The sequence below is a fragment of the Lithobates pipiens genome, unplaced genomic scaffold (assembly GCF_037356315.1).
Source record: "Lithobates pipiens isolate NorthernLeopardFrog02 unplaced genomic scaffold, aLitPip1_a1.2 Scaffold_28, whole genome shotgun sequence".
In the NCBI taxonomy this organism is placed as follows: domain Eukaryota; kingdom Metazoa; phylum Chordata; class Amphibia; order Anura; family Ranidae; genus Lithobates; species Lithobates pipiens.
In genome coordinates this window covers 175,462,992-175,535,080 of record NW_027507789.1, presented here as the reverse complement: position 1 = coordinate 175,535,080, position 72,089 = coordinate 175,462,992, and the positions used below count along the sequence as shown (strand labels likewise).

Sequence of the window (72,089 nt, the reverse complement as noted above, 5' to 3'; positions counted from 1 at the left end):
CTTCCAGTGGAGCTCAGCACATCTTTACACGTGACCAACACCTTAGACACTGGCGAAAAAACTGAGGACTCCCAGTAGTGGGAGGGGTTATATAGGGAGTACACTTCTTGCCTTAGGGAGTGCCAGTGTCCATCACCTATCAGTGGCCCTATAACCCACATAAGTACTATGGCTCTGTGTCCCCTGATGTAAGAAAAGAAATACATTTTAAAACAGGTAATTTTTCTCCTTCATTGATGTACGCTGAGGAGCACTGATAAGGCAGCACTGATGGGCCGTAGTGATATGCACTAGTAGGTGGCACTGGCAGATGGCATTGATGGGCAGATGAGACGGCAGCTCTTCCTGTTTGGGACCGATGTCCCTCTGACAGAAGCCCTTGATCGGCAGTTTACCAATCTTCTGTTTACTTTACATGATCAGCTGATCACATGGTAAGGGGCCAGGATGATCTCAGGAGGATGTACATGGACGTCCTCCCGGCAACTAAAGGTAAAATAGGATTGTTTTGTACTCACCGTAAAATCCTTCCCTGTAATTTACCGACCGACACAGCTCCTCTCTGTAACAAAATGGGTCGTCAGCCCTATCACTGAGATACTAGGCAAAGTTGTAACACAACACTTCAGAACTTTCAGTTCCGCCCAGGGGGTGGTCCCTAGGCTACAAACCCCACAGCCTGCCCTAGCAGACTCAGTACGTCAACAAGCAGTATAACGTAAAGAGAAAAAGGAGGGGCGGGTGCTGTGTCGGTGTATTACAGAGAAAAGGATTTTTACGGGAAGTACAAAAAATCCTATTTTCTCTTAATTCACCGACTGACAACTTCTCTCTAACAAAATGGGACACCCCCAAGCAGTGCTAAACGAGGGGTGGGAAAACAGCATAAAACTTGATCCACCATGGCAAGTGGGAACTAGTGAAACTAAACCCACAAAAAACCGCAGTGTGTGGAAAACACCACCATATAACCGGGTATCCTCAACAGGAGTGATGCCCAAGACCGCAACATTGCATAAACATAACAGTACTGCGTTTTTATTGGAAAACAAGCTTGCATATCCAATTGCAACTACACGGCCGCCTGCAAAACTTTGCGGCCAAAACAGGCATCAGCCGATGCACTGACGTCTCTACCTTGTAGAACTTGGTAAAACGTATGTACAGCCGACCAGGTCGCCGCCTTACACACCTGAGCGACAGGCGATTGCTGTCTGAAGGGCCAAGATGTTCCGATTGCCCTCAGAGTGGGCCGTGACTGGAAAGGGGAGCACATGCCCCTTAAAGGCATAGGCTTGTACTATAATCTGTCTGATCCACCTGGAAATGGTGGTTGACGAGACCGCCATACCCTTCTTTGGACCAGCCACTGAAACAGTGAGTCTGACTTCCGAAAGGGAGCCGTGGCCGACAAATACACCTTCAGGAGCCCTAGGCATGTGGGTATGTGCAGGTACGCATCCTGGATGTCCAAGGACGCCAGGGAGTCCCCTTGATGGAGTGCAGCGACTACTGAGTGAACTGATTGCATCCTGAACCTCTGCACTTTTACAAAGTGATTGAGGGCTTTCAAGTCCAAGATTGTGGTTCCCAAGAAGGAAGGGGTACGTCCAGATTTGAGTAGAATCCCTGGAAGCATTCCGGCTCCGAAACAGGTACAATCACCCCTCGATTCAGCAAGTCCCTTAAAACCCCCAACAGAGCCTCCCGGCAAACCAGGGACACAGGTATGCTGGGGGGGAAGAATCTGGCGGCCAAGAGAGGAACTCTATCTTGTAGCCTGTGGAAATCAGATCGCAGACCCATTGGTTGGATAATCGAGAGGACCACCGGGCTGCAAACTCCCAAAGGTGACCCCCCCCCACCCAAGACCTTTGTTCAGTCGCACGTTTGTTCGCAGGCTTGCGGTTCCAGGGACGTAGCTGACCGTCCGTGGGCATTTTGTCGGGTTGGGAACGTTTTGCCAAAGCACCGGGCGGACGAAAAAGCCGATTGTGAGCGGAAAAAAGAGGGCTATTGCCTGCGGTGTGGCTCCTTAGCCTTCCTGGCCTGTGGGAGTAGAGTACTCTTAGCACCAGTGGCATTTTTAATAATGTCATCCAACGAGGCTCCAAAGAGCCGCTCACCAAGGAAAGGAAGATCAGTCAGGGCTTTTTTGAATGCCTGGTCAACAGACCAGCATTTTAGCCAAATCAGGCGCCTCAGCACCACAGCTGACACTGAAGCCTTGGATAACAGAGGGAGAGTATCCAGGGCCTCGTCCCAAACGTACTTAAGGCCTTGCACTAGCTGGTCTGCTAGTTCCACGCAGACAGGGGAGGCCCGTTGCTGTCCCAATTCGCAGTGCAAAAGTTTTGCCCGCTCAGTCAGTGTCTGACACCAGTGCGGGTGCCAGTACAGGTCGCATGGCTGACCCCACAACCGTAAACAAGGAACGAGCCACCGCCTCGGCCTTCCTGTCCGTGGGATCCTTGAATGCAGGAGTTCCCTAAACCGGGATCGTAGTTACTTCATTTAACCTGGACACTGGGGGGTCCATGACCGGAGGAGCCGACCACTTTTTGAGAAGGCTTTCCTCAAAGGGGTAACGCACCACCATGTATTTGGGACCGCAAATGGTCTGTTGCGGGCAACCCCATTCCTTGTAAATGAACTTATCAAAACAAGTCAGATATGGGAACACCTTAGGTGAATGTGCTGGCTTGCGGGACCCAAAAGGGACCGGTACATCAGCAGAGGGATCCGCTGGCTCCTGAATCTTCAGGGTATCACGCACAGCTGTGATAAGTGCTCCAACTAACTTTGTCGTGCATGGACCCGGACTCATCCTCTGTCCGAATGGTCCTGGTCAGCGTCATCTGACAAGACAGAGCAGGGGTCACCGGTCTCAGCACAGCAGGACCCGAGTCTGCGTCAGAGCTCTCCCCCGAGGACCGGGTGGGGGGGGTGGGTCGGGCGCTTTTTAGCACCTTTCTTCCCACGTACCGCCTCTATCTTGGCAACGAACGGATTGAGGACCACCGTAAGGGTGTTCATAGGGACCGCGCCAGTCCACAGGTGACCCAGTTGCAATTGCCTGGATTTTGGGGGAAGAAACACCAGTTTCTGAGGCCATGCAGACCCTACCCTGTCAGCCACCCAAAGGGGACTTAGGACAGTGATAGTCCCACACTCCTGACGCTGACTGAGGGGCTCTAACCTGCTGGACTCACCACCCTGGGCAGTTCCTCGCTGTATTACTGCAGTGCCTTATGATCCCCAGAGCTCCCAGATGCAGAGATAGCAAAACTGTCGTGGCTGGCCGGGTCACACGATCGGTGAGAGATCTGACACACGTGTCCAGAATCACAGGATAAACCTCCCAGCGCTCTGATGACCAAACAGGAAGCTGAGGGCACAGGGGCTGCTGCTAGAGCACAAAAAACACGGTCCGGCTAAAAGAAAATGGCCGCCAGTGTTCTAATAGAGAATCACTAGGAAAAAGGGCCTCTTGAAGCCAGAAGCATGTCTGACCCGTGCCCATACTTAAAATGGCCACCGAACCGCGCTATGAGAGGCTAGAGAGAACATGTGGCAGACAGCGCTGCACCAACACAGGGGCTAGACTACACAGGCATCCAGCGGGACTAAGCTGCAGGACCCAGGCACCCAGTACAGCTAAACCCCCAGGTGAGAGCCCAGGCACACACATTGCTCAGCACATGTACAGCCCCCCCGTGAGCGGGGAAAGGAGGGGAGAGAAGAGAGGGGGCCCCCCCGAATCGACCTGCCAGGGAATGCCCAGCTGCTCCACCCTGCGGAGGCAGGGAGAGCTGTACTCATCAGTCCTGAAGAGCTGGGGACATTCCATGGTAGTCAACTCCTGATCAGTACAGGGAAGACTACTGGCCTGGCATACTGTGACGCAGACATCAGTAGCCCGGTCATATGTATGCCCCGGAGCATAAAGTTTACCGGCCACCTCTGGAGCTGAGGTATGTCGTGGCCTGCCGAGCCGTAGCTGTGACCTGCACACGCTCAATTGCTGGACTGGGGAGACTACAAGGATAAGTGAACAAGCCTGTCACCCAGCTGGCTGTTGATAGAAGATCACAGGATCATTTATCTTGCGCAAAAAGCCAAGCTTCTGCATCAAAAAAACACAGGCCTATGGGCCCGCAGGGTTCCTAGGTCTATCTCCTCTGCTAGGCAAGAAAAAACCGAGTCTGCTAGGGCAGGCTGTGGGGGTTGTAGCCTAGGGACCACCCCCTGGGCGGAACTGAAAGTTCTGAAGCGTTGTGTTACAACTTTGCCTAGTATATCCAGTGATAGGGCTGACGACCCATTTTGTTACAGAGAGGAGCTGTGTCGGTCGGTGAATATAAAGAGAAAAGTTTTTTTTTTAAAAACGAACATCATACTTACCTCCCCTCTGTGCAGTTGGTTTTACAGAGTGGCCTGATCCTCCTCTTCTGGGGTCCCTCAGCAGTGCTCCTTGCTCCTCCTCTTCTCGAGTGCCCCGTTGGGAAAGCCACTCTACTTCAGGGCACTTGTGCGGGCGCGCTCTCATGTCCTGCTGCTGCGTCTATCACCACAGAAGGCAGGACTTGCCCCTGCCTCCTCCCCCGGGTCATTGGATTTGATTGACAGCAGCGAGAGCCAATGGCCTAATCAAGACCAGAGACACACAACTGGAGAGGTTGTGCTAGTCCCCATCACAGCAGGTTTTTCACTTTAATGCATAGAATGCATTAAGGTGAAAAACCACAAGAGTTTACAACCTCTTTAAGGCCCACGCTGTAGCTGTCTTTTGGCTATAGCTTGGGCAAGTGGTGGTAAAGGGGTAGTAAAGACCAATTCGTATTAGTAAATACCCTGTATAAAAAAGATGTGTACTTAAAGGGGTTGTAAAGGTAAAAACAAACATCTGACAGTGCCTGCGCCCCCAGCCCCCCCCCCCGGTTTTACTTACCTCACCCCTCGAAAGTCCCGCGCTCGTCCCCCGACATCCTTTCCACCGTTCAGCCTGGCCGCTGATTGGCTGGAGTGGATGGAAAGCAGCACAGCCATTGGCTTGCGCTGCTGTCAAACACATCCACTGACGTGGAACGCCGGGGCCGTGTGATACAGCGAGCGGCTATAGCCGCCGGCTGTATCACGGGAGCGCGCCCGCAGATGCTTCTCACCATGCCAGGGAGCTCGCATGAACGTGAGAAGCACCTGCGGGAGGAAGCAGAGACAGCTGCCAAGGGACCCCAGAAGAGCAGGGTTGGGGCCACTCTGTGCAAAACGAGCTGCACACTGGAAGTATAACATGTTTGTCATTAAAAAAAAAATATATATATATATATCACTTCACAATCCCTTTAATTTTAATATGTACCGGTCTGATCATATACTGCAGCTCCAGCACCTCTGTGTAAGAGAGCTCAACAGCTGGGAATTCCTAGAGCCATGGTGCCATCCACAGACTGCCATGGCCCAGCCATGGTTGCTGCTCCCTCCTCTGAGTAGCAGCTGGCATAGGGGACACAGCTGCACTTGACCAGACCACGATAAAAAAAAAATAGGCAAATGCACAGATTGTTTATACAGGGTAGGAAGAGTGGGAGGAAACTAAAAATAGTATTAGTCTTTTCTTCCACTTTTAAAGTTGTAAAGATTTCTCACCAAACTAACGCATGGAGACATGGGGGAGTTTGCTTTGAATAATAAAAATTAAATTGTGTTTTTTTTTTGTGATGCTCAGATGCAGTGAAGATCTGCTTTATTAAACAAATATAAAACACAAGAGCCAGGTTTAATGTAAACAATTTTTATTATAATTTAGGATCCACAAAATCCCTCCCCTCCCCCCTCAAAAAAATTATTTTAAAAAACTTTCACGGATTGCCCCCAAAAAAACATTCTGTAAACGTGGATTCCCATCAGCAGAAGATAAATTCATATTCTCTATTTCTTTGTCCAAAATGTTAAAAAAATGTAACATATTGCTTGTCCATGCTGTTTTTCTGCCGAAAGCTACATAGATTCAAAATACTTCTGGAATTTGGCGTGTCTGGACAAAGTTCTGGAAATTTTTTCAAACAATAGTAAACTTCATCTATATATATATATATATATATATTCTTATTTATTTATATCCATATATATAAAAAAAAACTGGGCCGATGAGATAAATTGCAGACATCGTATACACTTGTGACTTGATAATTTTAAAACACACATTGCATTGCTGTAGTGTATAAATAGACCATTAACAGTACATACAAAGGGACATTATGAAATTGCACAGGAAAATGTATAATCATGGTAAATAATACTTCCAAGTTTTTAAAGTATGTTCTCAGGAATACAAATGAATTCCCAATGGTAAAAAAAAAAAAAAATAAAATAAAAAATAAAACACACTTCCACAGCAGATTTGAGTTGTCAGTGAAACAGTTCGAAGACCCAGCTCGACACTAGATACCGACTTGAGTTTGACACCAAGTAGCCTGGTTACCAAGTTAACAGTTTGTCCCTTACATAGTTTTCAACTTACGTAATGATTATTGTTGCAGCAGCAAAAAATAAAGGCCAACTCAGCTCAAAACAGACATACATTTCAGTCATTTATGGCCCCAAGCAAAATGAACCACAAGCTGGCTTTTTATCCCAGAAAGTGCAATAGCGTGATGTCCACATCATGCCCAAGCCTTTAAAAAGCATACCTAAATTTTTAGTTTAAAGTCCAAATTCACCTTTCCACAAAGGTAAAACTTCCTCCCAATACCCTCAACCACCCCCCCTCTGCTCTGCTCCATGGGTGATTAGTCATCACTGCCTATGCAGCTGGTAAAACAGCCTGGGGAATTAAAACTCACCGCTCTTCTTCCCCATCCTTCCTTAGGGCTTCTGGATTAGTTAAGACCAAATCCAATTGGTCTTGTGCCGTCATTATGACCAAATCCATTCCGAAATCCGCAAGGAAAGATGGGGAAGAGCAGCTTTCAAATTTCTGGACCACTGCAATCAGCTAATCACTGATGGGGGTAAGGGCAGCAGGGAGGTCGAGAAAGATGTAGAGTGTTGGTTCACCTTTTTCTCTGAGGTGAGCTTACAGTAAATTACAGGTGCATAAAAAGGAAAAAAAAAAAAAAAAGTTAAAGCCTGGCATTTAATTTTCTTTAGAAAGCAGCCACTGCCCGAGTAGAAAAGCCTGTTCCCTAACCAGCATGCGCTAGAGAAAATTTTTTGCTCTGTGTGTGTGGAAGCAGAGGCCTCTGCAGAAATATGATCACGTCCCTGGCTGATTAAGAGCCATCTCCAATCAGCATAGTTCACACTACCTACTCCTCGGGGTGTCCGAACCTCTGCAGAGAGAACACCGTTTTTCCACAGAGAACAAAGGTCCCGGTCTTCAGCATGCTGGAAAAACACACTTTTCCACTTTTAAAGAAAAACAAAATGTTAAGCCCTCGTACATTTCTTTCTTTCAATGCGCCTACAATCTATTTAACAGATTTAAAACTGAAACCCACCCGCCCAATCGATAATGTGAAAGGGCTTGTTTACAATGGTGGCAAGCAATGCCACACCTCCTCATCTGACAGGTGGTGAAGAGATATGTCCCATCCCGACTGTTTTTACCCCCCTAAATGAGCAGCAGTGAGCGCTTGCAGTGTTGCCTCATACACTTGACTGGAGTCACATTTGGCAGATGGTAGTGCCAGCCAAAGCAGATATAATTCTTGCTAGGACACCCCCTAGTAGCTGCCCGAGTAGCTAAAGGAGGAGAGTGGGGGGGGGAGGGGCGTGCTTGATCATGAGGTTTTATTGTTCCCAATCGCTAGTGTAAACCAGCCCTAACTGAGGAATCAAGTAGGTTTTGCCATAAATCTGAAACATAAAAGCCTGCTTCTGATTCAACTTACTAGAGCCAATCCAACAGTGGACCTGCCATTCTGCAGTAGCACTAAAACTCAAAAGGAGGAGAAAAGTAAAAAAAAAAAAAAAAAAAAAAAAAAGGAGAAATTGCCACCCAAATTTTGTTTTCAAACATGCCATCGTAGCTTCCAGTCATTAGATATGCCTGTTACTAGACCCAGTGCCATGGGGTTATGTTAATTTATAAAGACATTGCTGTCCACAGATGCCAGTGCGATGAGATGAAACCTCAAGTGGAAAAGACATCCCACTGCCCTTGTTAAAATTTGTTCTCAGTGTAGTCTGCTAGTTTCCTCGACAGCATCTCAGATTAAAATAAAAAAGTGGTACTACTTTAATCTAACATGAAATAAAATTCTTCAGTCTGTATGAAGCTTAAATCTCCCATCAGGTCAGCATCTCAGTACATTGGCATCTGGCTCATCCCATTTTCTGAATCCATGACCCCCTACCACTTCAACTGTAACAGGCACCACTAACAGATAAAGTCCAATGAAACACTACATCAACCGATAAAACCATTCACTGGCCCTTCCTATCTTTGAACTCCAATGCAGAATGAATTCTCAAAATAATTATAGTTAAAAATAGGTCCACATTAAGGACATTACTGTGCAAAAAGAAAAAAAAAATGGCTTACACCGTGGCAATTTTACAGAGAAACAGGAAAAAAAAGCAATTCAATTTCTAAAAATGTGCATACTGTTGCGTGGGGATAAGAAAATCTGAAATGTTTTATTGCACAATCAACCCATATATACACACACACACACACCACAAAAACAGACATTCCCCTTAATACTGATTTCTTATGTACCCGTTTGGAAATGGACAATGCATTTAAGTCAAAGTGTGGAGCAGACAACTTGTGGGCCTCAATTGTATGAATGCAATATATAGCCTCAATAGTAACCAGGAACATCACAAATACCTTGTATGTTACTGGTTCAGCAAAACCGAGATTCACTCTTTCATGTGGATTCGATGTCCAAAGTAAGGTGTACAGTTTAGGCAGGTGATGGGTACAACATAATATGTAATACATACAGAAGTAGCTACAGGATCAGGCAAATAATTTGGATAACTACTATCGAAAGCAAAAATGTAACAGTATCTAGTAAAGGAATTCCTATTTCCAGCCTACTTTTATAATGATAAATGCACTTTAAGACTAAATTTTTTTTGCCCCAACCTCTACGAAGCCACAACCCCTTTACAGATGAGTAGCTATCGCTATCTGCTGGATGCAGCCTCTAGGTGTTTGTTTACATCCTGGCACGCAATAGGGGTGTCGCTGGCCTCAAGACAGTCCCCAGGTCAGTGAGGCTTGGAGCAATAAACGTAAACAATCACCAGCGGGTTTGGCCACCAGATCAAGCCATGCACTTGTGAAGTGTGGGTTCGGTTAGGTCAAGAAAGGGAGAGGACGCATTTGGTCTTAAAGTGCATTTATTCTTTAAAGCTGCACACATGGGAATTGCGACTTAAAAGGGTATTAACATTTCAAAGAAAATCTCAAGGCTTCAGGATAATTTAAAATGAGGAGCTTTCAAAATCTTAGAAAAACATTTTGACCTACTTTCCTTGCTATGACTGAGCTTCTGAATTAGCAGCATTCAGTACCCGGCATGCTCACCAACTAGGTCCATGTGTTCTCACAATGCATCAAAATGCATAAAAAGAGCTGAACAGGTAAAGCAACCAATATAAGTCAATGGAGGGTTTTCTTTCTGGCCAGTGACCAGTAATAAGAAAAATAAAAGCCACACAAATGCAATTGTATCTGGCTAATGAGTTTGATTAAAAAAAAAAAAAAAAAATTTAAAAAAAATCTGAAACAATAGCCAGCATGTAATTCAATGTCATCTTGGTCTGTACCCCCACCCACTATATCCTGGAGACCACACAGATTAAATTATGTAAGATCAGCTGCTCTACTTGCTCAGACCACTGATATGTTGAGGAGCAGCCATCAGCTTCATAACTTTGCTGACAAGAGACTCAGAGAAAAGGGGAAAATACAATTTTGTTTTTCTTTATACAGCAAAGGCTGCTTCTTGAAAATGCAATTGAGTCAAAATGCTACTAGTACTGAACAGAGCTTTTGGTTAAGGATACTTCCGACCTCTGAAGTCCATTGCAGTGCATAAGTGCACTCATTAAAGTGGAAGTTCTGCCTATATCTACTGGCAGCCACATTCTAAGTCCAATCTATTTAACTCTGTAAAGCAAAAAATTGCTATACATACCCTTTCTGAAGCCGATCTGGTCTGGTCTCCATTGGGGGATGCTGATTAATAGAAGTGGCAATGGCTGGCAAAGGCCTGCGAAGTAAGGCCACCAATAGAGTTACTATGGGGCTTCTGTTGTCAGCTGCCTCTCCTGCACACAGAAGCCGCCGCTGACAGCTCAGTGTGGGATTGGACTGGATCAGCTGCAGAAAGGGTATATATATATATATATATATATATATATATATATATATATATATATATATACATTTTATTTTTTTTACAAGGTTAGATAGATTAGTCTTAGAATGTGGCTGTCAGATAGAGTTTTAGGCTAAACTTCTACTTTAAGGTAAACCATTTTGAATGCACTCCCACTATTCAGCAAATTAAAATAAGAGCTGTACTATTTAGTCTCTTGGCACCTATCCTTCTTGTGCATTCGGGTGCTATTCAAAAGGAATGGCAACATACAAAGAACAGTGTGTTAAGGTAACATGTGGTAAAACTCAAGGGCTATCGCACTGCATGTTACCTTAACACCTTATGTCTACCTTACCTTATGGTCTAAAAGAGAGGCCATCTGATTGCTGATTTCTGTAGGATTGTTAGGTGGTAGATACGCTGACCCTATGGCATTAATGCTCCCAACAGGACAGGAGGACATCACATGGGTAGTTCAAGAGAAGACACAGCTCTCCACCTCCAAAGGAAGACCACTGTTAAGCACTGCCCTTCCAGTAGGTGGCAGAGCAAAGTCTTCTTTGTGGTGTCTTCTTGGGCTGCCCATACAGTGTCCTCACATCTGTCCAATATTAGAAGTGTTGGATTATACTGCATGCAATGAACATAGTCCCTATTATGCATTTGATTAGGTGACAAAGGGTGTCATGAGTGTACACTCCTTGACAAGAAGTCAGAGAAAGCTGTGCATTGCAAGCCAGAGAATGCACCAGAAAAAAAACGCGTTTCTGAACATTTATGAGGAGCACAGATTGTTGTCTCGTGTTAGCACCAAGGTGTTTATTTTTTTACTATACCATTCTTGGAGTGACATACTTGCCAGGGAGATGATGTTAAGGGGTATGTAATGAGTAATACAAAGAACCTATTAGTGAATGGGTGTTCAACTGGGGCTTTCATTTATTAAGCCAATAATGACATGTTTTGAAAGACCTGACATCTTATTTCACTTTTACTGCCAGCCAGTGGTTATACAAGCTTCATTTACAGGACATTGCAAAAGTGCGCTAACCAATAGCACAACTCAATTCACAGATCACCCTTGACAGATTATTGGGCACTACACTTTGCTTTATTGTTTAAGCCTATTAAAGTGTACTTGATCGATTAAAACATACAAATGTGCAATCCTGACATCTACAATAAATGGATTCATCCATAAAAGTCTGCACCATCATGCTGTATTTACGTGCACATAGACTGTTTTTGTTTTAGCAACTGAGATTTGCAAAAAATCCTCAATTTGCAAATAAACTCACCAGCAAACCGACTACCAGAATAAGCTTTCTGCCTTCGTGAGTCACAGCTGGTGTTGCGAATCATATCGTTTCTATATACACAGCACCATCTAGTGACCTAGGCTGAAACTCACATTTACGGAAGAAAGCAACAACAGTATTTATATCTATTTTTGAAACACAGAATTGCCTGAATAAACGGAGAGAACAATATCCCAGACTTTACATTTTATGCATTTACGGCTCCATTTACACTCGTGGGACTCCAAAGTCGTGTGGCTTTGGATGGGTGCAACATGGATGCAACTTTGGCCTCGACAGATAATGGACAACTGTTGCATGTAAAACATTAAGGTATGACTTTCATGCAACTTTTGAGAGTTAACATTGAAGTCTATGGTCCTCAAGCTGCATGAACGTTGGAGCAAAGTAGTGCATGAACTAGGTTGAAGTCGCTGCAACTTTAATTTGCAAATATATATGAATGGCTATCATAGGAAAACATGGGGTAAGACTTGTCATCCGACTTTGAGATCCAGAGCTGCATGACACTAAGGGACTGATCTCATTCACATGGGCATCTAAAAGTCATGTTTAGATGCATACAATTTACAGATTACATGTATAAATAGCAATTAAGGATTCCACACAGCTGTGACTTAGAAAAATGTGAAAACATGGGCTGTGTTTAGCTGCGTACACTTTTTTTGTTTTAAAGTAGGACACAGATGTGTAGATTTTAGACATGTGCGTGCATAAACGTGAGTAATGCACACAGATAAGCCATTAGAAGAACTGTACCTACTTTAGGAGGGTATTTTACACAAGATCTTCTGTTAGCTCTGCCAGCAAGAACCTGCATTTCATGAACACATGGGCACATGTGAATTAAGCCTAAGGCCGCGTACACACGCGCGGACTGTTCGCCCAACTTTGTCCGTCCAACAGTTTCGGCAAACAGTCCGCTCAAACTTAGCATGGACGGACATGGCCACACACGACGGACGAACAGTTTGCTGAAACGGTGCGCGATGACGTGAACGGCACGTACGACGGGACGAAAAATACGACGTCCTATACACTGCATTATAGCTTTCGGCGTGAAAATCCTTTCTGAGCATGTGCGCAACTTTGTTTGACGAACAAGCCTACACACGAGCGGACTGTTCGCTGAAACAAGGTTTCAGCAGACAGTTTTACGGAATTTCCGAAAAACCTTGTCCGTCCAACTGTCCGCTGAAACTGTCCGCTGAAAGCCCACACACGAGCGGACTGTCCGCCCAAACACTGTTCAGCAGACAAAGTTGGGCGAACAGTCCCCGCGTGTGTACGCGGCCTTAAAGAAAATTATGGATTAGGAAGCCACTGATGTAGGCTGCTATTCTCCATCTCAAACTGTAAACTAATTCTGGAGCAGCAAGCTTGAACATTAAAACAGCCCACACCTTTTTTTTTTAACCAGTGAGTTGTACAAAAAGATTGACCTGTTTCACATATACATTGAGTGTGTGGATGGGTTTGTTATTCTACTCCGACAATGGGGAGACTTCCCCGCCCGCCAGACTACACCAATCAGTGCTACTAGCTATAGCAAGCGGCTCTGATCCATTGGGAAAAACCTGACCGTGTGGTTGTAGAGAAGTTGATCGGTAGATATATGTAAATTTAGGCAGTCCCTGCTGAATTTTGATCCATGTATAGCCAGCTTTAAATTTAACTCGGAGTGATTATGTAGTAGAGTTTCGATAACCGTTCTAATCAGGTTTTGTGTTAGTTCCATCTATACAGATGTCGGCAATTGCTATGAAATCGGGGATTAGTTGAGATCTAAATCAGAGACCACTCTGGCAAGTATGTTTCACAATTCCCGTTAAGAATCTATGCTGTCATTATCCCTGAACTTACACATTTCAAAGCACAATCAGATGCTGTCAGATATTCTGCATGCGATTCAGTCTGATTATCAAAAAGCTACTATTTATTCCAGAAAAACGTTTGTTTGATCACTGTGCTGCTCTATTACAAAAAAAAAAAAAAAAATGCAATTTAGCAAATCATCTAAGCTGGCTAAATCCGGCAGATTGGCTGTACCAAAGTTGATCGATCAACTTAGGCAACATTCAGCCACCCCATACATGGTTCAAATCTCGGCCTGTTCCTGCTGTACTGCCCAGGATTCGAACAGTCTATGACTTGCTTAAGGAGCTGGCCCATTGGTGGGTGGTTGAGTAGAAGGTCCATTGACAGATTTAAAAAGCCAGTACTTTGGGAGGACACGGGAACACTTTAAAGTGATGGGCCAGCTAAACTAAAAAAAAGTTACTCTAATGACCGTGCATACAGAATCAACTGATCAGTTTAGAAAAAAAAAAGTTGGCTTTCTAATTCTGGACTTATCCTGGCACACAGGGGCCAAATGTTGGGCGGCATCGGCCTGTCCAATAGAAACCGGCCGACATTCGGCCCCTGTGTACTGCACCGACGGCTTCTGTCAAATTGTCATGACCAAAAAATGTCTGCCAACTGGCACCCGATCAGCACACTCAGCCAATGCGCCGATCGGAGTGTTCTTTGGGGGGGGGGGGCCTAACAGGGGATGTTCCCACCTGTCCGAAAACAATAGAACAGCGGGGACGATTGTTGTACTAACATCAGACTGTTCCAGCGGCACCGACCTGAGCTGTCACCTTCTTCGTTCAGCCCGCTGGGATGAATGGAGGAAAAAAAAAAAAAACAAGCAGTGTGTACTGGACTTTAGACATCGGAGTTGGTGGCTCATACCACGTGCAAACACCATTATGTAAAAAACCTTGTCAAAAGGGTTCTCAATTTATGCATTTCGTTTTGGCGAGGGAACAAAAGGCTTGACTTTTTCATCTGGATTGGCCACACTGTGGAAGGCAACAGAAGGAAATCTCACTGGAGACGTGGAAAGAGCCCAAGAATTATTGGCCAGTGCCTGTCCTCCCCTCTTTTGGTTTTTGCTGTGACATGGACACAAAAATGAGGGTGCTATTTAAATAGAAGGCCACAAAAGATGTCTACCCATTCGTAAGCTATAGCCAGTAAAGTAAGGGATGCAATTAAAAACATAACTTAAACCAAAGCGCTATGGCATTATTTAAAAAAAAAAAAAAAAAACGGTATGGATCAGACTGTGGGACAGACAATTTTGACATTTGACACGTAGCCAAACACAGCCTGCTGTTTGATGCTTTTGGCAATTTTAGGGTAAGAAGAAGTTGACCCCGCTAACAGTCAATACCACAAAACAAAAATGGATGATGCAAATGAAAAAGTACGGCCCTCTCAGAAACACTCTGGTAAGCTCCTCCATCCTTCAAATCTCCTGCACAGTAAGGCCCGGTTCACACCAATGCGACAGGCGTTTGGGCTTTGGAGCACTTGTCACATTAGAAGTTGGACCCAATTCACTGCAATGGAACCATTCTAAAATCGGTGCAATTTGAGTCGCTCGGACTTCAAAAAAGGTTCTGGCACTAGGTTTAGTATGACTTGCATTGACTTCTGTTAAAGAAGTCGCATGTAAGTCATGCCGAATTCGCGCTGGGGTCCGGCTTCAAAGTTGCGTGACTTTGAAGCAACAGGCAGTGCGAACCCAGGTTCAGAGCACATCCTTGGCGAGTCAGCTAGCCTGAACAGGACACAAGTTCAGTGATGACCGGCACAAAGCCCTGACACTGCTAGGCACTGTAACACCTAACTCATGTATAGGATTTCTCTTTTGTTTTAGATTCATTCCCTTATCTCTTTTTATATAAAATTATGGTCCTGAGGCCAACAGCTAACTGTGTGCCAAGTTGCTTTCTCAACTTTTTTTGAAAGCAGCCAGGAAAATAGCCCTATAAAAGGTTTTTGCTCTCCACACATAAAAAAAAACAAACGCTGAACTACAGACAATACACAGAACAAAGCATTTAAAAGACATCAAAGCTGCATAGGGGGGAACAGCTGCATTCATACAAGCTTCACTTGCCTTTATAAGACCCATCAGGCAGCAAAATTTTAGTTATGTCACATCACTGGTATAAATCAACAAAAACAGGATTTCAGTGCTACACAACAGGGAAAACGGATTGGTCACCTTAACATCACACCTCAAAGAATAATTTCATCCAAATAAGACTTAAAAGGCAGCTCTATTCAGTTTCGAGCATTAGACAATTATATGAAGACCAGCTAAAATATAATCTTGAACAGCGAACACTTTTGTTAATAAAAGTTGTCAATTAAACATTTCTGTTCAAGTTAGTGCCAGTAGTCTGAAAACGAATCGCCCAAAAAATCTCACCACCTTGCAGCTCGGCCTGCTAAAACATTTCCCGAGTCAGGTGTTAGAGCATTTTTGACACCATTGTACAGTAAATTATTTTCAGTGGTCCTTTATATAATTATCCTGCTTTCTAGGGCATTGTCTTATAAAGAAAACCTTAACTAGCACTAACTGTTCTGAAGTCACTGGCTTCAATACTTTAAGTAGCTACTCCAGTACATGCATGCAATAAGGAGGCAGAAGATGTCAGCTACTAGTCTGCATACTTGCACCTGGTCTGTGACTAAAGAGTTGAAGCCAGTGGATCGGCACAGAGCCAGGCTTCTTTCGAACTTGTGTTATATTCAGTATGAGGCTTCAAAAGGAGTGTCAGTAATATTTTCAGTTTCGTTCAGAGGTGACAGACGCTCCTGCACAGCTGTCAATTTTGACATACACAGTGTTCACACAGCCGCTGCATCCTCCTCCATAGGCTGCATGCACACACCACTGGTCCCCCTATACAGGGCCCAGGCCAGCAGGGTGAATCTGATGTGGGCAGGGAAGGCAATTGAAACAGCAAAGGGGAAATTACTAGAACCGATCCCCCTGTATGGATCTCTCTGCAACAGCTGAAAGCTGGCCACTTCTCCATGCCTTCCCTCCAGTTTTTAGCTGCTGCAGAGAGCCCTACCTGTAAACCATACGTTTCCCCCTGCTGTCCAGGACCCCTGAGATGCTTCCGGCTTCCCCTCCTTGTCGGCAGCTGTAAGCACATAATAGGATCCTTCAAATGGAACTTCACGTTCTCAAACATGGACTATTTTTAATACTTTTGATAGTATCATTAGTAAATAAATAGGAAGGTATATTATATCTACTCGTTTTAAACTTTTTATTATTACATTTCTTTAGTTACTTCCTGGATTCGATGCCTAGGCAAATAAAGTCATAAATTCCAGTAGTCTTCTGGAGGTTAAGAGAGAAGGAAAGGTTTTCTCAGCTAAGCACACCCTCCTGTGTGCATGAATGCGCTATGGGCAGATGGATTCCAGGAAGTAAATGCTACATGAATCATCTGTCTTCACGCAAGATGGCCACAGCCAGAAATGTTGGGGGGGGGGGGATTCTTTTCAAAAATGAATTCTCAGCAAAATAAAAGCATGGACACATGGGTGGATAGGTGTGTTTGCTTTGGATATTGAAAATGAATAGCCCTTTTGGTTTGTGGCGCTCAGATGCAGTGTAATTCCTCTTTAAGGATGGAGAGTGGGGGGGTCCAGTAAATATATTTACAAGCCTCTTCCTTTCCTGAATGAACATGAGTGATCGGTACCGATCATTCATAACTGAAGCATAACCTGTCAGGTTGGCTGTATGGTACCCTGTGGCTTCTAACAGCAGCCCCGCCAGCACCATCTGAACGAATCCTTAGGAGTTATGCATGCAGACCTAAACATCCATGCATTCAGTGTGTACCTAGTTCTGTTCCTTGTAGAGATTGCTCAATGGCCAACCATTTCAGAAAATACACCTGTCAGGTTTCATGGGTCAGCATCAAAATAAATACACTTCTTACTGCCTTGCAATTAGTGCAGAAAAATTACTAAGGACATGTGTCCAAGGGCTTTTGTTTATATCCGACACATTTAGTATTCCCATACAAGTCTACAGGAAACTAAAACACGCTTAAAAGTAGACCAACCACAGGTCAAAATGCAACAGTTACTCAGTTGTGAATGATCTCAGAAGCTCCTCAAACTGATGCCAAATAGGTGCAAATCAACACAAACCCAAAACCTGTTGGCCACAAATAACACCCCCCCCCCCCCCCCCCCCAACAGCCACAATTTTTTCCTGGATCACTGTACAGTAGATGCAGTGATGACTTTGAAGGAAATTTAACACTAAATATGGGGGGTGAGAAGGTCTGAATACAAGACCCCATAATAAAATTGGGACCGAGCCCAATTAGGATAGCATACTACAGTAATAACTAGTGATACTTTTTTTTAATTAAATCTTAGCATTACTTTCTTGGGAATTTGCCAACCACTGGGGCTCATTTAACTTTGTTTACACTTTGAAGAATCCATCCTTAGAAAGGTGTACATGTATGATCATTGCTATACGACTGAGCCAATAATACGCTTTTTCTTTACATATACAGGCAATAGAATTTTACAACAGAAAAACGGCACGTATACCAGTCAACGGCACTGCTGTCTACACACCCCTATAAAATCATTTGAACACAACTTTCTTTTTATTATTTTTGAAAGATATTGCAAAATACATGTTCCTGAATGCTGCATGAACAGTAAAAATGAGGTATATCAAAAAGGAAAAAAAAAAAAATTAGAACACTGTACATACATAAATTTGTCAAAAATCTTGATAGTAAATTTTAAGTTTGTTAATTTAAAGCTATTGCCAAGAATATTAAATATATGACGGAATACAGGCTACAGACGTGACCTACTTTGAAGACAATATGTCGCTGGGACGAATGACACACTAAATGTCATGGTTTAAAAAGTAAATCTTCATATACTTATGTGCCTTCAGCTCAAAATTTCATTCCTGAGTCCAAAATTCTTTATTTTTTTTTAAATCAGTTAACTGTATTTTCAGAAATTGTTACAATGGGCATCTCTGTTTTGTCCTTCGGGATTTTGTAATCAAGAAATCAAACTGACTGCTGAGCAGTGATCTCCCAAAATTATGTTTGGCTACCCTGTTCCCGCACCCTCCCCCCCCCAACTAACTAATTTCAGTTTAAAAATTAGGTACAATCTGAACTACCACAACACTTTAGAGTAAAAAGAAAAAAAAATTGCATTGACAGGGCATAGATTACATAATTCTTATTAACGATTGTGTAGAAACATTTTGATGGCAGTGTTATCCAAAAAAAAAAATACACCATGTTTTAAAAGACCTCAAAAAGTTGGGGGGCAACTTAAATCCTCACCTGAAACTTTGACTATTTGAAGTCTTTACTCGTGTGCTACCCGCTTCACTTACATCAGATAGCAAAGTTGTGTACCCTGAGAATTCTGGAGTTGAAGTCCTCAACCTGTGATCCACTCCATCAGTGCTAGTGTTATATGAAATTGGCACCCTGTTGCCAGATTTAAATGAACCAAACGCTTGTGCAAAGTTCTCAATCTGGCATGTCTGCGGCCTGATGTCTTTCCGCTGTTCTAAGGAACGGGCCAAATCCTGAGGTTGGAGGTGGAAGCCTGAAGATGCATTCAGGCTCTTTTGTGGATCTTTCTGCCCATTCAATTCCTGAGATGAGATCTGGTAGCTGGAGTTCTCCAATTGTTTCTGCGATTCGATTTGATCAGCTAACTCTTGTGATGGAGTTAGCTGCTGCTGCGTCGACATCTGTTGTTGTGACGTCATCTGCTGCTGCGACGTCATCTGCTGCTGCTGTGCCGACATCTGCTGCTGCTGTTGTGACGTCATCTGCTGCTGTGCCGACATCTGCTGTTGTGACGTCATCTGCTGCTGCTGTTGTGATGTCATCTGCTGCTGCTGCTGCGCCGACATCTGCTGTTGTGATGTCATCTGCTGCTGCGCCGACATCTGCTGTTGTGATGTCATCTGCTGCTGCTGCTGCGCTGACATCTGCTGTTGTGATGTCATCTGCTGCTGCTGCGCCGACATCTGCTGTTGTGATGTCATCTGCTGCTGCTGCGCCGACATCTGCTGTTGCGACGTCATCTGCTGTTGCTGCGCCATCTGCTGCGCTGCCTCCAGCGATAAGGAAAAGCCAGCCTGGGGGCCTACCACCATGCCAAAGTTGGACTTTTGCAGAGTGGACGGCAATACTGATGTGACAGACTGGCTAAAGCCACAATCAAGAGAAGATGTAGTGTATATATGTTTGTCAGGAAAGAGAGAAGGGCTCGGTAGAGATGAAGCGAGGCTAACAAACTGTAAACTTGGACCCAAAGGGAATGACGTTGTATGGCTTGTTCTTTCCAAAGCTTGCTGAAGGTACTTTGAATACTCCTGAAACATACTGGCCTTATCAATTGGTGTAGACTGAGAATCTGAGCAGACGTTTTCCTCCTGGACCAAATCATTCTCGCTTGCCGTTTGTAGTTCGTGTTGTTCGCCTATGCTGAATGTCACATCAGGGTGCCCAACTGATTTATGAGTGTAGTGATCCAAGATACTCTGAAGCACCTCATCAGGAATGACGGATTTGTCATGGCAGTTCTTTATTTCAACATTCAAGGCATGGGAATCAATAAGAGTTAGTGGGCTGTCCCCTTCCATAACACTGGAAACTGCAGACTGAATGACAGACTGTTGGGTCCCCATATGCCCTACATTCACAGCATAGGCATTGTTGCTGCCAGTGGACTGTAGATATCTTCTTTTCTTCAGGAACTGCATTGCATCGTCATAATTGCTACTGTGAGAAACTTTGTTACCTGATGTGTGAAGAAGATTCATGGTGTCTACGTTTGTAGTGCTCACCATATCAAGAGGACCATTTGTCTTATCTGAAAGTTTATGCATGGCCAGGTTTGCTGATTGGGAACCCATGGAGAGGTCATTCTTTTCTGCTGGCTTCCGGCCCGCCTTTTTAAACACCAATTTTGGCACCTTGGTGTCCAGATCATCCAAACCGGTGTTGGATGGGCCATTACCGGAAGACACATTTGGAACGTTGACTCCATAAGTCTGAATGTCAATGCCAGCAGCCAGGTGTGCCTCGCTCATCTTGCTGCCTGGTTTAAGGTCCTTGTGTGAGGAACCATTTCTGGACTTTGCTTTTTTTCGACCAGAAAAATTTGAACTTCCCTGAGATAAATCAAAGTTACCAGATAAATGATCCATACTTGGGTTTGATGACCCAGGATCCAAGGGTCCTTTGTTTATAGATTCACCACATGTCCTTTTGTGCTTCAACAACCTATCTGTTCTTGAAAAGTACTGTCAAAAGACAAATGGCAAAAGTAAATTAGAGAGACGAAAAAATAAAAATATTCAAAAATCTTTCACTGAGAAATATGATGGAAACAATACACCTTTTAACAAAAAGCAAACATGAACAAATGCAGGTATATAAATATTGAATTCATAATATTCCTTACATGTTTATAACTTAAAAGCCATAAAAAATTAATTCAATCAAAAAAAATAGAGAAAGAAAAAGAAAAAAAAAAAATCTGCAAAACAGTTGGCTGAAATCATTGCAATATTATAAGAGATCAAAGGTTTTTGTTTAAAAAAATTTCTTTTGCCATTTCAAAGCAGGGTTTACAGCAATCCTGATGGAGAACTTAGTTACCACGAAAGTTTGCAGTGTCTCCCCAGATTTCTCATCTGGTCTGATGTGTGCATTAACTATAGATTTGGACTATTTTCCTGGTGCTATGGGCGAAGAATACAATCTCTTTCTGGCTGGCAACTAAACATGACAGTTTCGGCTATGTCTTCTAAAGTAGGGTACACACTATAAACAACTCAGAACCGATGAAACAAAAGTCATACGAAAAGTCTTACAAATATTCGACAAGACAAATGCTTTTTTGACGTTTAAGGTTTCTGATCATGTGCAGTCTTTCTGATTTTTCTTGTACGAAAATGGAACGAAAACGGTACACATTAAAAACACAAATGGTTCGTTCTGTTCCAATACGAGAAAAACGTTGACGTTTGTCCCTTCGGGAATTTTCGTACGAAAATTCTGAATCGGTTGTCGAAAGTGATGTACACACTATACGAATATGGTCAGAAAATTCTCTGGGTGAAAATGTTTGCCCGATTTTCATAGTGTGTACGAACGAGCCTTTAGCAAGATCTTCTACGGCAGTTTAAAACACCTACCAAAGCCACTCAGAAATCAACAACTGAATGCACTTGATAAAAAATGTCCATTATATAAACAAAATGGAAATCCCATACCAATGTATACTGCAGGTTTGGCTCCTGCTGCTTGAATGCTGTGTAAAGAGGAAAGGGGGGAAAAAAAGATACAGCGCTTATCTCTTCTCTCCTCTCTCACTTTTGACGCAGAGGGCGGCACAGGGAAACAATGTTTTTTACCTTAATGCAAACAATGCATTAAGGTAAAAAAAACATTTTAGTTTTAGTAACACTTTAAAGCGGGGTTCCACCCTAAAGTGGAATTTCCACTCATCGGAACCCCCCCCCCCCCCTCTGGTGTCACAATTGGCACCTTTCAGGGGGAGGGGGTGCAGATACCTGTCTAAGACAGGTATTTGCACCCACTTCCGGGCATAGACTCCCATCAGCGGACAATTCCTATTGCGCTGCTTGACTCACACATGCGCAGTAGGGAACCGGGAAGTGAAGCCACAACGCTTCACTTCCCGATTCCCTCGCCTAGAATGACGGCGGCAGCAGCCGAGAGATCGATTGGCCTCGGCTGCCGACATCGCTGGATCCTGGGACAGGTGAGTGTCCATTTATTAAAAGTCAGCAGCTGCAGTATTTGTAGCTGCTGGCTTTTAATAATTTTTTTCACAGTGAAATCCCTCTTTAAGGAGCAATAGATTTTTACAATGGAGTTCCCGTGATGTACCAGAAGTTGGAGCATGAAAAACCTGCTAGTATAAACCCAAGTCAAAATATTTAATAAATGACCTTTAAATACATTAAAATCTGATTAATACAGTTTTTAGACCGCATTTGTGATAAAAATAAATATGAAATGTACACCTTACAGGCACTTTCACACTGGGGCTGGGGGGTGTTGGTGGCACAGCGCCTCCATTTGTAGAGGAGCATTACCATAGTTTTAGTGGCGCTCTTCCATCACCGGCGGGACACTTAACCCCCACTAGTGGCCGATGAAGGGGTTAATATCGCCCGCAAAGGGCCGAAAAGCATTAAAGTTATTGACCTGCCTGTCCACCTTATACAGTAAGCAGGGCTAGTGTAGCTCACTGTACAAATTCAGCAATGAACTCACACAGATGCATAGGCGTGATGTCATCCCCGCCCAGCCAATAAAAGTGTCCGGCAACTGAGACCCAGAAGCTGGCCGTCCGAAGATGCCAGCGGTCGGGAGGGGAGCTTGGGGATGCCACATCACTGGACCTGGAGGCGAGTATAGTTTGGCTTAAATGCACATATATTTTTTATAGAAAGATGTTTGATGAAATGAAAAGCCAGGTACCTCTTTAAAAAGTATCTCTAGATCGAACCTTTTTTCCAGTTTTGGTTAGACCATTTATTTGCTCTCTGTAGCCCTGGGGACACCTGTTGCAGAACAACTGTCTAAGAGGATATTTCCCTTCACTTTTGTTTTTCCCTAAGGACTTGCAGTGTCTTTGGTACAGGATCCGAAGGGAAATGTTACCTTATACAGACAGTAAGGGTTTAATCATTCTCTAAGGAAGATTGGGGATCGTATCACCAGAGTGGTGCTGTGGATACAAGAATTAAGTATATAGTGCCATGTCCTGATAAATTGGATTTTAAAGAATAAGTTTGCAGATGATAGACTTTATAGGCATAACACGTATAAATTAAAAATACTTGCTACAAAAACATACAAGACAATTAAAAATTAATTTCTAACTTATACCTGTGTTATGCCTATAAAGTCTATCATCTGCAAACTTACCGTATTTGCCGGTGTATAAGGCGACCCGGCATACAAGACGACCCCCTAATCTTACAGGACAAAAACTCTTTTAAAACTGTACTTACCGTATAAGACGACCCGGCTTTCGAGGCTTCATATTTCTTCCTTCTTCCTGCATTTGCTGGAGCCAATCACAGCGAGCGATGTATTCTATTAATGAATACAAAGCCTGCTTGGATTGGCAGAGGCTGTAACATCATCAGCCCGCGCCTCTCTGACTCTCCAAGCCAATCCGAGCAGGCTACAGAGTAGCCTGCTCGGATTGGCAGAGGTCGTTACTCCACTCCGAGCAGGCTTTGTATTCATTTGAATACATCGCTCACCAGGATTGGCTCAGCGGTATATACTGTATGTAGCCGAAGCTACATACAGTATTACCGAACACCAAGCAGCCATCCGAGGGGCTGACCCGGCGTATAAGACGACCCCTGCTTTTTGGCCAATTTTTTTACATGTAAAAGGTAGTCTTATACGCCGGAAAATACGGTATTCTTTTTAATCATTTGCTGCTCTCAAAAAACAAAACAAAAAAAAACTGTTTTGGCTTCACATACACTAGGTTACAGCGCTCACTGTAATAAAAAAAAAAAAAAAAAAAATACTTACCCATCTTCTCCCACCCAAGCCAGGAATGTTCGCTCTCCTAGATCTTTGGCCCGTCACTATTTTTCCTTGTAGTGAGGTAGAGGCAAGTGGAAGGAACCCCCAAGTGCAATAAGAAACCATGCATCCGACATTCTTGTAAGTTTGAATACCAATGATTTTTCAGACCGCATAGTTACTTCATTAGAGCAAAGATCAGTGTTGCAGTCTGAGGGACAAGTAGTTACTGTGTCTTTCAAGTGCCGGTTCACACAGGGGTGACCTGTCAGGCGTCTTGGCCATCTGACAAGTCGCACTCCATACAATGCAACCTAATAGGAGCGGCTCAAGTAGCTCCGCCTTAGAAAAAGGCTCCCGCACCACTCTAGGCTGACTTCGGAGTGGCACGCAATGAATTCTATTAAAAGAAGTTGTTTGCAAGCCACGCTGAATCACGCTGTGTGGGGTGGCTTCAGAGTCGAGTGACTTTGAAGCCGCCCCTGTGTGAACCGGCACTAAAAGATAAACCTTATTTTGAAGTTTTTATTCTAGCTTCAGGGTTGGTTTTAAAGGTCGAAGTACAGCCAAAGCTTGTTTGGTTGTACTTCTGTGGCCCAGCAGACAGTGGGCTGAAGTGAAAAGTGAGCCATGGAGTCTGAGCCAGCCACTCCCGCCTCTACACAGCCCATCTTCCCAGTAAGCGAGAAGGGGGCAGAGCGCAGTGACTGATAGTCATCAGCTCTTTGCTCAGGAATCTGTGAGAACCAAGCGATCGGTGTTAGATAGCTCGGTTCTCAGTGTTAGAGCATCCACCCAGGCAAGTATAAATCAGCAAAAACACCAAACCCCATACTTATTTAAGTGCAAACTTTCACAGAGTCGCTCGCCCATCTGGAAGGCTTCTATTTATCCTATTAAATCTGTGGCAAACAGACTGTGCAAGCAAGAACTTAAAACTGCCAGGCCAGACTGTTCACACAGCTAAATTTCCTTTCAGTATCACGCTAGGAATTTTTTTGTTTTGTGGCAACGGTGCATGCATACACCCTGCAATGCCCAGTGCCTCAGTAACTTCTTTAAAGAGCAGAGCACTGCAAAGAATGGGCAGGTCTATGGATAGGAGAGGGTATACAACCAGAATTTTCCACTAATCTACTTGATGGCATGCAAAAAAATTTGTACCTGCAGACAAGTGTCACACTTATATGGCTTTTCCCCACTATGAGTCCTCTTGTGTCTCTCCATGTGATACTTCTGGATAAACTTCATGTTGCACTGATCACAATTAAAAGGTTTTTCACCTAGAGGGAAGAAAAAATTAAATAAGCAAAGTCCCAGTTAGAATTGGCTGTAGGTCCTCACAGTTCAGCCTAGGTACGCACGCAAATTGTAGGATTGGCAATAGCAAAGCAAATAAAAAAATTAAAAAGCAGAGAGAATCTGCATCAAGATGGTGAAAACAAATTATAAAGCAGCCCCACTTGCTACGTACTTTAACAAATCTGGGACACAGACTTTTAAAGCGCAACGAAGCTTAACGGAACACGAACATGCCAGGAATCTAGCATTTTCAGAAACCACTAGTGGCTAGAGAAATTACAAATATATATATATATATATATATATATATATATATATATCCTCTCTCAACACAGGCTCTCTTTATAATACAGCTCAAGTTTTGAACAAGGCAAGCTTAGTATAAATTATTGGTGCATAAATTACCAAATATACTTCTGCAATGGACACATTACATGCCAGCTGAATGCTAAATGTGATGCTAAAAAGATGAGTCACAAAATAGGGGAAAAAAAATAAAATAAATATCAAGCTCACTGGTATTCTTTTGATATGCGTAGTCTGGGGTGTCAAAGCTTGTTTACATTTAAGTGATATTGCAATTTTTGCATAAGTAGCCTCCGCAAAGCTTTTTTTTATACATACCACTGTGTATCTTTTCATGTCGTTGTAGCAAATACTTCTGAATGAAGCTCATATTGCATTGACTGCACTGAAATGGCCTTTCACCTATAAAAAGAATGCAAAAGGAAGTTGTATTTGGAATGAATAAACTTTGTTTGTACCCATTGTAAAACCTTTTAAAATTAAATAATACTCATTAAAGAGACTGATAGACGTGGAAATGTTTTTCTACACCCAAATTAAACAACCCACCTCTGCTACACTATATTGTATACAACACATATCAGTGCCAAGTCAGTCCCAAGGTAGTCCAGACTTCCTAGTCTTCCCATCACATTGTGATGTAAGCAACTTCCCTCCCTCCACAGGCCTGGCTAATCAGATCTTTTAGGCACCTAAAAAGTCTTGCGAGTTTGGAGACCGGGAATAAAGGCTGGAAAGGTGGGCTATGCATCAACACCAAACAAGCTGCTTTATGTAAATATATCTGCCCCCATTCCTTTACTATAGAACTAAATGACAAACATAAAATTACTTCAGTTTAACCACTTCAGGCCTGGAAGGTTGTAACCCCTTCATGGGCCATTTTTTGCGATACGGCTTTGCGTTACTTTTACTGACAATCACGCGCTCGTGCGACGCTGTACCCCAATTAAATTGATGTCCTTTTTCCCCCACAAATAGAGCTTTCTTTTGGTGGTATTTGATCACCTCTGCAGTTTTTTTTTTTGCACTAAACAAAAAAAAGCGACAATTTTGAAAACAAAAATTTTACATTTTCTGCTATAAAAACATATCCAATAAAAAAAAAAAAAAAAAAAAAAAAATCAAATTTCGTCATCAATTTGGGCCAATATGTATTCTGCTACGTATTTTATTGTAAAATCCCAATAAGTGGATATTGATTGTAGAAGCCATTACTTTCGCGCAAGCTAAACAATGGGATATTTTTATTGAAATTCATTTTTTTTTTTACTACAAAATGGCGGCGATCAGCGATTTTTAGCGGGACTGCGACATTACAGTGGCCAAATCGGACACTTTTTGGGGACCAATGACACTAAAGCCTTGTACACACGATCGTATTGTTGGCCAACAAAACCGTGGACTTTTGTTCGAAGGGCGTTTTCCCAACCCTGTCTTGCTTACACATGGCCACACAATCGTTGGGCAACAACTGCGAACATAGTGATGTATGATGTTGTTTTTCAGCTCTTTAGCGCCACCCTTTGGACTCCTCTTGCTAATTTTGTTTTAGTAGATGTTTGGAGAGTGTTGACTCTCGCTTTTCAGTTAGTTTCTGAACAGCCGTTCGTCAACCAGCCATGTTGTAGAATCGGAGGAGATAAAGTGTTATTATTGGCCTTGGAATTATTGCTTTGGCATTTTTTGATTGAATAATTATTTGATTTGGTATATTTTTGGATGCATAGAATGTACTTTTTGGTCAAGTTATATTGGCAGATAGCATGTCTAATTTTATACGTTTCTTTTTAATGAGCAATAAAAAAAAAAAAAAAAAAAAAAAAAACTGTAGAATACTTGGCTATGCATTTTACTTCAAAATGACAGTTTCGGAGTAGGCAGTTATATTTTAAAAAATAATGGTGCTGTGGTTGCCCAAAAAAATAAAAAATAAAAAGATAGGATTTGTATAACAGCTTACCTGTAAAAATCCTTTTATTTGAAGTACATCCTGGGACACAGAGCCATAGTAGTTACTATGTGGGTTATAGGCCACCTTCAGGTGATGGACACTGGCACACCCTAAATTAAGTGCACTCCCTATATAACCCCTCCCACTGGTGGGAGTACCTCAGTTTTGTAGCAAAGCAATACATGTATACTAAAGAAGGGAGGAACCACTCTGTGTCCTGTAATGTACTTAAAAAAAAATGATTTTACAGGTAATCGGTTAAAAAAATCCTATTTTCTTATCGTACATCACAGGACACAGAGTCATAGTAGTTACTACGTGGGATGTCCCGTAGCAATGCCAACTGAAGGGAGGGAGACGCATTAAAGTTGGGCACCAAGAGACTAGAGGACTCATACTGCAGCCTGCAGTACACTAGGCGACAAAAGGCGATATCCTCATGATCTTTTACATCTACTTGATAGAATCTGGTAAATGTATGGACTGAGGACCAAGTTGCAGCCTTGGAGGCTTGGTGATGCACTGCCCAAGAAGCACTAACAGTGCTGGTGAAGTCCGCTTTAATATGAACAATCACTTGACGAATCAATTTAGAAATAGTAGATGATAGGATTAGAAATAAAGCTGGCCTTGAGTACCATCTGTAGGAATTCAAGGATCCTACCTATGACATTTCCTGGGGTGCCAAACCCTTGATTCACACCAGGAGACTTATGCCTTCCAGAGATTCTATGGTATACGACTCCGGAGGCCGGCTTCCTAGTATTAACTAAGTAGAAACTACTGAAGCTAACTGCCCACGATTTGTTAGACTGTGGATCTCAATAGCTAAACCGCTAAATTTAGCATTTGTAAGGTAGGATGGAATACCGGACCTTGCGAGAGAAGGTCTGGCCATAGCTGTAGGGTCCAAAGGTCCCCTACCGCTATTTTTACGATCTCTGCAAACCAAGATCTCCTGGGCCACAAGAATCACCTCCTTCCCTTCTTGCTTGATCCTGCGAGAAGGTTCAGAAGCAGAACAGGAGGGATCGTATAGATCAGTGAACAACTGATCCCACTGAAAAACCAAGGCATCTGTTCCGAATGCCATCAGATCCCTTGTCATCCTTGACACAAAGTTGTCAATCTTGTTGAACCTGGATGCAAACAGATCCACGTTCAGAACTCCCCATTTTTGACATAATGACAGAAAGATGTCGAGGTGAAGGGATCGTTCTCCCGTGAACAACTGCTGGCAACTCAAGTAGTTCACCTGCCAATTCCCTATCCCTGGAATGAAAATTGCAGATAGGAAAGGAATGTTGTTTCCCAAGATAGAATACGAGTCACCTCTCTATGGGCTGCACGACTTCTCATGCCCCTTTGTGATTGATATAGGCCACAGCGGTGGCATTTTCAGATTGGATCATGATAGGACAATTCCGTAGTCTGAGCATCCAGGCCTCCAGGGGCAGGCGTACAAGTCCGAATCTCTAGAAAATTGATGGACAAGGTCATCTTTGATTTGGACCATTTCCCGTGGACAGACGGTTCTTTATAGGACTGCTTCCCAGCCCAGAAGGCTGGCATCTGTTACCACCTTCCAGGTAACTAGTAGAAAGGATTTTCTTTTTTTTCTTTTTATTCTTGTATATCAACCACCAATTGAGGCTCTGACACACTTTGGGGGGAAAACGCATTGGGAAGCCCAGAGCTTGGACCTTCTTGTTCCAAGTTGACAGGATACTGTTTTGCAGCAGTCTTGAATGAAACTGCGCATAAGAAAGAGCCTTGAAAGAAGCCACCATCTTTCCCAACAATTTCATGCAAAGTCAAATAGAAGGATTCTTCTTTGTTTTGATCAACTGAATCGGTTACCTTATGGAACTGATCCTTTCCTGGGGCAAAAACACCCTCTTCTGAGCTTTTATCTATGATCAGCCCCAGGCACCACAATCTCCTTGATGGTTTTAAGGAGGATTCTTCTAGGTTGAGAATCTAACCTAGGTATTCCAGGTAGCTCACTGTGGTGACCAAACTTTGGTTTTAAGCGGGCTACTGATTGATTAAACAGTAGATCATCTAAACAGGCTAGTATCTTTATACCTTGAGCCCCTAACCTGGTTAAAGGAGGAGCCAGGGCCTTTGTAAACACTCAAGGTGCAGTAGCTAGACTGAAGGCAGAGCTACAAATTGGAAATTAAGATTTTCTACCTTAAAGCGTACAAATTTCTGCACATGGAGAAAAGCATGCTTGATGTCAATTGACGTCAGAAGTTCTCCCCTCCCATAGGATGGAGATTACTGATCGGATTGACTCCATGCGAAAAGCATCTGTTAGGCCCGGGTACCATTCAATTCCGCCAGACACTTTTAAGGGATCCGGCTGCATGGCTAGCCCCAGCAAGGATTGCTCCAGTAGAGCTCAGCGCAGCTTCACTCATGACCTACACCTTAGACACTGGTGAAAAAAAACTGAGGTACTCATACCAGTGGGAGGGTTATATAGGTAGTGCCAGTGTCCATCACCTGAAGGTGGCCTATAACCCACATAGTAAATACTATGGCTCTGTGTCCTGTGATGCACAGTTTGGGAGAAGGCAGTTACATTTTAAAAAATACTATGTAAAATTGACAAGGGGCACCAACATAGTTGTAGCTTTGATCTTAAAAACTACAGGATAATGGTGCTGTGGTAACTTGCCAAAAAAAAAAAAAAAGCATATTAATATTATTCTTGATATCACTAGAAAAAAAAAAAAGCCTTTGAAAATTTGCTGGCAATACTGATGGAATTATTGCAAACAAAGTAGGTTCATTATTATCCCGTTAATGAATAGAATGTGAGCTGCATTTAGAGATTTCATAATTCAATAATTAATCGCCACGCCACGAATGTTAATTCTCCATTATGAATGCTAATTTATGTCCGATGGAGCATACACATGGTCGGATTTACAGCCAACAGCCTATCATCGAACATTTCCTGTAGGAAAGTCCGATCGTGTGTACGAGGCCTAATACAATGATCAGTGATAAAAATCGTCACTGTACTAATGACACTGGCAGGGAAGGTGTTATCAGGAGCGATCAAAGGGTTAAATGTGTCCCTAGGGGGAACTCTGGGGGAAGACAGAGATCCTCGTTTTTGCTTCGCAGGAACACAAAATCTCTATGTTCTCCCATCAGAATGGTGATCTTCCTTGTTTACATAGGCAGATCGCTGTTCTGCCTCTTGGGAATGATCACCGGTGGGTTGGACAGAGGGGGAGCCAATCAGCGGGCACGTGCCTCCAGAGGCTACTGCACGAAGCGACATACAGGTACGTAGTTTCACGCAGCCAAGTTGCAGTAAATGTGCAGAAGGCAGTCCAGAACCAGTTAAATAAGTATTGTTGCTCATGTAAAGTAAAGTGAACCAGCCATCAAAAACGGAAGGGTCACTGAATTTTTCTGAAAAGTACCCACTCCCACCTCTTTAAGTCTCACCTAGGCAATAATTGCAGACGTTTACCCCATGACACCCACTCTCCGCCCTTAACCTCCTGGGACATGTCCCAAGAGGTTACTGAACATATCTTGCACATGCATAGTGGGGAGCACACAGTCTGGTTGCAGGAGGTGTAGGATTACAAGAACACTGTTCTAGCAGTATTGAACACAATACATTTTAGAACATGCATTGTTTATTATCCGAGTTCCAGTTAAACCTACATATAATATAGTGTATAATATTATATATAAATATAAAAAGAGATAATAAAAATAAATAAAGGAACATGGCTAGACACGTAGCCACAGGACAAACCACAGGTGTCCGAGATCTTTTATCATCTGAAGCAGCTTAAAGGACAATTAACATACCTGTGTGTATCAGCACATGCCTTCGTAGATGATAGGAACTCCTAAAAGCAGCACTGCAATGTTCACATATATGAGGTTTCTGATTTGGAGACAGATTAGCAGCTTCACCATCACAACCTAATGACTGGTAGGAAAAAAAGAAATGCAATCAGAAACCTGCTGAATCCAGCTGAAAACTGAACGGTGGATCTTAGGATAGAGACCGACACACACACACACACACACACACACACACACGTGAGGCTCATACACACCACAGCATATAGCAGCACTGCTGTCTTAAAAGAACTGTGCTGTACTGGTTTAGGTACCAACAAACCTACAATCGGACAGACACCTAGGAACATACTAATGGGAAATTACCAAAGAATAGAAGGATCTGTATGCCTAATCCACTGCAACCCCATAACATGCCTTAGGCCCCTTTCACATGAGTGGTCTGAGCGGGTCCACATTTACATTTTTCAGGCAGACCCAATCAGACACCCCCCCCCCCTCCCCCAATTCTCCTCTATGCAGCAGCAGCAGTTGCAAGCAGACTTGTGCGTCTATACCTGATCCGGCAAAAATGAATGGAAGGGGATCCGGCCCTCTCTGTCTAGCAGGATCAAATCGGAAGGTAGCCAGGTGTAAATAGGCAGCCAGCACATTTACAGCCAACTACCCACAAAGCGGAGTGGGCTGCGTCCGTGCCCACTCTATAAGCGGCATGAACACAGACCTGTCATCCACCCGCTCAGCAGACAGATCCGCCGCTGAGAAAAATGTATCCCGCCCCTGTGAAAGGGGCCTTAAAGTCAACCGAAAATGTGGAAAGATTTGCTATTTTATAGGGAACATCCAGCAATGCTATGTAAGGAGTCCCTTCAAAAAGTTACATTTTGTCTTGAATTTCTCCTAAAAAAATAGCAGTGTACTTCTTGTGCCTCGAGCCTTATATTTATATCTGCAGTGTGAGATCTAAGGCACTAGACAACTACGACTCTCAGATATGAAGTGAGATTTGGTGATGCCGCTACTCCTGGTTCTCCTTGCTAAAGAGAAAGTGGAACCAGAGGACCTGCCAAGCAAGGATCACTCTGCTTGCGATTCATTTATTCTGCGGATTTGTTTTTGTTACACTTCTTATGCTGCTGCTTGAATATTTTTCATCAGTCATCAGATTTAAAAAGAAGACGGCAGAGTGGCATCCCAGACATGGTCAATCAGTAATAAGGAAAAGATCAGCAGCAGGGAGACCACAGGCAAGACTAATGTTAAATTCTTCTGACAATAGACAACCGATAATCTCAACATGAGGGTAGATGGAATTTCAGAGCTGCCATCTCCTCTGCAGTGCTGAATGTAGTTAGCAATTTGTTTCCTAAGGAAAATCATTGTTGTGTATTATCTATGTCAGGGGTCTGCAACCCATGGATCATGATCTAGCAGTAGATCATGGACAGGTGACTTGTAGACCAGTCTGGGCTTGCTGACACGCCATTCCAGAGGTCAGCATGCAGCACTAGACTGAGCATAACAGTATAGGACTGCTTTCACACTGATGTGCTGCGGTTTACCCTCACCACGGGTGCAGTGTACCTGCAGCTTTACTGCGCTTAAACATACACCTCCATTATATCCTGCCGTTTTACCACCCCCAACTTAATGTATGAAGGAGCCCTAAGGGCGCCACTGTTAAATGAAACTAAGGGTTCATTCGTAGAAGCAGCAGGAACTGCTGCTACTCTGAAAAGCGGTCAGAGTGTGTGCTGAAAAGCCATCCGAGTGTATGTTGACAGTGGGTGAGGTGGCGACATGTTGCCTCATTGCCACCCGATTTAAACCCATGACTGCCGTGCAATGCACGCGTTTGTGACAAGGTAGTATGGCAGAGGTTGAAATCAGGTGTGAGGTGGTGACATTGAGCAACACAACCCGCCAATCTTGGACTTCTCTTGTGTTGTTCAGATAGATCTCCACCTCTTTAAAGGTTGTCTACCCCTGATGCATGATGAAAAATCTGCAGCTCAGAATGCGTGCGTTTGTGTGGCTGCCACAAGCTGTACTCTATAGAACCCGACACATTTCAAACTAATTAAAATGTCAACAAATGTACAGTAAAACTTGGTCAGTGTTTTGCAAATCAAGCTAATTTTTCTTTATAAATTTTGACCTGACACTACTTATACGTATATCAAGACATTGCTCGTTTATCATGTCACAACTGAACATAAGAGAAGAGAGGCACCGCTAAGTGTTGCAAAATGGTTACATTTAATGAAGGTACAACATTTAGCAACTCACATTGTTGATGATTATAACAGGCACATCTAAGTATGCAGGCATCCGGGGTAAAGTTGTTCACATAGACCATCCTCCACACCCCCCCATCAACATCCCTTCCACGCTGTGCTCCACGAGCGGTTCAAGCCTTGGTTTTTAGGTCGCTTTGCTGCAGGGTGGTCTTCCCGGTCATGATTGCAGACTGACAGCGGTGAGAGCTGACGGTGGGGAGGACGGTCTACGTGAACAGCTTTACCCTGGATGCCTGCCTGCATACTTAGATGTGGTTCTTTTAATCAACCACCATGTAAGTTACTAAATGTTGTACCTTCATTAAATCTAACCATATTGCTACACTAAGACCCCTTTCACACAAATAGCGCCTGCCAAGCGCCCTGAAACGGCCGCTGCTTTCACACTAGAGCAGTGCGCTGGCTGAACGCTCAAAAAAAACCTGCTAGCAGCATCTTTGGAGCTGCGTATACACCGTTCCTGCCCATTGAAATCAATGGGGCAGCACGGCTATACTGACGGCATAGCGCTGCTGTAGCAGCACATTACAGTGGTTTTTAAGCGTCAGGCTGGGACAGTGTTTAACTATTTCAATACAGAGCACTTACACCTCCCTTCCTGCCCAAGCTCTGTCGCTGTTTAACCACTTAAGCCCAGGACCATTTGGCTGGCCAAAGACCAGAGCACTTTTTGTGATTCGGCACTGCGTCGCTTCAACTGACAATTGCGCGGCCGTGTGATGTGGCTCCCAAACAGAATTTACGTCCTTTTTCCCCACAAATAGAGCTTTCTTTTGGTGGTATTTGATCATCTCTGCTGTTTAGTTTTTGTGCTATAAACAAAAAATAGCGACAATTTTGAAAATAACGCATTATTTTTTACTTTTTGCTATAACAAATATCCCCAAAAAATATATAAAAAAAACATTTTTTCCCCTCAGTTTAGGCCAATACGTATTCTACATATTTTTGGTAAAAAAAAAAAAAAAAAAATTGCAATAAGCGCTTGATTGGTTTGCGCAAAAGTTATAACGTCTACAAAATAAGGGATAGTTTTATGCCATTTTTATAAAAAAAAAATTTTTTTTTACTAGTAATGGCAGCAATGATTTTTATCGAGACTGCGGCATTATGGCGGACAGATCGGACACTTTTTGCTCTATTTAGGGACTATTGACATTTATACAGCGATCAGTGCAATTAAAAATGCATTGATTACTGTGTAAATGTGACTTCCAGTGAAGGGGTTAACCACTAGGTGGCACTGTAGGTGTTAAGTGTGTCCTAGGGAGGGATTCTAACTGTGGGGGGAGGGGCTGTGTGTGACACGACACTGATCACTGCTCCCGATCACAGGGAGCGGTGATCAGCGTCCTTAGGGAGAACGGGGAAATGCTTGTTTACATGAGCATTTCCCCGTTCTTCCTTTCCATCGTGGGGTATCCACGCGGACGATTTATGGTGATAATCAGATGTAGAGAGGGTTAAATGGTGAAGTGAGGACACCATAACAAAAAAAAAAAAAAAAAAAAGATACTTCCCATATGTTTCCATAAATCATCTGCATAAAAAGCTCATTTTATATTAATACTTTATATTTTGTCCAGTTTAGTATCTTAAATACACTGATTTTTCTGTATAGTGGGTGGAACTACTCACAATCTATTTAGATTTGTTCATGTAGTCAAATAGTGGAAACAGCTGTGCACATTTAATCCTACAAATATATGAACTTGTGTGTGTACAGATCACCTATCCCAAACACCAACATTGACAATGTGGGCAGGAACAGACAGACACAGCCAACAAAAGAATGAAGGGGGAAAAAAAAAAGAAGATCAAAAATAACTAAAAGAATGAATAAAATCAAAGATTTTATTTAGGCTTCTTTTCTCTTGGTTTCAACTGGTGATCTGGCCAGTAACACACCTCCAACTCTGGATGAGTAAGCACAGGGGGCACAGCAGACCGCAGCATTTTCAGTCTGTGGGAGTAATGTTAAATGCACTAGCAGATTTAGATACACTAATGCCACGTACGCACGACCGGACTTTCCGGCAGACTAGGTCCGGCGGTCTTCCCGAACGAACGGACTTGGCCACACACGAATGGACTAAGTCCGTTCATTTTGAACGTGATGATGTAAACAAGGAAGTTCAATAGCCAATAGCTTCCCTTGCTTCATATTTGGTCCTTCGAACCAGCACACAGACAAACTGTTTTCCCGATTTTTAGTCTGTCGGAATGGAGTCTGTGGGATAGATTTGAAACATGTTCAATTTTAGGTGCGTCCGTTTTTCGAAAAAAAAAAAAAAAAAAAAAAAAAAACCTATCGGACTAGCCCACACACAATGGGATTTTCCGACGGACTAATCCCTTCAGACCTAGTCTGCCGGAAAGTCCGGTCATGTGTACGCAGTATAACAAATCAAAGCTTCAGCTAACACTTTATAATCAGTAACCAGTTATTTTTTTTGGATAAACATTTCAGAAGGTTAATCATTACAGGCACCCCTGCCAGTGTTGAACGGTATGTCTCATCCCTGTACATTGATACATCTGGAAGAGAGCATGTTCTTTTGAAAAAAACAAAACTTACTGGATCACCAGATGAAAATAGAAGGAAAGCCTAAAGGAGAAAAAACAAATAAAATAAAAATAAAAACTTATGCAGACACCACATCCAAGTTCTGGTAAGCTGTAATGTAATAAAGGTTTGTGTTTGGGTTTAATAATGCTTTAAATCTGAACACCAGGCAAATAGGAACATCCCTTAATCCAGTTATTTTTAATGCTGTCTGACTATTGATAGCATATCTGTATGATTGGCTTGTATAATTCTCAATAGAAGGGGTCTCCAACCTATGGGCCATGGACAGGTGTCATTCCGTGGCCTGTTGATGACCGGGCCGCACAGCAAGAGTTGAGCAGCGACTGCGATTCGCACAGGGCCACCACAGATCGCGCTCGCTGCTCACCTCTTGCTGTGCGACCATCCCCGTGTGTCGTCTCCTGGGCCCCCCACCCACCACTTTCATCCTATCAGCAGGGTAAGGGGCAGAATGAGCTGCAGATCTGAATGGCTCCGGAGCTCCTTCAGCCCTCTGGTCTGCGGAAAGGATGACATTGTCGGGTGGACAGGGGAGCCGGGAAAGGACACACGGGCTGAGCAAATCCTGTATAGGGGGCACTGTGATGAGAAGGTCCAGCCGGGAAAACACAGTGATTGTTACTAGCAACTATATCCGCTGGCAATAATTGCATCGATCAACTTAGCCTGCCCATACATGGGTTTGAACCTTCTCAGCTGGTAACTGCTGAAATGGCCGATATTTGAACAGTCTATGACAGCTTTAGGAAGAAAAACTTCAACCATTATTGGATGACTTTTGAACTGTGCACATAGTGGATGCCTGCAGATATAAGAAAAAAGGAGCTCATATCTGGCTCTAGCTCTATAGAATTCTGCAATTATATTTGCCTGGAGTTCTGTTTTAAGTCTCAGATCAGGACATTTGCAATGACAATAGTAGAAGAAAGAAGGTAGAATCCCCCCGAGCACAGGAATGCTCTTACTTTAGAGGAGTCGCTCCGCCTGCGTTTGGATTTTGCTTCCTGAGCTTCTGAGCTTGGACGCCTGGCCTTCTTCATGGATGAAGTTTGTTTTGGATCGAAGCCATTTCTTTCAGTTCTTAAGAACAGCTGTGAGAAAACAGGTGGACGATGAGCTTTAACATTCTTACAGAATCAACTTGTGAAGGCCAAGTTTTTTTCTCATTTACACAATATAAAAGGGAGCAACTGAAAAACTCGTAAACTTGTACTGGCTGAGCCATTTGGATGCAATGCATGTGCATTAGTGATATTATGTTGGCTTTTCTTTATTATTCAGTGAGATACCATTACGCATTTTCAGTAAAACAATGAAACTGCCTGTCAATTTTCTTGAATGCCGCCCAACAAGTTTAAATGATGTTAGATGAGTTACACACAACTGGGAGGGAGCGTCCAGGATGTTTTATCTCAAAGACATTGCCCATTAGAGCCAATCAGCTTCTTTCATGTTTTCCCAACAGCGCTTAAGAAAACGCACAATGGAAGCCGATGCCCGCGCTGCAGCTGAGCAAAAAAAAGATTATTCCCCAATGTCTCACAAAGTCCGACACAACTTTACTGATAACATATACAAACCATGGGAGCCAAATTATGCTGGAATTACACATGAAGATGGTGGTCAAGAAAAATACTGTTGATCCCAACAACCAATCAGCTTCACCGATTTCTGTAGTCTAAAATTTTGTAAACGCCGACAGGTGCACCAAGATGGGCGCCGCTTCGGAATTAGGCCGAAGCCGCGGCCTTTCCTAAGGCCAAGCCCGCTGAGCACTCTGCGGATCGCAGCGTGTGCTGATCCAAATGGGGTGACCCGTTCGGATCACGGATCAGTGATGATCCGTTGCACCCCTAATGGTCACCCAGAAATAACGACATGTCATCAGCGGCAGCATTTTTTTTTGAAAATCCAAAAAGGCAGGTATTGTGCAAAGTACAAAGGGGGGACTTGGGGTCTTCTTGATCCAGCCATAAAGAGTACCTGTCACCAGTGTTAATTTAGTTGACTAAATGAACACAAGTCTTTTGACTAAAATAAACAAAATTTACATTGGTCTATAGTGCATGGTCATACTTCCAGCAGTATATAAGTTTTGGAAATTGTAGAGAAATGTTAACTAAGGCATTACCAATTTAATTACACACATTGGATTTTAGTCGGCTAAAATGTACTGGAGATTTTAGTCGACAAACAATTGCAGAAGACTTAAACGAAAATGCCATTTTAGTCCCAAGTCTAAATCGAAATTTTCTGCCAACATGAACTGCCTGTCATGTGCCTATTGTCACAAGGATGTTTGCATTCCTTGTGACAGCAATAAAAGTGCTAAAAAATAAACGCAAACGGCAATCATGCAAAACATGCGAGGTATTCCCGCTAACGTCAGATCATGGGCACTAGACCACAACTGTATGTATATAATATATATGTGGAAACCTGTAAAAGCTTTCAAAGCATTGCCTATGGATAGTAAAATTAACGTAGTCTAAAAATAAAAAATAAAATTAAAAGTTAACGTAGTCCGTCTCCGGTGCATGGGCAATTTTAAAGCGTGACATTTGGTATCCATTTACTCAGTATGACCTCATATTTTACAAAATAATTGGGTTATGTATTGTGCTTTTTGCATTAAAATTTAAGTGCATTGCCCCCCAAAAATTGCATTTGAAAAAACACTGCACAAATATTGTGAGACATAAAAAATTGCAACACCCGCCATTTTATTCTCCAGGGTCTCTGCTAAATAAATATATCTAATGCTTAGGGGTTCTAATAATTTTCTAGCAAAAAAAATACATATTTTACTTGTAAACAACATATGTCAGAAAAAGGCTGGGTCCTTAAAAGCGGTTTTATACCAATTTTTTTATTTTTACCTACAGGTAAGCCTATAAATTAGGCTTACCTGTAGGTAAAATGTATATCTCCGAAACCTGTACGGTTTAGGAGATATTTACTTTGCATGCAGTCGCTGATGTCAGCGGCGCATGTGCTGTGAATGCCCGGCTAAAGGTCGGGAAGAAGAGTCCCACGGGCATGTGCGGGAGTGACTTCATTGTGGCTCCAGCCACTCAGTGCCAGAGCCGCGAACCCAGAAAAATGCAGGGAGCAAAAGATCAGCTCCCAGCGTGGACCGGGCTGCGATACGGGGACCTAGTTCTAAGGTATTTCATAATGAGCTAGTAGACGCTGCATACTAGCTCATTATGCTTTTGCCTTTACAGGGTTTTTTTCTTCTTTTGATATGTGCGGGTATAATACAAACCACTTTAAGTGGTTAAACATTTGATGTCTAACAAGAATAAAAATAGCAGAAAAATTGTCTTCGCTTAGGACAAAAATTCACACTCAAGGGATTGCAATCATGAAATATGTCACAAGCCATTGACAGTAATCTACTGAACATCATATTAATTTTTTTAATAAATTAGCTCCAGAATATAACTGCCATTCAACAAAAATGACGGATAAAAGATGTAGCCAAAAACTAGAGAAAACAAGTAAATTCTTCTGAGAGTCACCAGCCAACATAAATAGTAGACCAGACCAGCAAAGAAAAACAATAAGCAAATGTAAACCAAAAGTTTTTCCTCCTCTGTGGCATCGATATGCTGCTGATCTCCGGCAGGCTCTTTAGAAGAGATGTTTGTCATTCAGTTTACATACAAGTTATGCCTCTTGCATACAGGGCATTTCAGCTGCCATGCCTCCCGTCATGTCTGGAACCTCACCCCCAAATGTACTGGGCCCTAAATGCCGATACCACTCTGTACAGCGCTCAGACCCGTCCACCCAGAGTAGAACACTAAGGTTACTTTCACACTGAGGCGCATTACAGGCGCTACAACGCTAAAAATGGCACCTGGAAAGCGCTTCTCCTGCCGCTCCAATGTGAAAGTCCAGGGGCATTCACACTGGAGCTGTGCACTTGAAAGACGTTTAAAAAAAATAAAAAGTCCTGCAAGCAGCATCTTTGAGGCACTTTAAAGTGGAAGTAAACTCCCCTATCGTTTTCAGCCAAGGAAGCTGCCATCTTTGCCTCTGTTTAACCCTTTCATGACTAAGCCTATTTTTGGCATTTGGTGTTTACAAGTTAAAATCCATATTTTTTGCTATAAAATTACTTGGAACCCCCAAACATTATATATATATATTTTTTAGCAAAGACTCTAGAGAATGACGTCGCTTCCGTGTTTACTATGAGGAGACTGGAACGAAGCCTGTTCCTCCCCAGCAGCCGGAGGCAGCGGAACGTGAATCGGTGCTCCCAATCGAGCGGGAGCACTGGTAACTGCGGCGGGAGGGGGGGGGACGTCCCCTCCCGCATAACAGCCGGGCGGCTTTTAGTCGCATCGGTTGTTATGGCTGGATAGCCAATCGCCTGCTGAAAAAAAACGGTACTGGGATGATGCCTGCAGGTGCGGGCATCATCCCTGTATACCCCCGGAAGCTGAGTACGCACATCTGCGTACGCTCGGCGGGAAGGGGTTAATCTTCAACTGCTATGGTGCTGCACATGTGATTCGTTATGACACCAGCCATTGGATGGTTTGATAGTTTAGCTGAGAGCACAGCCAATGTGCAGTTAGCATTCCCGGCACGCCTTCTTTTTTTTTTTTTTTAACTGTTTAAATCCATGGGTTTACTTCCACTTTAAGAGCAGTGTATACAGCAGCACTTTGAAGGGGCACCATTAACCCTTTATTTGTTCAAAAAGCATCTCAGTGTGAAAGTGCCCCAACAAGCTGCCTGCAGCGGGACTGGATGCTGCATGTGTCTGTTGCTGGGGCATTGCAGGCGAACACCATGTGCAAGGGGGTCTTAAGATATAAACTACTTCATACAAGATAGACAAACAATAAATGTAAAAAGAAAAGCCCAAATCATGCACAGACTGCATTTGATAAAAAAAAAAAAAAAAAAACCCATATAAAACTCCAGTCTTTGACAAGCAGATGATGGAAGCCTATTCAGGATTGGTCAAAAAGACTCTCGATTTTGAAAGTGCAGTTTCAGCAGTTATAGGACATAACAGCATCTCCCCCAGCCTAGCTATTCGCTCTTTGTTTGAGCTATTTTCTAGCATTCAGGGCTGTTGCACTGTGTTAGCACAATTGCATCAACGTACATTATGTCATGCCTTAAAGAGGAAGTAAACCCTGATAGGTTTTACTTCCTCTTTGTTTCCCTGCAAAGGTAAAGCATAATGGACCGCTATGCATCGCATAGTAACCCATTATGTGTCACTTACCTGACACAGGAGCCAGCGATGTCACCACTGGCCCCTCTTCCACAAAGCGTCCATCTTCCTTCCGGGTATGGTGGCTCCGGCGCTGTGATTGGCAGGAGCCGCATTGACGTCACTCCCGCACACGTGCGCGGAAGCCACTGCTAACAGCATGATCGCACGCTCAGTGCGCCGTAGACAGCAGTGCCTGTCTTTTGCAAATGTCTCCTAAACCAGGGCTTGACAAATCTAGGAGCCAGCTGAAAAAGTTAGGAGCCAGTTATTTAAATCCTCTGCCCAGTGCCCAGAATTGCATGTCTTGGGCATCGGACAATAAGAATTGCTCATGCCAAGAGAAAAAGACAATATTTAAAAATTAAAAAAAAAAAAATCTACTTTTTTGTTATAAGATTTTGCAAATACGTTTTTTTTCTCCTTCACTGATAAGCTGCACTAATGGGGCGGCATTGAGGTTGGAACTGATGGGCACTGACAGGTGGCATTGGATTGCATCGGCAGGTGGCACTGGATGGCACCGGCAGGTGGCACTAACTGGCAGGTGGCACTGGAAGGCACATGGCACTAACTGGCACGTGGCACTAACTGGCACTGGCAGGTTTCACAGACGATCGTGAAACTGTGAAACTGAATGCTCCCCTGCAGTGCTGCACTATGTGAAGCTGTATGGAGAGAGGAGCTGACAAATTCAGTGCGATATCAGAAGTGGGCAGGACCTGGCAGCTATCCAGCCAATGATTGGGCTGCTTAAGAAAGGGGAGGGGCCACATACACATATCGGCCCACCCAGATCCCATCCCACTGGCTGGTGTTGGAAAGCTGGGTCCCGCCCACCCCGACATTCAGCCTAAATTTTGACAGCTCCTCTCCACACAGTTTCACACACTGCGGCGCTGCTCTGCCAATATTGTGTGGAGAAGGAAGGAGGATGTCAGAGGCTGCTGAGCTGCTCTCTTCCTGCTCCATCCCGACTACCAGACAGTACTCTGTTTCTGGAGGCACCAGACAGAGCAACAGAGGCACCTGTCAGTGACAAAATCCCAGGCACAATTTCTAGTCGCAACAGCGATCTGTCGCCTGGGATTTGTCAAGCCCTGTCCTAAATTGTGTAGATATTTCTTGGACCTACAGGTAAGCCATAATCTAGGCTTACCTGTAGGTCAAAGTGGTCTGTAAGGGTTTACAATCACTTTAACACGCATTGCATTAGGGCAACTCATTCATTTAAATAGACTGCCTAAAGCACCACAACTTACCAAAAATGCACAGGCAGCACACAAGTTAATTGGCTGCTGGGCGATGAACTGTAACGCAAGTCTATGGTTTGAATCTCAGCCGGTCCCTGGTGAACTGGCCAACATTCAAAGGGTCTGACAGGCAGCGAGAAGGGGTTGTATTGCTTCCTCACCGATTGCTTCAACTTTTGAAAGCCAGTAGTTGCAGCATGGCCCCATTCACTTGGGAGCAGCATGTATATAACCCCAGCTGCAGCAGAAAGAGTGGAAAAATGTGCTGTGATCAAATGCTTCTAAGGGAAGAGGAGGGATGTGGGGTCTTAAAAACCTGTCACTGCCTATTAGAGCTGCACAATTAATCGTCAAGAATCGTTATCACGATCCTGACTAAAGTGTTTCACAATTATTTCTACTCTTCTGAAGCCACAGCCATCAAAAAAGAAGAGAAAAACTGGGCAGTCTGCCAAGAATTAGAAAAATTTTTATCAGTTGAACTTGAATATAAACATTGTAACAATTTCTCAATGGAATAGACTTCTGTGTGTAAGCGAATAAAGTTTAACCACATAAACACTAAACCTTTTTCTGACATTTGTTGGTTTCACGTTAAAATCTTTTTTTTTTTTTGCTAGAAAATTACTTAGAACCCCTAAACATTATATATATTTTTTTAGTAGACACCCTAGAGAATAAAATGGTAGTTGTAATATTTTAGGTCACACTGTATTTGCACAGCGGTCTTTCAAATGCAATTTTTTGTGGAGAAAAATGACTTTAATAAAAAAAAAAAAAGTTAGCCCATTTTTTTTCTGTATAAAAGTGAAAGATTTTACGTGATTTTTTTTTCCAGAATCGAGCAGCTCTACTGCCTACTGCTTGTGACGGCAATAAAAGTGAAAAAAAATTAAAAAAATTGTAGGTGCCCATCCCCCCAGGCAAAGACGCTTTGGACCAGCATGCACGCAAACCGTGATCATCCCACACAAGTGAGGTATGACCATGAATGTCAGATCATGGGCATTAAATCTAACACCAGACCAAATGTGTAAGTCTAAAGTGGTAACCTGTAAAGGCTTTTAAAGCGTTGGCTATAAATAGTAATATCTGCCGTTGCACAGGCATGCGCAATTTTAAAACATGACAAGTTTCACATCTATTTACTCTGTGTAATATCTTTTCTATCTTACCATATTGGTAGATATAATGTTCCCCCCCCCCCCCCCAAATTATAATTCAAAAAGGAGTATTTTCCCCCCAAAATTTTAACCAAATAGCCACTGCACAAATACTGTTTAACATGAAATATTGCAACACCCACCAATTTAAAAACATATGTTTGGGGGGGTCTAAGAAATTTTGAGGGAAAAAAAAAAAAAAAAAAGCTGCCATAAAGCCCCGTGGATTCCAAAAAGCACATCTGCCTAAAATACATCAACCCTCCATATTTTCAATGCTGGGAGTTTATTTTTTAAACAGGATAAGTAGATTGGGACCCAGATTTAAACTCGCCATACATTATACAAATGTTCTTGTTCAATTTCCTTTCAACTATATAGTACAGGAGCCTGCCTGATTGCAGGCAAATTATAAGTGTTTAGGTTTGACCTCCTATTATATGGTTTTGGTAAATCTTAAGGAAAATTGAATATTGCATGGCCAGCCGTAGTCCCTTGGACAAGCAGTTTAAGGAAAAAAAAAAAAAAAAAATGCTAAAAGTTACTGGGCAACACTACTCACTTAAAAAGCAAGAACAGAAACCTTTATAGAACGGTGCCATATCACATATGACTTTATCACGTATGACTTGCACCCATTGTTATCCTATACACCAGATGGAGATACGAGAGCTCAATTGAAACCATTGCACCCTTTAAAGCCAGACAACAGACCACCCAGCAAAATGCAGCATCCATTTTGTATGCAAGTTCCCTTTACAAAACATGCAATCAGTGATCCCTATTCTATGTCTGCAATCAGTGGTCCCTATTCTATGTCTGAGACAGGCTAAATTAATGTAATAATAACCCTTGGTAACTTCCAACCCAGAAAATAAGAGATACATTTTTGTGGCTCTCACTCGTCTCTTTCAAGTCTTGAGTAAGAAGCGAACATACGGCTACATCACAGCCTGAGAAGCTGTAAATAGCACAGTGGGAGACTGCCAACTGTTTTAGATCTGATTGAAGAAAAGATTTATTGATTGAACAATGCTCTGGAACGTTACAAAAGCCTGGTCTGAGATAACCATTGAGCCTATTGTATGTGCTGCTTAAAGCCTCAAGAGATGTGTGAATGGCAATTTACATTAGCTGAAGACATCCAATGTCTGTGGCTTCCAGTAATTCTGAGGTTGTGACACCTGCCACGCGAACAAACTTTCTACAATAGACCATTGTTATGTTACTAGATCACAGAGAAACAGGAATTGAAAAAAGAAAAAAAAAGAATGCAGACAAATGCCAGCAGACAGACAAAAAATATGCATAAAAAGTTACAGACAACAGCTGATCATAGTACACTAGTAAAGTTTAGGTTGAAAACGTTCTGAAAGTTCTAAATACTTTTGAAGACTTGACAAAAGACAAGACTTTAATCTTTTCCTTTTAACATGTGATTTTGGAGTGAATAGACTTTCCTGAACAAAACCCACATTGACTGTTGAAGTAAACATTTTCCATCCTGCTGGCTAGCCAACATTAGATAATTGTGTAACATCTTCCGCCCTCACATGGCCATCAATTCCGAAGAGGCAAATCCACCTATTCTAGTCACAATCTGACCACCAGAAGATCATTTCTACATGCACATTTCAATAGGCTCAGCACAGACAAGCCTTTCTTGGGATAATAGCAATCAGCCGGGAATATCAAGCTGACTCTTCTCCATGGAAAGCTTGTATAAAGGCACATTATGGTAATCACACACGGCACCAGACGCCTATTGCTGATGAATTTTGTATGTGCCGGTCAGGGGGAAATAAAGGCTTGTTAGGACATTCCCAGTCAATAGCTCCTGATCTCACATTCAAGATCTATCCTCTGCAAGGTCCGTTCACACAAGATGATTCATTATTAGTGGTACACCAAAATTAAAATTGCGCTGCCAAAACCAAACATTCAGGATGCACTTGGACGAAACCAAAATATTCACCTTTTTGGCACCCTTTGAAGTGGCGGTAAAAACCTGCATGCTGAATTTTTGGAGCATATTTGGCAAACGGCACCAAAATCACACCTTCCCAATGAAAACTCAGCAAAAACGGCGTCCATGTTGCACTTTGATGCATTTTTTGAGTAACGTGACCCATGAAAAACACACCATAAGAAATGTCAAATTATGGGCATTTTCAGCAGCCATTAGCTACACTTTTTTTCCCTTTCAGACGAAAATTTTCAGCAGCCGAAATCTCGGTGCATCACAAATCTATTGTTTTCAATTGGGTCAGTTTTTCTCACCAATGCATAATCAGAGTGCTACATGCTACATTCAGTCTCTTTTTGCAAATCCTTGAAGTGGCTGTAAACAGACCACTTTTACCTACAGGTAAGCCTACATTAAAGGCTTACCTGAAGGAGCAAGAAATATCTCCTAAACCTACACGGTATATTTGCAAAAGACAGGCACCGATCTCAATGGCGCGCAGGCTCACTGAGCATGCCGTTGCTAGTGGCGATCGCGCTGTTAGTTGTGGCTCCCGTGCAGGAGTGACGTCATCACGGCTTCAGCCAGTCACAGCACTGCAATACCCGGAAGTCACTCCAGGAGATATGGCGATGGAGGGGGAACGAGGACCGCTGCAGGGCCTTCGATCTCAGGTAATTTATAATGAGCTAGTATGCTATGCATAGATTTACAAGCTGTTACAGGCATTTGGTGTTTTGAATGCCTCTGAACATCCGTCTGAACCCATTTTTTTTTAATTTCCACAAAATGCTTCTAAACTCAACTGCCTAGAAATGACTATAAAAGGATCCTGTGTACTTGTACTGATAAGATAGGAGGAGAGTTCAAGGGCAACTAAAAAAAAAAAATACCCAACTCCTCCTAAACGTTCGTTTACCAGCAGCAGTGTACATGGGGCCTTACTCCTGTGTTTCATTCTTCTGTTATCAGCATAACTTCTGACAACTGAGATGAAACCAGCCTGAAATTTGTGTCGGGGTGGGTGCTATAAATAGATTAGCAGAGTGCTTGTCTTGTCACAGCACAGCTCTATGTGGAGGGAGGGTATGTGCTTTTCCTCCAATCAGCTGTCACAGTGTTTGCCAAGAATCCACTCCTAACTGCTGAATGAGGAAGTAAAAGTTCTAACACAATGTAAGAATTCTAAAGAATATAGCGAGCTGAAGACAGCAGATATGTAAAACTTATCTAGGGAGATTCAATTAATCTCCGTATTATCTGAGACTGTTCACTTCACTGGATATAGGAGAGGGTTTACATCCACTTTAAGGTATAAAAAAAAAAAAAATTATATATATATATATACACACACACACACACACACACACACACACACACACACACACACACACACACACACTTTAGGTATAGCCTGGAATTCCACTTTAAATTCAGTACAGGAATCCTCCAAGATCTAATTAAATTATTTGTAGCCTACGCCCACTAATCTGATTGAAGTTTGTAAGCTTACTTTTTGAAGATCCCACACATTTACTGTATTGAATTCTATGACATTTATTGACTATATCCTTTGCGTAGGCACTGCTGTGTGACACATTTGCAGAGCCCGCCTTCTGAACTAGAGGTGCTGAGAAGAGGAGTCAGTACAGGAATCACTTCTTCCAGGTAGCAAAGTACCATGGGATACGTGGTCCTTAAATTTAAAGTAAACAGCAGAGCTGCAAAGCATGCATGGAATCCAAGGAGGTGTAGTAAGATGTCCAGCAAACAGGCGACACATACTACATGTAAGGAGATTTTTCAAGTAAGCTTATATTACTGGATTGGATTGCCAAATATTTTTTGTATTGCTATTACAATGCTGAGGTTATAAAATGAAAGTGTATTCTATGGCTAAAGAACTCCTTTATGGAGCGCTGCAATTTTCAATAGAAAAACAAATCAGTGGATATAGGCCTTGAAAAAAACATCCAATGTTTATCAACTGCTGGCTACTACTACCTCTTTGAGCACTTGCATCATACCTTCATATGTCCTTCCTTTTTTTAAATGGCAATAGCACAATTATTGTACTTTGTGCAGCCACAAGCAGCCAACAGGTAGGGTAGACCATGCAATAAAATGTTATTACAAAACGGTCTAATCAACACTGTGCAGACAGAATAAAAACACCTCCGATAAGTAGATACAACCTAGGCAGGAAACCTATTGTTTAGCCAACAGTCACCTGCTGTGCTCTTTTGACCTACACAGCTTTGTCCTTTTTATTTTCTTAAAGAGTGATTTAGTCTGCTGAATAAACAAACAATAGCTGTAGAAGTACATACTCCCTATCAGGGCAAAGGTTTAAAAAGTGTATATAAATGAAAGAAAACTTTGCAGCTCCCCAGTTCTTAGAGGTAGGAAGGAACTGTATTTGATTTTTAAGGCTTTTTCTCTTTTCGGGTGCACTCTCACCTGCAAAAGCAATCAATACCGATAACATGCAAGAACCCCGGCAATCAGCTGAGGGAGGCAAGCATTAGGAAGCTGCTCCTGCAGCTAACCGCGGCCATTCTCGTGTCACTGCCTAAAGCTGGCCATACACCTATAGATTATCTGCAGATTTTCTATGGTTAGATGGAGATTCCTCCTTCCACAGTTTAGCAAACATGGAGAAATCTGTTGCACTTTTTTCCATCTAACCATAGAAAATCTGCAGATAATCTATAGGTGTATGGCCAGCTTTAGACGTGATCACATGAGCCCTGGATGCAGCCTGTATCCAGCGGTGTTCATCTGGACATCAAATTTTGATTTGGTTTCAGTCAGTCTTTTAGTTTAGTCATGTTTTAATCTGTTTTAACTAAAATCTCAAGTATTAAAAAATAAAAAAATATTGCTTCTTGACAAATAGAAGTGCAACTTTTAAATATATAACAGAAAACTGTAAATTCCATTGACTGCGATGCCATTGCACATATTGCCTGAATATAAAAACGTCAAGACCCCTTTCACACTGGAGCCATTTTTCAATCACTTTAGCATTAATAGTGCCTGGAAAATTCCTGCTCCTAAAGCACCCCTGCCCATTGAAATCAGTGGGCAGTGCCGAAGCACCTGCAAAGTGCCTTGGGGCTTTTAGCCCTTTTTTCGGCCGCTAGCGGGAGTTAAAAGTGCCCGCAAGTGCCAGAAAAGCACAGTAGAAACGATGGTAAAGTCAGCGGCGCTTTACCACCGACGCCTGGGCACTGGCAGCATGAAAGGGCTCTAACAGTTCTCTGGAGCTCTGCCCCATTGTTTTCTATCGGAAAGGGCACTTTAGGAGCAGTAAATACACCAGCGGCTGTTTCAGGGCGCTTTGCAGGCGCTATGTTAGCGCCCCAGTGTGAAAGGGGCCTTCTGAAAACCATTATCAAGTAAGGCCCTTTTCACATAGGGCAGACTATGCCTGCACAGCAAGGTATCAGTCCACTGATCCCCGCTGAGAAGGCAGGTGGCTTGTCCATGTCTGTTCCACTTATGTAGAGCAGACATAGCCTGCTGTCCTCTATGGGCGGTCAGATATAAACTGTCATCTGAGCCATCACATGGATGGGGAACGGATTCCCCAACAGTCTTCACCAGGTAGGATCAGATGTCAGCGGGAGTCAGAGGACAAATGTCCGTTGACATCTCTCGCTCATAAGGCAATGGATGGTCCAATCAGGTCAGCCTTAAAAAAAAAAAAAAAAAAAAAAGACTGGTTTGTGTGAAAGGGGCCTAACATCTTTATAAATAAAACCAAGTTTCATAAACAAACAAGACTATTGCTTTTTGACCAAATTTTGACATCAAATTTCAAATGTTTTTGATTTTAGTTCAACTAAAGACAGGTACACACTACAGTTTTGTCTTGGTCGAGATCCACCCCGCTGAGCTCTTGTATGTTAGGACTTGAGGGCACCTGATACCTTTTATAGAAAAACATTACTTCTGTGCTTGCATCCTGCAGACACACCCAACTACTATCTAGTATATATGACAAGCCTAATGGCCTAGGTTACTGTTTACAAGAGAAGACATCGTTTTACATTCAGTACATTTTATGGCCTCATTCACACGAGTGACAGGCACAAGAGTCCATACACTGTCTATTGCTCATTTGTTTATGTGGCTGGAGCCGCTAAGTGCAGCTTGTAGGCAGCCAATGCAAGTCTATAGGGGCACAGCTGCTGGTCTCAATTTAACAGGCGTTCAGGTGTGGGTGAGCAGCCCCGAACACACACTGCCTGCATTCAGGCCTCTCCCTCTTTCTCCTGTCAAAATAGAACGAGTGGCTGTCTGTAGAGCCATTGCTTCCCCATAGACTGACATAGGTTGCCTGTACATGGCTCCTGCGACAAACAAAAGGCCCATTCATAGAGTACAAGCCTCACCATCCATGTGAATGAAGCCTAATATATCAGCTATGGGTCGAAGGATATATATATATATATATCTTTTTCTCAGGGCCAATACTGATACTTCGGAAGCCTTTCAGGCCGATATCAGGTGCCCATATTCTGTAGATTTAAAAAATTTATTTGAACACTGTTCTTAAATAAAAATGATTACTGTTATTGCTGTAGCAAGGAATGTAAACATCCCTTGTCACAGCAAAAGGCATGTACTTTTAAATAGAGGGATCTACTAGTGTCTATAAGAGCCCAAACCCCATCACTGCACTTGAAAGTGCTCAAAACATCAAGATTGGAGTTTTTGAATACTTTCTATTTTTTTTTTTAAAACTGGTGCTCATAGGATGCCAGTAATCCGGAAGTGACACAATGACATGGCTTCTGGCTTATGAGACCCGATAAAAGCCGATGTCCCTTCCCACTGCTTGTAATAACAGTTATTTCAAGAAAGCCAACCGTCCGCTTTAAAGATCAGTACCGAGGTGATGCCTGCAGATGCTTGCCTCACCCCGGCACAACCCCTTGAAGCAATAAATGGTAAGTTTGTGACCTATAATAAAAAATAAAAAAAAATAAAAAGTGAATATTGGCCGTCGATAATTGGCCACACCAATAATCGGTCAACCCCCAATATCTGCTGCTTCACTCTGCACTCTGAAAAATGGGAATAGATAAAAATAATAAAATAATAACAGCAAACAAATGAAAGGAAATGTGCACTTTTAGTAAAACGTTCCCTATTCTATACCCCGAACCTGAACAAGAAGACAGCTGCTCCAGACAGATCTTTGTTCCAGCATGCCCTTCCATGGATACATCTGTCAGGGCACGCCACGATTTGCAGTTTCATGGGTATGCCACATAGTGCTTGCTAAGGACATTTTGCATAATTTAATGAAGTCAAGGACACACAAACAAAAAAGGCCAGAAATTCAATAATAAAGGTCCTGGACATATTTCTAAAAAGAGCTGCTGCACAAAAAAGATTAAAGTGGTTGTAACGACAGAAGGTTTTTTCTTAATGCATTCAGTCTATGCATTAATTTTTTTAAAGCCAGCAGCTACAAATACTGCAGCTGCTGACTTTTAAAATAATGACACTTACCCGCCCAGCGCGCCCACGATGTCGGCACCCGAAGCCGATCTCTAGATCGTCTTGTCGAGTGCTGCCGCCGCCATCTTGGGTATGGGAAACAGAAATGGAGCCTTTCGGCTTCATTTCCCGGTTCCCTACTGCGCATGCGCGAGTCGCGCAATAAGGATGGTCCCCGCTGTCTCTGGGATTCGTGTGTTTCCCAGCAGGCAGCGGGGGGACCTTCGGAAAGGGGCGTAGATTCTGCGGAAAGGGGTGTACCTTCTGCAGAATCTACTCCCGGAAGTGGGTGCAGATACCTGCACTGTACAGGTACCTGCACCCCCCCTCCCCCCTGAAAGGTTCCAATGAGCGGAAGGTCCACTTTAGGGTGGACCTCCGCTTTAAGATAACAAGCCTTCTGTGTGCAGCAACCACCCTCAGCCTGCCTAATACTTACCTGAGTCCCCCTCTCTGGCCACGATGTGTCAGCTATCCGAGAATCTCCCTTCTAATTGGCTATGGTACAGCAGCGGCGCCACTGGCTCCCGCTGCTGTCAAAGTCAGCTAGACAATCAGGAGAGAGAGAGGGGCAGGGCCCAGGCCTCTGTATCTGAATGGAAACGAAACAGGGAGCTTTGACTTGGCTTGGGTGCCCCCATAGCAAGCTGCTTGCTGTGGGGGCACCAGAAGCACAGAAGGGGGACCTGAGAAAAGGAGGATCTGGGCTGCTCTGTGCAAATTCACTGCAACAGAGAAGGCAGGTATAACATGTTTGTTATTTTTATAGGAAAAAAAATAACACAAGAGACTTTACAATCACTGTATGATGCCACGATTAGATCACATTTATTCCTCTGACTTCCATCAGCTTCTTCGCATATTATAAGGGCTCACTTTCACAGGCTGCTGGGTGGTAACAAAAAGGCGACTGAGTTGCAGTCTTACTTCCATCTGAACCCAACACCGAAGCCGATGGGGGGGGGGGGGGGGGTACACAAAACAGCCAAGATGTTCTGATTTACAGCTAAAATATACTGCTCACCGAACGCAACCTATTTCAGTGAATGGCTCCCGCTGTCAGAACACTGAAATGAAAATTCTGGACCGAAAACCAAAAATTCAGGATGCACTTGGCCAAAAACCGGTCTGATTTTCTTTCAGCAAAGCGCAGATAAGCCTATTTTCAGATGATTATCTTCAGCGGACAATATATTGGTGCACGCCAATTTAAATAAATCTTTGCCAACATGCTGAACTACAGTGAGCAGAACAGTATGATGGGACAAGTGTGTGCAACTTCAGAACCTTAGAAGTAGTAAACCTTTATATGACAGTCAAAAGAGCCGGCAGCTCGAAAGGTTAGAATCCAATCTTCTTTATTGAAGATGATGATGGGGTAAAAAAACAGGAACAAAACAGTTAATGCGTTTTTCAGCCCCTGCAGGCCTTACTTGTTATGACTAAGGCCTACATAGGTTGAAACGTGTCAGATTTGTACCTAGTTTTCAATAAAGAATGGAGTCTAACCTGTCCAGCTGCTAGCTCTTTTGAGCACTTATATTGTGTACCTATGGCCTGAAGAGGCTTTAAACGGGACACCAACAAAATATTTAACCTTTAAAATAGGATTTCAGGGTGGTAGTGCTATCAGATTTTGTTTTTACACCCATGTATGTGTCTATGAATGATTTACATGAATGGCAAATGTAAAGAAACCCCATTGCATGAATACTTCTCTAGGTCAGTCTCCCATCTCTGCCTCCACCAAGACACTACCCAGGTGCTGGCCCCATCCATCACAGATACCAATAAGCAAAAAGTCTGTTTGGGCGCACGTCCAGTAAAATCACCTTTTATGTCAGCAAGTCCATAAAAACTATTTCAACCAGTGAGTGATGGCAAGTGCGAAGCGCGTTAGCTGGTGATGCTGTTCCCCTCTATTTTGTGTTATTGGAATTTAGTTTTGAACTTGCAGAAATAAAAGGTGATTTTACTGGATGTGCTGCCAACCAGACTTCTTGGTCTTATTGCCATTCAGTTCACACCATCAAGTGGCCATGAAGTTGCCAATATCCGAGAGGCAAAACATGGAACAAGCTCTACAGAACAGAATTGTCAGTATACCAAAATCCATTGTCGCACAGTATTAGAGCAAGTCATCATTCCTTTCTGACCCATTTCAACTACAAGCCCCTATAAGCACTGACTGCTCCCTACATTCAACTAAACCCTTTGTCACCTCGATTCTTTTCAGAGGCTTGAAGTCAGGCAAAATACATGCTAAAGAGGCCTAGCCTATGACTTGGTGCATGGTGAAAACACCATTTTAATGTAGCAACATACACAATATGATACAATGAAGCATAAATCATGCACCAATTTAGAGTAATTAAACAGGTTAATTTTGAAAATCAAACATCCATTCACTCTTTATATGGGAAGTCGGTGCTCCCAAGGACTTAGCCTAAGGCCCAGAGTTAGTAGCATATACAAATGCTGCTCAGTTCTATACACTGATTCCAGATATCCCAGACCACTTTGTTGTCATGACTTGTAAACACTGAATGAAACAGATTTACTAAAACTGGTGCACACAGAATTTGGAGCGGCAGTGCGTAGTAACCAATCAGCTTCCAGGTTTTATTGTAAAAGTCTAACTGAACAAGCTGAAGTTGGAAAGCTTATTGGTTACCACACACAGCTACACCAGTTTCAGTATATCCCCCCCTTGGTCTCAATGGACCCCCATGCTGAGCCATAGTGACAAAGCATTCTAAGGCCCCTTTCTCACAGGCACCTCCGATTGCTCATCAGGGGATCTCTCCGCTTATTCCTGCGGATCAGGCGGAGGACAGGTCCGTTTCCGCTTCACTATGCAGAGTGGACACGGCCACAGTCCCGCAATACCCTATAGAGCAATCAGATGGATGGAAAATAGGACCACCGTCCATCCATTTTGGCAGACAGGATCACATGGTGGCAGGGATGTCCACTGACATCCACCACTACATAGAGAACAATGGAGGGTCCAATCAGGTCCGCCAGAAAAACACAGATGGACCTGATCAGACAGTCCATGTGAAAAGGGCCTCAGACTACCATCAAAAGATAATATACCTGTTAATCTATACACAGGGCAAACCCTATTGCCTTAGTTTAACTGTAGGATGGCAAAATTCTCAAGTTGCCAAAAAAAAACCTACACTAGGAATCATCTCTATTCTTTACTGTTTGTTCTCATTCACACAACACGCAATCAAACTCAGTCCTGAAGTGCACTGCAAGGACACGGAAGACCCATATGCTGAATCACACAAAATGCCATAACTGCACATTGGTGCGAGCAAACCCTTGTTGGTTACAGACACACGAGGTCAGCAACAAACACTGTGGAGACATCTCTTTACTGACGCCAAGCCCCTGTGTACACCAACATTTGCCCTCAGCGATAATCCCATATCATATATTGTGATATTTGCCCACAATAAAGTGAACCTGTGTCCTGTGCAAAGATGTATTCCCACCATATGAACCTACAGTCCACCTACCATACAACTGAAGCCACGTCCTGTACTACGGTTATCACCCTCCATGCAATGAACCCATGCCTTGCATTATGGCATTCTCTCACAATGCAATGAAGCCATGCCCTGCATTACAGCATTCTCTCAACTTACAATAGAACCCATGTACTGTGCTATGGCATTCTCCTACCACCATGCAGCTGAACCTATAATACAAACAAAAGGACAACCACCCCAAACTGTAAGGGCCGGTTCACACTGCAGGCGATGCGAGGCGACACCGACTTGGCTCGCCGCGACCTCAGCGGCAACTTGCAGATGACTTCTGTATAGAAGTCAATGCAAGTCGCCCCGAGGTCGCCCGAAAGTAGTACAGGAACCTTTTTTCTGAGTCGGAGCGCCTCGAGTCGCTCCTCTTGGAACGGTTCCGTAGTACTGAACGGGGGCGACTTGTTAGATCGAGGCGAGGCAAGTCGTGTCGCCTCGCATCGCCCGCAGTGCGAACCGGCTCTAACTGACCTTTGCAGCAAGTAAAAAATGGAAGAGTGAAACGTGGCAAAATACAAATTACCAGCTCAATTACCAGTCAGCCTGCAACAAACTAAATTGACCCCTTCTAAGAAATGATTTGCAAAACAATGGGATAAAGGAATATTCCTCAACTTTGGTTTATCTCATGGTTACTGTGAAATTGTGTGAATGCATCAATGCAGTGCATGTTATCTCAGCTTGCAGAGCTTGGATTCATTGAATGAGTTTACCAAAAATGTAAATATTGCAGAATATACAGCCTCATGCTACATAACTAAGCTTCATTTCATGCTGAATAAACTTATTAATGTATCCTAAATAGAAAACTTTTTTTCATTAATTTTAATGCTTTTGGAGGAAAAAAAAAAAAAAAGATTTTTTTTAAATGTATTTTTTTTTTTAAATCATTCTTATCCACCCTGCTTTAAAACCAAGGGGTTTTGTTTGCAAATACATACATAAGCTGCAGGGGGCACGTTGCAGTACCCCAGTGTACTGCAGTTCTAACGCTATAATTCTGAGAGCCTATTGAGTTGGAGCACATACATTACCAAAAGTATTGGGACACCTGCCTTTACACGCAAATGAACTTTAATGACTTCCCAGTCTTAGGCCATAGGGTTCAATGTTGAGTTGGCCCACCCTTTGTAGCTAGAACAGCTTCAACTCTTCTGGGAAGACTGTCCACAAGGTTTAGAAGGGTGTCACCCCAAAGGTGTTCTATTGGGTTGAGGTCTGTGCAGGCCACTCAAGTTCCTCTACCCCAAACTCCGCTCATCCATGTCATTATGGACCTTGCTTTGTGCACTGTTGTGCAGTCATGTTGGAACAGGAAGTCTCCAAACTGTTCCCACAATGAAATTGTCCAAAATGTCTTGGTATGCCAATACCTTAAGAGTTCCCTTCACTGGAACTAAGGTGCCAAGCCCCCAACCTCTGAAAAACAACACACCAAACCCCCACCCCCCCCCCCCCCCCCCCAAATTATTTTGACAAGAGCACAAAGCAAGGACCATAAAATATGAGTTTGGGGTGGAGGAACATGACTGGCCTGCACAGAGTCCTGACCTTACATTGAATTACAGCAGAGACTGTGAGCCAGGCCTTCTTATTCACATCAGTGCCTGACCTCACAAATGCTCTTCCGGAAGAATGGTCAAACATTCCCATAGACATACTGCTAAACCTTGTGGTCGGCCTTCCCAGAAGAATTGTTACATAGCTGCAAAGGGTGGGCCAACACAATATTGAACCCTACAGACTTAGACTGGGATGCCACTAAAGTTCATGTGTGTGTAAAAGCAGACATCCCAATACTTTTGGTAATGTAGTGTAAATAATAGATTAAGGGCAGGGAGAGCTTCCTCTATCAATTAATATATAATTGCTACAATTCCGTAGACTCTCAGAGTTAGGACCGCAGTACACTGGGGTGACGTGGCCGTCGCAGCGTACGTATTCGCAAAGTAAACCCCTCGGTTTTACCATGAACTGTTAGGACAATTCAGTTTGTTGTAGACTGGCAAGTGAGCTGGGAATAAACAACAAACCTGAAGCCATATCTTCTAGACTGTAAGCTCTAATGAGCAGGGCCCTCTGATCCCTCCTGTACTGAACTGTATCTGTACTGTCTGCCCCCATGTAAAGTGTTGCGCACTGTCGGCACTATATAAATCTTAAATAATAAAATCCTGTGCTATAGCATCCCAGACGTACAATGGAACCCATGTCCTGTGCTATAGCATTCTGCCACCACGGGACATGGGTTCCATTGTCTGTATGCAACAAACCCATTCTCACAACTTACAAAACACATGTCCTGTGTCATGGGCATTCCTCCACTACCATGCAACTGAGCCCACATTCTGTGCTACAGTGTTCATCCACCATGCAACAAACCCATCCCCTGTGCTATGGCACTTTCTCACCACCATGCAGGGAACATATTGCCTTGTGCTATGGCATTCTTCCTATACCATATAATAAACTCACATCCTGTGCTATTGCATTCTCCCACTACCAAGCAATGATCCAACAGCATTCTCATAATATACAACACAGTCCATGTCCTGTTCTTTGGCATTAGCCCACCACCACGCAATAAATGCATACCCTATGCTATGGCATTCTTCAACCATGCAATGAACGCCAATCTTGTGCTTCAGCATTCTCCCACCATGCAATGGAACCCATTTTCCCTTGGCTATGGCACTCTTCCACCACTGTGCAATGAACCCATATCCCGTGGTACAGCATTCTCACACCACACAATGGAACCCATATCCCATGGTACGGCATTCCCCTACCACATAATGGAACCCATATCCCGCGGTACGGCATTCCCCTACCATACAATGGCACCCATATCCCACGGTACGGCATTCCCCTACCACACAATGGAACCCATATCCCACGGTACGGCATTTCCCTACCACACAATGGAACCCATATCCCACGGTACGGCATTCCCCTACCACACAATGGAACCCATATCCCACGGTACGGCATTCCCCTACCGCACAATGGCACCCATATCCCACGGTACGGCATTCCCCTACCGCACAATGGCACCCATATCCCGCGGTACGGCATTCCCCTACCATACAATGGCACCCATATCCCGCGGTACGGCATTCCCCTACCATATAATGGCACCCATATCCCGCGGTACGGCATTCCCCTACCATACAACGGAACCCATATCCCGGCGGTACGGCATTCCCCTACCATACAATGGAACCCATGCCCTGTGGTACAGTATTCTCCCCACATATAATGGAACCCATATCCCATGGTACAGCATTCTCCCAATATACAGTGGAAAGCATATACCGTGGTACAGCATTCTCCCACCATACAATGGAGCCCATTTTCCTTTGCTCTGGTGCTCTTCCACCACTGTGCAATGAACCCATATCTTGTGGTACAACAATCTCCCAACATACAAAGGAACCCATGTTCTGTCCTATAGCTTTCTCCCAATATACAGTGGAAAGCATTCTCCCACCATACAATGGAACCCATATCCCGTGGTACGGCATTCCCCCCCATCATACAACGGAACCCATATCCCGTGGTACGGCATTGCCCCATCATACAACGGAACCCATATCCCGTGGTACGGCATTGCCCTACCATACAACGGAACCCATATCCCGTGGTAAGGCATTGCCCTACCATACAACAGAACCCATATCCCGTGGTACGGCATTGCCCTACCATACAACGGAACCCATATCCCGTGGTACGGCATTGCCCTACCATACAACGGAACCCATATCCCGTGGTACGGCATTCGCCCTACCATACAACGGAACCCATATCCCGTGGTACGGCATTCGCCCTACCATACAACGGAACCCATATCCCGTGGTACGGCATTCGCCCTACCATACAACGGAACCCATATCCCGTGGTACGGCATTGCCCTACCATACAACGGAACCCATATCCCGTGGTCCGGCATTCACCCACCATACAACGGAACCCATATCCCGTGGTCCGGCATTGCCCCACCATACAACGGAACCCATATCCCCTGGTCCGGCATTGCCCCACCATACAACGGAACCCATATCCCGTGGTCCGGCATTGCCCTACCATACAACGGAACCCATATCCCGTGGTCCGGCATTGCCCCACCATACAACGGAACCCATATCCCGTGGTCCGGCATTGCCCCACCATACAACGGAACCCATATCCCGTGGTCCGGCATTGCCCCACCATACAACAGAACCCATATCCCGTGGTCCGGCATTGCCCCACCATACAACGGAACCCATATACCGTGGTACGGCATTGCCCTACCATACAACGGAACCCATATCCCATGGTACGGCATTCACCCACCATACAACGGAACCCATATCCCGTGGTACGGCATTCACCCACATCCCGTGGTACGGCATTCCCCTACCATACAACGGAACCCATATCCCATGGTATGGCATTCTTCTACCATACAATGGAACCTATGTCTCATATTACAACATTCTCCCCACATACAATGAAACCCACGTCCTGTGCTTGAGCACTACCTTCACTACGCAATGAAACCATATCCCATGCTACAGCACTCTCCCTCCACCCAACAAGTGAACCCACATTCTGTGACAGTATCTTCGCATCATGCCATGAACCCATGTTCTGTTGAAGTTCACGGTTGGCCTCAGATCTGTGCAACATTGACAGACACCACTCCACACATAAGACAACAGGGCACATCTCTCTGCCTTACCCATGGTGCCAGCTTTGAACACCAACATCCTGATACCTTTGAGATCAATGAAGATCTGAAGTGCAGAGAATGGATCTGAGTATAGCCAATCACAGCCCCCCACCTCAGGGATGAGAGACAGCTTTACACATGGTGACCAGGGATCTAACACATCCCAGCTCCTTCTCTATTCACTTTGGGAAAATATTAGAACCCTGGTCACATTATTATAAAGCAGTCTACAACCCCTATAGGAATAGTTACCTTGTGTCCCGGGAAAAACCTGAATTGTACAGCTGTCACCAGATGAAGAGAAATCTCTGTAGGCCCCATTTAGACCTTGAAATTTTGAATTGTGGGTGGAATTGCTTCAAAATATGCAATAGTGCACATTTGGGTGCGATTCGTTCTAGTTGGCACCACAAACAGTGCAATTTTGCTGCAATTACCACGTTAAAATCATGTAAAGGTTGTCGCCCAATGAGGTGCAGGAGCTTCTTCTGGGTGATAAAGTAGATAGGGCTAGATTCAGTGGGAAGCCATATGCATGACACATGAAATTATGCTCTGAAAATCCCAACCAGGACCTTACAGCGGTTACCAGAACAAGAGCCAAAGACTGTTCTCGTGACAACCATCTTCCGTTCACTTCCTGGTGCATCCCCTGGACAGGAAGTGAGGGGAATCTCCCCAATGGGGACACAGATAGCAAAGCAGTGTATGTGTTCTCCAGGAAGAGAGTTCACCCTGTGGTCCATTTCCTCACAAATTGTACAGCTGCCAATATATCAAGAAAAATCTTCAACTGGGGACACTTGTTCTGGTGACCCCCTTCCTTTTGTTGTAGCCTCCTGGGCAGTAAGCGAGGGGAAAACTCCCCATTTGGGGACACACAGAAACGGTCATGTTTTGTAAAGAACTGTGTCCCTTCTAGGAAGAGTGTCACCCTGTGCCCCTATATAATATAAAAAATAAAAACATACAATGGTCAACAGTACGAGAGCTGAGAAAGCATTTTCCACTTGTTCTTTTTCTTGCTTTCTGATGCATCCCCTTAAGTGAGGGGAAATCACCAATGGGGATACAGATTGCTTTACAAAATTTCACAATCTGTGTCCCATCGATTGTCTGCTGAATTGTACAGTTGCCACCAGATCAAGAAAAATCTTCCACTGGGGACACCTGTTCTGGTGACTCTTACGTCCTGTTGCACCGCCAGGACAGGAAGTGAAATCATCCAAATGGGAACACACAGGATCACATTTTGTAAAGCAGTCTGACTTCTTGTTGCACCCCCTGGAAAGCAAGCGAGGGGACATCTCCCAAACAAGGACGCAGATGGTTACATTATGTAAAGCAGTCTACATCTCCTCTAGGAAGAGAGTCACCCTGTGGCCCATTGTCTCCTGAATTGCACAGTTGTTACCAGATCAAGGAAAATATCTCACTGTGGACACTTGTTCTGGTGACTCCCCTCACTTCTATTTAGTTTCATCCCTTGGACAGGAAGTGAGGGTGAATCTCCCCAATGGGAACGCAGATGTCAAGCAATTTGCATCCCCACTAGGAAGTGTCAACCTGTGCTACAGGAAAAACCTGAATTGTACAGTGGTCATCAGAACATCTTATAATGGGGGTACCTGCACTTGTGACTCCTCTTACTTCCTGTTGCATCTCCTGGACAGGAAGTAAATGGAAAATCTCCTTAATGGGGAACACAGATGGCAACATTTGGTAGAGCAGTCAGCCTCCCCTCTAGGAAGGGTGCCAACCCTGTGGCCCATTTTCACCAGGTAAAGAGAAATCTCCCAAAAAGGGGACACCTGTTCTGGGGACTCGCCTGACTTCCTGTAGCATCCCCTGGACAGGAAGGGGAAATCTCCCCAAGGGGGATGCAGATGGTTACATTTTGTAAAGCAGTCTGCATCCCCTCTGGGAAGTGTCAACCCTGTGACCCATTGTGTGGAATTGTACAGTTGTCACCAGGTCAACAGAAAACTTCCACTGGGGACACCTGCGCTTGTGACTCCCCATATTTCCTGCTGTATCCCCTGGACAGAAAGTAAATGGAAAATCTCCCTAATGGGGGGACACAGATGACAACATTTTGTAAAGCAGTCGTGTCCCCTCTAGGAGGAGAGTCACCTTTTGGCCCTTTGCGGAAATGTACAGATGTCACCAAATCAGGAGAAATCTCCCACCGGGGGACACCTGCTTGTCACTCCTCTTATTTCCTGTTGCATCTCCTGGACAGGAAGTAAATGGAAACTCTCCCTAATAGGGAACGCAGATGGTGACATTTTGTAAAGCAGTCAGTGTCCCCTCTAGGAAGAGAATGAACACTGTGGCCCATTATCTGCAGAAACATACAGTTGTCGCCAGATCAAGAGAAATCTCCCACTGGGGACACCTGTTCTGGACAGGAAGTGAAAGGAAATCTCCAGAGGGCACACAGATGACACAAAGGAATTGTACAGTTGACACCAGGTCAAGTGAAATCTCTGATGTGGGACACCTGACTCCCTTGACTTCCTGTTGCATCTCCTGGACAGGAAGTGAAAGGGGTTGTAAACCTTTGCGTTCGTTCACCTTAATGCATCCTATTCATTAAGATGAAAAAAACACCCATCAGTGACCGGCCGCCCCAGCACCCGTTTTACTTACTTGAGCCCTGGAACTTGACCCAGCAGGGACGCACTGTCTCTCTACCTGGGGTTCTCAGCCCTTGATTGGATAGATTGATAGCAGCGCAGCCATTGGCTCCCGCTGCTATCAAATCCAATGACGGGGGGCCCCTGAGTCATACATTTAGCAGTTAAGGATGCCAAATTTTGGACTCGGAAGAGTGCCTGCAAGGTAACCCCCTGAGGGAAGCGCTTCTCGTAGGGGTTATCTGATGTGGGGAGGAGCCGCGAGAGCCGCCGTGGGACCCCAGAGGATGTTCGGGGCCACTCTGTGCAAAATGAGCTGCACAGTGGGGGCAAGTATGACATGTTTGTTATTATAGGAAAGGGGAGATATCACCACTCCAGGAGGACAAATACATGGTAAACCTCTCTCTCGGCTCAGTGCTGGAATTGCTAGTAGCAATAAACATGAACCGATTCTAGACAGCCGCACTCTTGAAAAATTGCCTTTATTTAGAAAAGTTCACATCAAAATCAAGGATGAAAATCACAGCAGACAGAAGAGCTGACGGTTTTTCATTTTCATCCTTGATTTTGAGGTGAACTTTTCTAAATAAAAGCAATTTTTCAAGAGTGTGGCTGTCCAGAATCAATTCCTGTTTAATGTTTGTTATTATGTAAAATAAAAAGAACCCCAAGGCCCCTTTCACACCTGCGGACCGTTCAGATGCGCCTGTCAGTGTTTCAGGCGGATCTGAACGGGAGCTCCATGTACCTCTATGGAGCGTCGGATGTCAGCGGAGACATGTCCGCTGACATCCAATCAGCCCCAAGCTGATCCTCTCCGCTAAAAACAGAAGGATGCAAACCCTCTTTTTCATCCGTCTGGTGGATCAGATCGGATGATAACGGACATGCGGGCCGTAGTCATCCGATCCCCCATAGGGGAGAGCGGGGCCCGGACAGGTCCGTCCCTGCACACAGGTGGCCTTATCCGCTGGCTCAGTGGGGATCAACAGAGCGATCCCCGCTGAGCTATTCACGGGCCCAATGCGGACAGCCCCGTGTGATAGGGGCTTTACAATCACTTGAAGGGGAACTTACCCAAGGGGGACATTTTGTAAAGCAGTCCGCATCCCCTCTAGGAAATGTCAACCCTGCGACCCGCTGTCCGCGGAATCACCACCAGGTCAATAGAAATCTCCCACTGGGGGACACCTTGCTCTGGCGATTCCCCTTACTTCCTGTTGCACCCGCTTGGACAGGAAATAGATGAAAACTCTCCCTAATGAGGAACACAGATGGTGACATTTTGTAAAGCAGTCTGCATCCCCTCTAGAATGTCAACCATGTGACCGATTGCCTCCGGAAATTGGACAGTTGTCACCAGATGGGAGAGAAATCTCCCAATGGGAAGACCTGCTCTGCAGATTCCCCTTACTTCCTGTTGCACCCCCTGGACCAGAAGTAGATGAAAAATCTCCCTAATCAAATCATTCTCTGCAGCTATTACCTTTTGTACCACCACCCCGCCCCTTTAGAATGTAAGCTCTACGAGCAAGGCCCTCCTGTACCCTTTGTATTGAACTGTACTGTAATTGTGCTGTCCCCCCCTATACATTGTAAAGTGCTGCGTAAACTGTTAGCGCTATATATGTATCGTGTATAATAATAATGTGGAACACAGATGGTGATGTTTTGCAAAAGTGGTCCGCATCCCCTCTAGGAAGAGTCACCCTGCGACCCATTGTCCGCGGAATTGGACAGTTGTCACCAGATGGAGACAAATCTCCCACTGGGGACACCTGCTCTGGTGACTCCCAGGACAGGAAGTGAAGGGAGATCTCCTTAGAGGGGACACAGATGACACAAAGGGAACCTCAGCATGGAGGGGGTGTATGTAAACAAAGGGGGATGTGGTGCATTGATGGAGGGGGGGGGTGAGATCTCACCTCTCTGTTGAAGCCCAGCTCTGGGATGAGCCCGGGACCCCCCACCGTCACCTCCAGGATCTCGGCCGGCCTGTCCCCGTAGTAGTGGTAGGGGTCGTGCTCCCCGATCTTCTCCTGTTTGATGGCGCCCAGGCCGTGCAGGAAGTCGTGGTTTGGCGGGGAGCCGGGCTCCTTCTTCAGGATCATGTCTCCGGGGCTCGGTAGGATGGGGGGAGGCGGAGGGGGTAGTAGGTCGGAGCCCAGGCGGGCGAAGGTGGTGACGGGCGGGAGGTGGCTGAACATCAGCATGCTGGGGGGAAAGGTCGGCTCCATGGCCGGCGGCGGGGAAAGGAAGGAGGGGGGGGGAGAGGAAAGGGAAGGGGGGGACCTCTCCGTGAAGGTGAAGCGAACGGAGAGAGGCGGCTGCTGAGGTAAACCGGGAGCGCAGCGCCGCACTAAGTCTTCACACACATCCTTCACACGACCGCCTCGCCTCCGTCCACCGGGGGCCCGCGCAATTCCCTCATGGACCGCCGGCCCGCACACAACAACACACGACGCCCGAAAGCTCCACAATAGAAGCTGCTGAGGAGCCGCACTGCGCACGCGCGCCCACCACACAGCCGCTCACTGGGCATGCGCGGGCCGCGCACGGCGGCAGCTACGCATGTCCTGCGCCCGGGACCGCCCACTGCGCCTGCGCGCGCCCCCACCAGCTCTCGCGAGGCGCCGCGACGCTTGGCGCTGGCTGCTGCGCACGCGCAGTGCGGGGACCGCTGAGCTTCCGATTGTGTTGTGTCTGGGCGCTCGGCCTTTGCATTGTTGTGTTGCAGGTTGGCGTGCTTTGTGCGGGAGGAGCGGGGAAAGGAGGAGGAGGGGGGGCTGCAACCGTTATAGAGGTCAGCCGAGGAAGTGAGCGATGTGATATGGTGGAATGGGGTGTAGGAGACAAACAAACACATTTATCATTGGAATAAAAGCTTCTAACAACCACATTGTGTTGTCATCTTTTATCTTTATATTTATTGTATGCTTCTTTTATGTATTTTGAGCTCCTAAGCCCAATTCACATCTAACAACGCAGAAGCGTCGCGTTTTTCACGCTTTTTTGGAGCACCGCCAAAAAAAAAGTCAAAGCAGCTCCCGTTCCATATTTTGGGGTGTTTTTGGACGGCACGCAACAAAATCACTATTTAGGGCGCGTTTAGGGTGTCATTAACCACTTCCATACCGGGCCTATTTTTGTTTTTTTAAATCGTAATTTTTTTTTTTGGTAGATAATTACTCAAAACCCCCAAACATTTTATATATATATATATATATATATATATATATATATATATTTTTTTTTTTTTATAGCAGGAAAAAAAAAATTGTGATCATTACAACTTTTTATGTCACATGGTATTTGCGCAGGAATTTTTCAAACTGCATTTTTTTTTTTAACCACCTCAATACAGTGCACTTACACCCCCTTCCTGACCAGACCAATTTTCAGCTTTCAGCGCTCTCACAGTTTGAATGACAATTACTCAGTCATCCAACACTGTACCCATATGAAACTTGCGTCCTTTTTTCCACACAAATAGAGATTTCTTTTAGTGGTATTTAATCACTAGTGGGTTTTTTATTTTTTGTGCTATAAATAAAATAAAATGTAAATTTTGCGAAAAAAATGCCTTTTTCTTTGTTTCTGTCATAAATTTTTGCTAATTAGTAATTTTTCTTCATAAATTTTGGCCAAAATTTTTACTGCTACATATCTTTGGTAAAAATAACCCACATTAGTGTATATTATTTGGTCTTTGTGAAAGTTATAGAGTCTACAAACTATGGTGCCAATCACTGAAAATTGATCACATCTGATCAGGCCTTCAGTACATCAGGTGTATAATCTCATTTCTTGAGACACTAACAAGTCAGGAAAGTGCAAATACCCCCCAAATGACCCCTTTTTACAAAATAGACATTCCAAGGTAATAAGTAAGTAGCATGAGTTTTTTTAAGTTGTCATTTTTTCCCACAATTCTTTGCAAAATGAAGATTTTTTTTTATTATTTTTTTTTTTTTACAAAATTGTCATATTATCAGGTTATTTCTCACACACAGCATATGCATACAACAAATTACACCCCAAAATACATTCTGCTACTCTTCCCGAGTACAGCGATACCACATGTGAGACTTTTACACAGCCTGGCCACATACAGAGCACCAACATTGATGTAGTACCTTCAGACGTTCTACGAGCAAAAATGACGCATCTCATTTCTCAACCACCTATTACACTTTTGAAGGCCCTGGAGTACCAGGGCAATGGAATTGCCCATAAAATTACCCCATTTTGAAAAGCAAACACCCCAACGTATAATTTGTGAGGCATAATGAGTCTTTTGAACGGTTCATTTTTTTCCAGAAGTTTTTGGAATATGTGGAAAAAAATGTAAACGCATTTTTTTTTACACAAAATTGTCAATTTATAAGATATTTCTAACACATAGCATGTACCGTATATACTCGAGTATAAGCCGAGATTTTCAGCCTCTTTTTTGAGGCTGAAAGTGCCCCCCTCGGCTTATACTCGAGTCATCGCCGTCTGACTGCTCGATCAGCGTATCGAGCAGACAGACGGCGGACATACTACTATTCGAAAGCCGCGCCTCCGCCTCCGCCTGTGATAGGCGGAACACTGAATTTCCCAGCAGCCTGTGTTCCGCCTATCACGGACATCGTCTCATCCTCGTCCGTAGTACGAGGATGAGACGATGTCCGTGATAGGCGGAACACAGGCTGCTGGGAAATTCAGTGTTCCGCCTATCACAGGCGGAGGCGGAGGCGCGGCTTTCGAATTTTAGAATGGCCGCCGAGGCGCCGACGAAAAGCGGCGATCCTGGCAAGGCACGGGACGGGACGGAGGCAAGGCACGACACGGGACGGAGGCAAGGAGGCAAGGCACGGCACGGGACGGAGGCAAGGCACGGCACGGGACGGAGGCAAGGAGGCAAGGCACGGGACGGAGGCTCGGGACACAGGTAGGCTGGACACACACACACACACACACACACACACACACACACACACATGGACACACACACACACACACACGGACACACACACACAGGGATGGATGGATGGAGACACACACACACAGGGATGGATGGATGGATGGAGACACACACACACAGGGATGGATGGATGGATGGAGACACACACACACAGGGATGGATGGATGGATGGAGACACACACACACAGGGATGGATGGATGGATGGACACACACAGGGATGGATGGATGGATGGACACACACACACACAGGGATGGATGGATGGATGGACACACACACACACAGGGATGGACGGACACACAGGGATGGACGGACACACACACAGGGATGGACAGGCATGTTTCACCCTCGGCTTATACACGAGTCAATAAGTTTGCCAGTTTTTTTGGGGGTAAATTGGGGGCCTCGGCTTATATTCGGGTCGGCCTATACTCGAGTATATACGGTATATAGAAAAAATGACACCCCAAAATACATTCTGCTACTTTTCCCGAGTATGGCGATACCACATGTGTAGGACTTTTACACAGCCTGGCCACATAGAGAGGCCGAACATTGAAGTAGTACGTTCAGGCGTTCTAGGAGTATAAATGACACATCTCATCTCATTCCTACCCATCACACTTTTGAAGGTCCTGGACCACCAGGACAGTGAAATTACCCACAAAATGACCCCATTTTGGAAAGCAAACACCCCAACGTATAGTCTATGAGACATGGGCTGCAAATAGGTACTCGGGTACTCTGATGGGCTGGAGATAGGTACTCTGATGGCCTGGTGACAGGTACTCGGTTACTCTGATGGCCTGGTGGCAGGTACTTGGGTACTCTGATGGCCTGGTGACAGGTACTCGGGTATTCTGATGGCCTGGTGACAGGTACTGGGGTACTCTGATGGCCTGGTGACAGGTACTCGGGTACTCTGATGGCCTGGTGACAGGTACTCGGGTACTCTGATGGCCTGGTGACAGGTACTCTGATGGCTTGGAGACTGGTATTTGGGTACTCTGAAGAGTGGTGACAGGTACTCGGGTACTCAGATGAACTGTGACAGGTACTCAGATGAACTGTGAAAGGTACTCGGGTACTCAGATGAACTGTGATAGGTACTCGGGTACTCAGATGAACTGTGACAGGTACTCGGGTACTCAGATGGCCTGGGACAGGTACTCTGGTACTCAGATGGACTGAGACAGGTACTCGGGTACTCAGATGGGCTGTGACAGGTACTCGGGTACTTTGATGGGCTGTGACAGCTACTCAGGTACTCAGATGAACTGTGACAGCTACTCGGGTACTCGGATGAACCGTGACAGGTACTTGGGTACTCTGATGGACCGTGACAGATACTCGGGTACCATGATGGACTGTGACAGGTACTCGAGTACCCTGATGGACCGTGACAGGTACTCGGGTACTCTGATGGATCATGACAGGTACTCGGGTACCCTGATGGACCGTGACAGGTACTCGGGTACCCTGATGGACCGTGACAGGTACTCGGGTACTCTGATGTGCCGTGACAGGTACTCTTGTACTCTGATGTGCCGTGACAGGTACTCGGGTACTCTGATGGGCCGTGACAGGTACTCGGGTACTCTGAAGTGCCGTGACAGGTACTCCGGTACTCAGATTGACTGGGACAGGTACTTGGGTACTCAGATGGACTGGGACAGGTACTCGGGTACTCAGATGGACTGGGACAGGTACTCGGGTACTCAGATGGACTGGGACAGGTACTCGGGTACTCTGATGGGCTGTGACAGGTACTCGGGTACTCTGATGGGCTGTGACAGGTACTCGGGTACTCTGATGGGCTGACAGGTACTCTGATGGGCTGTGACAGGTACTCAAATACTCTGATGGACTGTGACAGGTACTCAAATACTCTGATGGACTGTGATTGACAGGTACTATGAGGGGTGGTGACAGGTCTTCTTTATTGGGGGGGGGGGGGCAATCAGTGTGCTTGATGTGTACTGTAGGCGGTGACGAGATGTTACCGCAATCTCCTCCATTACCGCGGTTTGTTTACATTTTAGTGATCGGCTGTGAAAGGATCACAGCCGATCACGTGGGTAAACAGCCGGCCAATGGCTGTTTACCAGCATCGGTGACGAGCAGTGTTCCCGGGGAACACGCCGCCACCGACGTGCACGCGCAGTGCGCTCATGATCGCGCGCATGCGCCGTGCACAGTCGGGGTGTGACCATCTGTGATCGGCCGTGAATTCATCACGGCTGATCACGTGGTAAACAGCCATAAACAATGGCTGTTCACCCCGTTCGGTGGCGAGCGGTGTCTCCGTGACACGCCGCCACCGAAGAAACAGGGGTGCGCGCGCACGATCGCGTGCATTCCCTGTTTAAACGGGAGGCCGTCATATGACGGCCTCCCGCCACAATAGGTGCGCCGCCTGGCCGTCATTGGACGGCCGGCGGTCAGCAACTAGTTAAACAGTTTAACCACTTCAGCCCCGGAAGATTTGGCTGCTGAATGACCAGGCCATTTTTTGCAATTCGCACTGCGTCACTTTAACTGACAATTGCGCGGTCCTGTGACACTGCACCCAAACAAAATTGACGTCTTATTTTTCCCACAAATAGAGCTTTCTTTTGGTGGTATTTGATCGCCTCTGTGTTATTTTTTTTTTTTTTTGCGCTATAAACAAAAAGAGAGCATCAATTTTGAAAAAACCCATTATTTTTTACTTTTTGCTATTATAAATATCACCATTTTTTAAATTAAAAAAGTGATTTTTTTCCCTCAGGTTAGGCCGATACGTATTCTTCTACATATTTTTGTTTAAAAAAATTGCAATAAGCGTATATTGATTGGTTTGCACAAAAGTTATAGCGTCTACAAAATAAGGGATAGATTTATAGCATTTTTATTATTGATTTTATTTTTTACTAGTAATGGCGGTGATCAGCGATTTTTATCGGGACTGTGACATTATGGTGGACACATCGAAAACTTTTGACGCATTTTCCTGACCATTGGCATTTATACAGCGATCAGTGCTATAAAAATGCATTGATTACTGTGTAAATGTCATTGGTAGAGAAGGGGTTAACACTAAGGGGCGATCAAGGGGTTAACTATGTTCCCTATGTGTGTTTGTTTCTAACTGTAGGGGGAGGGGACTGACCTAGAGGAGGTGACGAATCGTGGTTCCCTAGCTAATAGAAACTCATGATCTGTCATGCCTCTCAGAACAGGGATTTGTGTTTACACACACACACAAGTCCCTGTTCTGCCTCTCGTGCCCACGATCGCTCGTGGCTGGCGGTCATCGCGACTGTCGACCACGAGCATCAGGCACATGCGCTTGCCTGATATCCTGTGAGCTACGACGGCTCACGGGATCGTGCCGACCTGCCGCAGTAAAATGACAGTGGCTGGTTGGCAAGGGGTTAATGAATTAAAAAAACAGGAAAGTTAGCCCAATTTTTTTATATACTATGAAAGATGATGTTATGCCGAGTAAATAGATACCTAGCATGTCACACTTTAAAATTGCGCACACTCGTGGAATGGCGCCAAACACAAGTCCGTAGGAAGAAAAGTCCAAAGTACCAATGTGCATGCTCAGAAGCAAGGATGAGCCAGAATCGGTCGGTCTCGTAAACTAGCGCTCGTAATGGAGAATTAACATTCGTGACGCGGCAGATTATGAAATCTCGAAATTCTGCGCACAATTCTCTTCTTTAATGGGATAATAATGAAGTTGCTTTGCTGGTGATACTGATGGAGTTTTTGAAAACAAATTTTCAAAGGCTTTTTTTTTCTAGTGATATCAAGAATAATATTATTATGTTTTTTTTTTTTTTGTTTTTTTATTTGGGCAAGTTACCACAACACCATTATCCCATAGTTTTTAAGATCAAAGATACAACTATGTTGGTGTCCCTTGTCAATTTTACATTGTATTTTTTTAAATGTAACTGCCTATTCCCAAACTGTCATTTGAAGTAAAACACACAGCCAAGTATTATTCTACACATTTTTTTTTATAGTGCATTAAAAAAATAAATAAAAAAAATAGACATGCCATCTGCCAATAGAACTTAAAGAGGAAGTAAACCCTGATGAGTTTACTTCCTCTTTGATTCCCTGCAAAGGTAAAGCATAATGGACTACTATGCATCGCATTGCATCGCATAGTAGTCCATTATGTGTCACTTACCTGACACAGGAGCCAGCGAAGTCACTGCTGTCCCCTTGCGAACGGAGCCTCCATCTTCTTGGTGGGTCTCGCTGCTCCGGCGCTGTCATTCGTCGGAGCCGCGATGACGTCACTCCCGTGCATGCACACGGGAGCCGTCACTCGCGGCATATCACGGCATATCACCGTTAACTGCGGCACGCGCATGCGCCGTAGACAGCGGTGCCTGTCTTTCGGCAAATATCTCCTAAGCCGTATAGGTTTAGGAGATATTTCTTGGACCTACAGGTAAGCCTTAATCTAGGCTTACCTGTAGGTCAAAGTGGTTTGTAAGGGTTTACAACCACTTTAACCCAAAAAGTGCATTCTATGCATCCAAAAATCTAGAAAATCAAATCATTATTTAACCCTAAAAAAATAATGACAAAGTAATAACTTCAAAACCAATAATAAATAACACGTTATCTCCTCCGATTCC

General features: G+C 44.2%; 1 protein-coding gene across 2 annotated transcripts; it reads right to left on the bottom strand.

Annotated features, from left to right (window-relative positions):
- Positions 1–18,140: 18,140 nt before the first annotated feature.
- On the bottom strand, positions 18,141–64,997 carry LOC143935841 (zinc finger protein 281-like). Of its 2 annotated transcripts, XM_077459964.1 has the most exons (7): positions 64,401–64,997; positions 37,393–37,518; positions 36,416–36,445; positions 31,541–31,664; positions 26,059–26,142; positions 25,297–25,415; positions 18,141–20,849 (listed from the first exon to the last, which is right to left on the bottom strand). In XM_077459964.1, the coding sequence occupies exons 1-7, from the start codon at positions 64,710–64,712 to the stop codon at positions 18,864–18,866; spliced, it is 2,781 nt and encodes a 926-aa protein (XP_077316090.1). In that variant the 5' UTR covers positions 64,713–64,997; the 3' UTR covers positions 18,141–18,863. The 2 variants fall into 2 exon arrangements, with proteins under 2 accessions (XP_077316090.1, XP_077316091.1); XM_077459965.1 differs by lacking the exon at positions 36,416–36,445.
- Between the last annotated feature and the right edge of the window lie 7,092 nt (positions 64,998–72,089).

What these genes read in the sequence shown, in the direction of transcription:
- LOC143935841 (XM_077459964.1), bottom strand. Translation starts at nt 64,712, where the DNA reads ATGGAGCCGACCTTTCCCCCCAGCATGCTGATGTTCAGCCACCTCCCG. An exon ending in AGCTGGGCTTCAACAGAGAG is followed by an intron (nt 37,519 to 64,400) that starts GTGAGATCTCAC and finishes GTTTTCTCACAG; the next exon opens with CTGTTCTTAAGAACTGAAAG. An exon ending in AGTGTGACACTTGTCTGCAG is followed by an intron (nt 20,850 to 25,296) that starts GTACAAATTTTT and finishes GTCTTTTGACAG; the next exon opens with TACTTTTCAAGAACAGATAG.